Raw genomic sequence first — 71,014 nt, forward strand, 5'->3', positions numbered from 1 at the left:
TTGCACGAGTTACACTCTGCTGTGATAAACCTAAAACACTTTTAGCACTTCTACTTCCCTATGATTAGAGTAGGCTACCATCAACAAAGTACAAATATAATGATTAGAGTAGGCTACCATCAACAAAGTACAAATATAATGATTAGAGTAGGCTACCATCAACAAAGTACAAATATAATGTAAATTCACCAAACACTACACAATACCAATGTTGCAGACTGAAGAAACTCATTTATTTCTCAACACGCCCAAAATGTTGACATGGAGATTTATAATACTGTAACAAAATGTCACTTTACGTATTGTACTGTAAGTTTACTGTAAAAATAAAAAATAAAACTAGACATTGTCTCTTCGCCTAGCTGGATCTGGCCAGAGAATTTCATCAACATCGCAGGCAATGTTGTCATTAGCCTTGGAAAGAAACGTCTTGAATGACGAATCCATCCTTGCATTGCTGCTACCTCCATCTGGTCACAGGCCTCCTCCATGGCTTGGATGAGGGGTACCTCAGCCTGGAGACGGAGATCATATACCTTCCACCGCCATGCCGAGAAAAACTCTTCTATAGGGTTGAGGAATGGAGAGTATGGTGGAAGATATAGGACGGTGAAATGTGGATGTTGCTGAAACCAGTTCTGAACCAGAGCAGAGCGGTGGAAAGACACATTGTCCCAGACAACAATGTATTGCATATGATCGATTTGATTTGCTGCTGTTATGTTGTGCAATTGGTCCAAGAATGTAAGTATGAGTGCTGTGTTGTAAGGGCCCATATGGGCATGGCGGTGGAGGACCCCATTCTGTGTAATGGCTGCACAGAGTGTTATATTACCCCCACGTTGCCCTGGGACATTGACTATAGCCCTGTGGCCAATGATGTTTCTTCCCCTCCTTCGTGTTCTCGTCAGGTGTTTCTCGTCAGGTCTCCCTCTCTTGCTGTTCTGTGAACATAGGAGGCCTTCCCCCTTGTCGTTCCTGACCCTCAACCCAAAAAAAAAAAAAAAAACAGTACACAATAGTACAGTAATTTCACAGGAAAAGGTAACAGAAGTGCTGATAGTGCATAGAATACAGTACTGTAAGCAGTTACTGAAACCGTGCAGATGTTTTTGATATGATGATATTTTTACAATACCTATTTTCCAGTCGAAATGTTCTTATCACACTTGCCACTGTGTATCGGCTTAGATTTAGCTGTACTCGCAGTCCAGCTTCCCTCAGCGTCAGGCCGTGGTTGACAACGTGGTCAACCAGTGTTGCGCGGATCTCATTTGTCAGATTCGGTCCTCTTTGAGCACCTTCTTGTCTTCCTCTTCCTCTTCCTCTTCCTCTTCCTCTACCTCCAGCATGGCCTCCATCTCTTCCTCTTCCTCTTTTGATTCCTCCTCTGTTGATTCCTCTTCCTCCTCCTCGTCCTCCTCCTCCTCGTTCTCCTCCTCTTCTTACTCTTTCTCTGACTCTTTCCATTGTGCTTGAAGACCGATGAACTCACCTGCTGCTTTTTATAGTGCTTATACACCTGATTGGTGTGTCTACAATTAAGCAAACAAGTGTTTGCACACCTGATGACTGTGTTGAACCAATTGGTTGGACGGTGCGGTAATTTGACAGTCAGTGCTTTGGTATTGCAAGGAAGTGACTTCATGATAGATTTTTGTGTGTAGTGTATGTTAAGTGTGTTTAGTGTTTTGCAAATCACTGTGTGTAGAGTTTTGCAACAAGTGTGATGTTGACAATGTGCTTATAGTTGTGCAAATATGGGCTGATGTTTTGCTTTTTGAGTGTAAGGTTTTGTTAATAGTGTACTACTTTTAATTTTAGTGTGTAAGCAATCCAAAAAAACTGTAAGAATAAGGTTCAGATGTAGATTTTTTATTGAAAAATGTTTGGTCACCATTTTGGTGATGAGTGTTTCCTTGAGTTGGGCAGTTTGACTCTTGGCATTTTATGTGAATTTATGGTCTTTATAACAATGTTTAACAAAACACATAATTTGTTGCGAAGAAAGCCATAAACAAAAGTGTGTGTGTGTGTGTGTGTGTGTGTGTGTGTGTGTGTGTGTGTGTGTGTGTGTGTGTGTGTGTGTGTGTGTGTGTGTGTGTGTGTGTGTGTGTGTGTGTGTGTGTGTGTGTGAGAAAATTCATTTTTCCTTTATGATGTATTTTAAAATCAGAATTCAGAATGTCTGATCTGCTGCAAGAAAGTTTTGCTGGTAAAATATTGATAAAAAAAAAAAATTGTGATTTATTCTAGTTTATGAGGCTTAAAACTTGATCATCTTGGTTTCTTTTTTGTTAGCAACAAATTATGTGTTTTGCTAAACACTGTTACATAGACCACAAACTCACACAGAAAGCCAAGAGTCAAACTGCCCAACCAAAGGAAACGCTCATCACCACAATGGTGATGACCAAATGATTTCACAAAAAATTTTGAATTGGCTCAACCAAAAGATTTGTTACAGAATAGTTGCACCTCTCCAGAAAACAAATAATGTCAAGTTGACTCAACTAAACGTTTTTTGTATCACAGACAACTTATTTTCAGTCCGTATAACTGTTGTTTACTGGTTATCGTATAACTAAGTTAGAGTAGAGTAGAGTAGAGTAGAGTAGAGTAGAGTAGAGTAGAGTAGAGTAGAGAGTAGAGTAGAGTAGAGTAGAGTAGAGTGCCATAAAGCAGTGTATACTGCGACAAGACCAGACAAAGAGTGAAAGGTGAACGGGGCATATAAATTGATGAGGGAGTGCTGGTGATTGACCGATGATTGGGGCTGTGACACGTGTGTACGTACATACGTGTGTGTGTGTGTGTGTGTGTGTGTGTGTGTGTGTGTGTGTGTGTGTGTGTGTGTGTGTGTGTGTGTGTGTGTGTGTGTGTGAGTGTGTGTGAGTGTGTGTGTGTATACACTACCAGTCAAAAGTTTTAGATCGGTAAGATTTATAATGTTTTTTAAAAAGTCTCTTCTGCTCATCAAGGCTGTATTTATTTGATTAAAAATACAAATAATAATAATAATATTGTGAAATATTATTACAATTTAAAACAGTTATTTTGTATGTAATATACAGTAAAGTGTCATTTATTCCTGTGATCAAAGCTGAATTTTCAGCATCATTACTCCAGTCTTCAGTGTCACATGATCCTTCAGAAATCATTCTATGATGATTTGATGCTCAAGAAACACATGATTATTATCAATGTTGAAAACAGTTTTTTACATTTTTATTTCAGGATTCTTTGATGAATAGAAAGTTCAAAAGAACAGCATTTATCTGAAATCTAAAGCTTTTGTAACATTAAACACTACTGCTCAAAAGTTTGGGGTCAGTAAGAATTTTTATTTTATTTTTTGGGGGAAATAAATAAAAGAAATCAATACTTTTATTCATCAAGCGTGAGTTAAATTGATCAAAAGTTACAGTAAAGACATTTTTAATGTTAAAAAATATTCTATTTTAAATAAATGCTGTTCTTTTGAACTTTCTATTGTTTTCAACATTGAAAGATTGATTTTTAGGATAAAATCATCATATTAGAATGATTTCTGAAGGATCATGTGACACTGAAGATGTAATGATGCTGAAAATTCAGCTTTCATCTGAGGAATAAATTACACTTTAAAATATATTAAAATAGAAAACAGTCATTTTACATTGTCATAGTATTTCACAATATTAATGGGTTTTTTTTGTTGTTTTTTTATCAAATAAATGCAGCCTTGGTGAGCAGAAGAGACTTCTTTTAAAAACATTAAGAATCGTACCGATCTAAAACTTTTGACCGGTAGTGTATACATATACATATGTGAATGATGTGTCTAATGTATAGAACTGTGTTTAGAGTTTTGGAAAAAGTTTGTTTTTCAATTGCAAACTGAGTTTAAAGCGTATAATATGCTTGTAGTTTTGCAGACTTGGTCTGAAGATTCGGTACATGAGTGAAAGGTTCCACTTTTAGTGTCTAAGCAATTTGAATAAAACTGTAATAGTGCAGACAGTCTGCCTGAAAAGATCTGATTTGTGAAAAAAAAGAAAAAACTGCAGATTTACCTGCAGTCTGAGGCCCTGTTTACACCTGGTGATTTTAAGAAGCGTTTTCGTCAATCCGATCACAATTGGACGACGCTAAATGAGGGTGTAAACGGGATCTAAAACGTTAAGCTTGTACACTTTCCCGAGGTAAACAAAAGTACATTTGATTGGATTGCTTTTGTTGTGTAGACGCTCATGTGGTCGAATGCATTCGAACAGCCACAAAAGGCCGCATACTCTCCGCCTACTGACCTGATGTGTAAACATTATAGGAAGCGTGCTAGCCAGATGCGATTTAAACTTTGTTAGCTGAAGACCCAAGTTTGGTTTGAAGACAAAAAATGTACCAAGCAAGCACAATGTTTTCTCACCACTCCTGAACAACAACACACTTTCATGGTGCCTAAAACCCAGACTTAGCACAAACTAAACTGAAACATACCTGGCTATCCATCTAAACTGACTTCATGGTATAGGCTTCAGGTGTAAACAGAAAAAAAATCTCTCTACTTGTGATCCGATCGACCAAACCGCATCTTAATACCAGGTGTAACAGGGCCTCACTCACTCACTCACTCACACACATCTGTATCTTCACTGCTGAAAGTATAAGACCACTGTGCTGTAGATGGCTGAATCATTCTCCTGCGCTGTGTTGGCAGACCTAGAAATAAAGATATCAATATTAACAGTCAAATATGATTAAACATGTTGCATCATCTTCATAACTAATGGTCAGATTACTAAATGTAAGTACAGCACGGAATTTTAGTGATGTGTCTCTTGAATGCTCACATTTGAAGGAGTTCTTTGGGATGAATGTTGACAGATTCATATTGCACTTCCTGCAGAACATCCTCGGCTTCCTCTAGGTTTGTGGAGACTATGCGTGCCTCGGTTTCAGCCTACAGCAAGAAGATGGCACAGAACATGTCTTTAACTGTCATCTTTTATTGCATTTACAGTTTTTCTCCCACAATTGCTAGGTCACCTACTTTTTCAAAACTCTTCAACATATTTTTCAAACACTACCACATTTTGAATCTAAAATATGAAATGCAATCAAAACTATTAGATGTGGCACCTATTGGATGTAGCACCAGGCATCTGGTGTTAGTCTTTCAGTTTACAGTTTTTTATAATCGCTAGGACACATTTCTCAATACTTGCGTCAAATTTTCAAAACTCATCACACAGTGATCACAACAGCAGTCTGTGAGCTAAACTGTGGATTGCTTTGGCACAGAATGTATTCACTGACTGACTACATTTTAAATTAAAGGTATTCTTTTCTCACTTACTCACTACCAAAACTCTACAGGCCACTTTGCACATGTTTACATACTCTTTTCAAAACTGTTAAACTTAAGTTAAAAACCTAACATAATATACAAAACTGAATAAGACCGCAATTTGCAACAGAACAGTTTTTTTCAATTGCTGACAAGCATCAGTCATCGGATTGGTCGGTCAACACATGTTCAAAACTCTTCACACATTCAGCGAAACAGAAGTCTATGCGGACCAAACTGTGAATAATTGTTCAGTGCTTTCACACGAAATGCATTAAATGAGAACATTTTCCACATTTTTGTCATTTTGTCATTCATACTTCACCATCTGCAAAACACTGTATTTGCAGCACATTTTTCAAATGCTAACATTCTGCTTTCAAAACCGATAACACATTCAAATCAGAATAATGGTAAACTCTGTGCATTTCTGCAGTGATATGGAAATAAAAAAAACGTATCTATATATTTACAATAATGATAATAATAATGATTATTCCAAATACAACTATTTGCAATTTCAGCTGAAAGCTGACCCAGGTATGCTGTTTTTAGTCTATTTTTGTCCCGGTTATCCCAGCGCCTCGGGTCATAGTCAGGGAAACACCCTGGACAGATGGCCGGTCCATCACAGGGATGACACACATGCACACATTCAGTTTCAAACTTGAGGGAGTAAGGAAAGAGTTTATGTCTTTGATTTCTCTTTTACTTGTTTTGAAGATTTTGAACATAATGCTAAATTTGAAAACATCATAAATGTATTGTTTGTTATTATTATTATTATTATTATTTTTACAGATATCTTCACAGTTGTTTGGTGAGTGCTGTACTGAGAAACCTGGTTTTCTTCTCCTTCCTCCTTTGGTTTGCCGCGAGTTTCTGCTTTCCTGTAAAAAGTAAATGTGACAGACATGCATTAAATTGCACAGTTAAGCTGATAAGATGGATGATTTCAGAAAAGGGGTTTGATTCTGAGAAAATATTCAAAACTAATTAACAAATAAATGAACAAAAAACAAACAAACAGGTTTGTGAACTGAATAGTAATTTCTTTTGGCTATATATGCAGTCTTTGTGTCACAAGCCTCAGTCACTCGCCCTCGCCAACATAAAACTCTCTGGCAGCAACACAAAATGCACTTTCAAAATAATTGTTTTTTCTTATGTGTTTTCTGAATTGTGCAAGGTCAATGTTTCATTCAGACTGACTGAAAGAGTTATAATACATTGGTGTGTGCCAGTAGAAACAATACAAAAAGTCCTACCTTCTTATAAGCATCACAGCAGCAATAATGAAACCAAGTGAGATTAAAGACACGACAATAATCAGAACTGTTGGAGACCCAGCAACATCTATTGAGGACAAAGGGATAGATATCATTTACTTTAAAGTATGTACAAATCTGTCATTTTCCAAATATGAATATAATCGTTAAAATGAAAATATGTATAACATTTTTACCAGTTCAACCAACCTTCAATGTAAATTCTAAATTCTTCAGATACAGTTGTTTTAAAGTTCCTCAAAGAACAAGAGTAATTCCCAGAGTCTTTAGTAGTGACACTGCTGAAGGTGAGGATGGGGTCTGAATGTTTCATCGGTTCATCATTCTTAAACCACTGAACTTCATCTAAATGAGGGCAGTCGAGTGTGCATGTCAGATTTAAAGAGTCTCCTACTATTATGCTTCCACTGTCTCTCGATCTGGTCATTAACACCTTTAAATCTATCAGAAAACAAGAGAAATAGCCCATAATGAAATTGAGGGATTCTTTTAGAAAACAAAACAGCAACAACAAAAGCATCAAGTAATTTTTTCCAGAATAAACCCTTTATATTTACCGTGTACTGAAATTTCCACTCCAGGATCACCTGTCCATTTACATTCTTGCAAACAGGTTATAAATTGGAATTTATACTCTCCAGAATGTGTTTGATTAATATTACTGATCAAAAGAGAACAATCTGATGTTTTATCTCCAATGTATTGAAAGTTTCTTTGATTATTTTTGGCATCATCACTGTCAAAAACATATTGTTTATTTTGACAGAGACCATAGTTTGATCTCATTGAACACCATAACACTCGCTGCACTCGCGCAGGTGGATATTTAAATGAACAGGCAATAGTGACACTGGATCCTCTCACAGCACAGATCGGATGAGGATAAATCACATTCCACTCATTATTACTGAGAACACCTGGAGCACAAAACACTTTATTTAATTAGAGAATTTGTAGATTAAAATGTATAGTTAAAATATATCTTAAACTATTATAGATATTGTTTTTTAAGAAATAATTTACATAATGAATCAGTACTAGAGATACAGTGGGATCCAAAGGTCTGAGTCCACATTGAATATTTAGGATGTATTTTTTATTTTTTCATTTAAACAAAGTTTTAGAATAAAAAAAAGTAAAATAAGAAAAGTTATGGCATACATAAATAAGAAATATTTAAGATTTTGCACTATTTATGTCACTAATCAAACAAGCAAATGTGAACTCCATATATAACAGATATTACAGTAAGAAATTCTGAATATTTTTCTGTTCAGCCTTTCAGTATAAAACTAGAAGAACACAAAATAGACACATTTTTAGTGGCCTCAGAGATTTGGATCTCTTATTACTGCATATTGATTCAGTAAATTATTTATTTAAAAATGTCACAATCGATTAAAATATCTATAATAGATTGCCTCAAGGTATAAATATTATAAATATATCAATTAATAACTATTCAGTTTATTGCAATCTGAAATCAATTAAATCAGTTAATTAGGAATAAACAACTGACAAAATGTACTTAAGACTTAAGAAAATATTTTCTTACCAGGCAGGAAAAGTAGGCCTATAATAATTTGTAGCATTTCTCTTCACTGTTTCTGTTATTTGGCTTACAGAAGATGCTTTTTTGTCTCTCTATGAAAAAGGACTGAATGAAAGAAGAAGTTGCACAGAACAACACTGGCATTTCCTTCTCACCCTTATTAGGCTACTGATGATGGTCTCACATAAGGACCAAAAAAAAGGCAAGTAAGAGATTGAAAATTATCTTAGAAGTCGTCTCTAAAGTTTCTAACATTATTTGCCATCTATCGATCTTCCAAAGCTATAAGGGAAAACATTTTATCTTTAAATCTTTACTTATTTTCTCAAGTAAATGAGTATGTAGAAATTGTGTAAATGTAAGTTCTGGCTAGATATTTTTGACTTTTAATTCAAATTTCGACACGGTATCCTTTCAATCTGTACTTTCTTTGTCATCATGACACGAAAACACAGAACCACATTTCCCAGAGTCAGAATTCAGATCGCATGACGTCACTTCCTGAGGCTGCAATCGCTTCCTGTATGGATGTAAATGGGGACATGACACAGTCGTTCAGAGCTGTAAAATTCAAAATAATACTTTCGCAGGATTTTTTTCCAAGTACTTGAACGCTATAATACTATTCTACTTTAGTCGGCTCAGCGAAATCGGCGGCTGCGATGGAAGCCGTGCCGCGAATGCCGATGATTTGGCTGGATCTAAAGGAGGCTGGAGAGTTTCAGTTCAGCCCGACTGTCAAACAGGTGAGGGACCAAGCAGGCCTGTTCAAATCACACACTACTGTCATTGCTCTTACACATCGAAAATAAACAAAACAGCATGTTTTATGCATGTAATCTGCCACAAAATTAAAGTTTTAACCCTGTGCCCTGTTTTTCAGAGCTTGAGCTATTCTGTGTTTTCTTAAAGAAACAGTTCAACCAAAAATCTAATTTACCAAAATAAGCCTGTCATTATTTACTTCTATTTATTTATTATGATTTACTTAGATGTCATTCCAAATCGTGTGTCTTTATGTCTTTTGAGAACACAAAATGATATGTTAACTTTTTATAGAATCTTCATATCGATATTTTCCATACAATGGAAGTGGATGGGGACTGGTACTGTCCAACACTTAATGACATGAGAGCGTCATAGTAATGGTCAACTCTTGGGCTTTATCTCGAATCTTCTGGAGACATATTATAGCTTTCTGTGTGAAACGTACAGAGGCATTCAAATATTTCTTGACAACTGTGGTCACCATTCACTTTTATTTTATAAAAATAAAGAACAGACATTATATACTACAAATGACTAATTTCATGTTCCACTGAAAAAGAAAGTCATATGGGTTTTGAAAAACACATTTTTTTAATTCAAGCAAAATAGTGCTGATATGCTTCCTAATCGGTTATTTTAACAAATCAAGCATCAGAACCTATTTTTTTATTTGGTCACTCACCAACCTAAACACTGCCATGTTGAGTTATGAGTTGGAATGGCATGTTTGGCAATGGAATGGAAATGAGTTGTGTTTGTATGTTTTCTGTGTATAATCATTTATTATTATTACTGCAGAGTCCGTCCTTGAGGATACATTAGGATAATTTTTTTCTGTGTTATTCTGTATTTAATGTTTATATTAATGTATCAAACTACACACACACACACACACACACACACACACACACACACACACACACACACACACACACACACAAAAAACATGCTTCCTTATCCTCCACCTCTTCCCAGCAGTCAGGCATTTTTATTAGCTTGTGTTATATTAGTTATCAGATCCATTCCTAACAAACTAGGCCAAAGGATGAATGGCAGGTTCGGGTTGCTAAAGGTGGTTGTTTATGTTTATGCATGGTAATTATTGATAGTGTTGCATGCAAACAAAATGACAGAACTATGATATTTTAGTGAAGCAGAGGAACTGCTGGTCCAGAATTTTGTAAAATAATTTTAAATTTTTATTTTTATGTTTTATGTGTATTGTATTGAATTGTTAGTGGCCAAAAAGATCAGAATACTTCTTTGCTTGTTTCTTTCAATCACCAGTACATATTTTCTTTTTTCTTGGATTTTTCCTTTTATCCTGAAAAAAAATCACAGTTTTAGTATTAATAATAATTTTATTATTAGTATTTAGTATTAGTAATTAGTATACAGTTTTAGTATTAATAATAATTTTTTTTTTTTTTTTTATTGAATGGCCAAATAGATGTTTTGCTTTTTTTTGTGTAATCTTTTACCATTACCAATCTTTGTCTGCTGAGCTGTAACTCTGTAACAAACTTCTTTTTCCCTTTTCTCAGTTCATACTGAAGAACTATGGGGAAAATCCTGACAATTATAATGAGCAGTTGAAGAAACTGGAGCAGCTCAGACAGGTGAGTCTTTTTAATCATTATGTGTCTTCCCTGAAAATCTATCTTGGCTTTGCTATCACCATGCTCAACCAGTTCAGCAACAGGTATACGTGAAGTCTATGGTCATACCTTTTCTACATTCTCTGCATTGTCTCGTCTTTCTAGAGTGCTGTGAATGTCACACGTGACTTTGAGGGCTGCAGTACCTTAAGGAAGTACTTCGGGCAGCTGCATTATATTCAGAGTCGTGTGCCTCTGGGATTTGGGCAGGAAGCTGCTGTCCCTATCTCCTGGTGAGGGCTCCAAACCAGCCATCTTACATGTGTGCTTGCCTTTCGGCTTCCCCTTACACTTTTTTTGTTTAATATATAGGACAGAGATATTTTCTGGAAAGACAGTGACCCATGATGACATCTGCTACGAGCAGGCCTGCATCCTTTATAATTTGGGTGAGTAGTACTAGACTGATACGTATTATTCCTCTAGTCAATGACTGCATTGTCTGCGATAAATAACGAGTGTGTCGTTGAGAAGAGGGTATTGTTCAAGATCAGGCCTGTTTCATGATTCAAGTCATGTTTCCCATGCTGCAGGAGCACTCCATTCAATGTTGGGAGCCATGGACAACAGGGTGTCTGAAGAGGTGAGCTGAACTACAGTAGGAATCATTTAAATGTCATGTGATTTTAATGCAGTGTGTGCGCCATACCAATTGCTGGTTCAACTCTGAAATATTCACATCGTCAGGCTGAGAGATTATTTATTTCTATAATATTTCAGCACTTCTTCACAAATAACAAACATATTTATGTTTTTTGTTTTTTTTTTGAAAATTCAAACTTTGGTGTGTTGTTAAAATTGCGATGTAACGGAAGTAGCGACGGATATTTACTTCCGAATTGTGAGGTACATCCGAATGAGATTATTGAAAAAGAAAAAAAAATTAGTATGTGTGATTGTTTCTATTCACCGATTGCTGATTGGACAGAGGCAGATTGGAATGCGAGCTTGCAGTTGATTGCTAGAAAGGGCTCGGGTTTAAGCAGACTTAAATGAGAGTGTTCGTCTTCATGCTTCGCAGACCAATCAGTGTCTGACTTGAAGCAGTGCATGCCGGTTACAAATTTTGTCCGACTTCAGACAGCGTTGACGCCAGATTCTTCAGAGTGACTGGACAAGCTCTGATGACGACACCGCTGTTCCACGATTGGCCGGATTCACTGATGACAACAATGACGTGTGTTTCGTGTTTATTCTGACATCTTCAGTTCCGCTAATGCTCACAAATCCATGTTTTTATAACAGTAAAAGCTCTTTTCATGTTACCATGTTTTATCAAAATAAAACTGATAAAAAATATATATACCTACTTTATTGGTATTTAAATAGTATAGGCTAATGTTGAACTTTATTCATGTACAGATGGTGCTGTATTAAGCAGTACATTAACAAGATTTCTGTTGCTTCATGAAAACGTCTGAAATATCTGTGGATTTGACAAATATTGCATCTAATCCACTTGGTCTGTGAAAAAGTATGCAAACACCACTCAAGCGTCACTACGGGAAGCAGAAAGTGTCTGACTTGACGGCTCCGTTTTCAATTCCGACCCTCGACTGCAAGCAGCAACTCTCGCCGATCGGTCTGTTCAGTTCAGGGACTAATAAACTGTCTGCGCAGTGCGGCATGAAGTCAATACATCTAAAGTTTTAGAAGTTTGGCAAGTCATATGAAATTTTGATTGAACATTTTGAGGTAAAAAATTGTTTGTTAAAAATTAAACCTATGCATGGATGAAATGCTCACAATAAGATCCGTAAGATGCATTTAGAAAATAGTGTGAATTTCCATTTCATGCGGACTTTAAGACATTATCAATAGTAAAATTATAACATATTTACAGAACAAAGCTAATGAACCACTCCGAATTCAGGACAGATTTTTACAGTGGAACATTAGCTACTTTGCAGCCATTTTAGTTTTTTTACCTGACACACAGAAAGTGCTTTAGAGTTTTTTGAGCAATATAAATCTGATAGTCATCGAACAGATTGTGGACGGTCTGTGGGTGTGCTGTGCGAGGTTGTGACTAAGTAGGAAAAGTCTGAGATTTCATCTAAAATAATTTTTTACTGGTCTGGAACTCACAATTAATTATTACAATTTGCAGTAAAAGTATTTTTTTTCTAGGGTCCTAACTCTCACTCTTCCCCTCACTGTTAGGGAATGAAAGTATCTTGCACACACTTTCAGTGCTCAGCTGGAGTGTTTACCTACCTGCGCGATCACTTCAGTCACAACTTCAGTGTGGACATGAGTCACCAGATCCTTAATCTCAACATCAACCTCATGCTGGTATGATCATGTGTTAGTTTCACTCAACTGCTTTCATATATATGTATATATGTTATATACATCTTTTTCATTTGGCATTTTGTAGATTAGGACTAAAGTACCAATTGCTCTTTTCAGGGTCAGGCCCAAGAGTGCCTGTTGGAAAAATCTATGTTGGACAACCGGAAGAGCTTCCTTGTTGCACGGATAAGTGCCCAGGTACTTTTTATTTTTTTAACCATTTAGTTCCTTAAAATTAAGCTACATCCATGGGAAATATTTATTTTGCAGTTTGTTACTAGCTGCAGTATGAATCTAACATCTGACTGGACATGAAATCTTTTTGTCTTCAGGTGGTGGACTATTACAAAGAGGCTTGCAGAGCTCTGGAGAACTCAGAAACGGTTTCAATGTTAGGAAAGATACAGAAAGACTGGAAGAAATTAGTGCAAATGAAGATTTACTACTTTGCTGCAGTTGCTCATGTGAGTCTTCTATTCAACCCAGGATGGTCACATGTTTATTTATTTTTTACATGTTTCTAATTAAGTCGCCCTAAATCCTCTTGTCTCTCAACAGTTGCACATGGGGAAACAGGCCGAAGAGCAGCAGAAGTATGGAGAGAGGGTACAACTTTTTTCTGTCTTCAATTTCAGTTGGTGCCATCTGTGCTATTTTGCCATGGAGAACTAGTTTCAATCCTAGTCTTTTGTCATTTATAGATGTTTTTAATTTTTTTTATTTAAGAAGAACAGTCTAACTAATGTTCCTGGTTGTTTACTTCCATTTCTAGATGAAACCATAGACCAGGGATGGGCAAACTCGGTCCTGGAGATCCACTGTCCTGCAGAGTTTAGCTCCAACACTGATAAAACTCGCTTAGCCTTCTAGTAATCCCGAAGACATTGATTAGCTGGTTCAGGTGTGTTTGTTTAGGGTTGGAGCTAAACTCTGCAGGGCAGGATTGAAGTTGCCCATCCCTGATATAGAAACTAATCAGAGGAAGAGCATGGTTTTGAAATGAACCTAGAATGAACCAGCTGTTTTACAAATCTTTTAACTCTAATACTTAATTACATTTTTCAACAGGTTGCTTACCTTCAAAGCTCAATAGACAAACTCGGTGAAGCAATTAAGATGGCTAAGGGTCAGCCAGACAGTGTACAGGAAGCCCTTAAATTTACCATGGATGTCATTGGGGGAAAGTAAGCATATAATATTATTATTATCAGCTTACCAAAAACATCATTCATTCTTTATAAAAGTCACAGGAAACACATTTGTGTCACTTCTCATTTTAGATTTAATTCTGCCAAAAAAGACAATGACTTCATTTACCATGAATCTGTGCCATCTCTGGAGACATTGACCTCAGTAAAAGGTATTTTGGCTAACATATGTTGTTGTACTCTTTGGTGGTGTCATTCATTAGTTATATGGCATGACTAGAATAAGTGCTTATTTCCATGAAAAAAAGTATCAGTAAAGGTGCGGTCACATTTACTGTTGCTCGGCGAAATTTCACAAGCAAAATCCAGTTATTCCAATAGAAATCCGTGTGATCAGGAGTTTCATGTGAACGCAAAAGAGTTCCCTATGCAAGTGTCACTCATTTTCAAGGTGGTCATGTGAATTCACCGCATTGACCAACAGAAAGATGCTTGTTTTGAAAGTGACTTCTGTGTGAGCTGTGCTTCATACATCTCTACTCTATTGAAAATAGACAATGCTCGCAGAATTTCGCTAGTGACCAGAAAATGCTGTCCTAAGGATTAACACTCTCCTGCCTTCATCACAGGTGCCCCATTGGTGAAAGCTTTGCCTGTAAACCCAACAGATCCTAGTGTCACTGGCCCAGACATTTTTTCAAAGCTGGTGCCAATGGCTGCCCACGAGGCCTCCTCTCTTTACAGGTTTGGTTCAAGTCCTAACTATTATTTCACTATATATATTTTTTTTTATATATATATATATAAATACATACATAAATACATACATACATACATACACACACACACACACACACACACACACACACACACACACACACACACACACACACACACACACACACACACACACACACACACACACACACAACTTGAAAACAAAAGACTAAAATAAAACCCTCCAAGATGTAAAACATTCCTCATTCTACAGTTCCTCATTCTGATAAATTTTAATTCCCCTGTGCTATATTTGATGGGAATCAAGTATGGGGCAAAAAAAAACTCTTCTTTTTTTCTGTCAAATTTACAGTGAAGAGAAGGCCAAGCTGCTACGGGATGTTATGGCAAAAATAGATGGCAAGAGTGAGACATTAGAGTGAGTGCAAACAGCTTTTACATTGTATATGAAACACATAGACAGTATGTATCTAAATGTCTAAATGTTATATTTCTATAGGCAATTCATGGACTCTCTCGGTCTGGATCCAGAGTCAGTGGACAATATGGAGATGTATAATACCCTTCCCTCTGTGCTGATGGAAAAATGTGCTGCGTTGAGTGTGAGACCAGACACTGTAAAAAATCTCATCCAATCAATGCAGGGTTAGTGATGTCTTTATGAAGTCCCCCCATGTTATTTTATTTTGCACCAGTATTTAAAGCTAATTAATTTAGCTTTGATTATTCAAACTAGTTGTACCTCTCAGTTCAAGCTATTAAGCAGCTCTTAAAAATATACAATTAAGCATCAGGAAAATGTCTAATTTCTTCCTCCATCCTCAGTCCTCTCAGGTGTGTTCACTGATGTGGAAGCCTCTCTGCGGGAGATTCGAGATGTGTTGGATGAGGATGAGGCAGAGGAAAGAAGACTAGAAGAGGCTGCTGGGAAGCAGGCTATACCAGATCGGCCCTCAACCTTGGCAGAGCTGCGGAGGGACTTGGAAAAGTATTTGGAAGCTCACGAGAAAGCCAGCTTCACCAATACAGAACTTCATCGGGCCATGAATCTGCACATCAGCAATCTGAGACTCCTTGGTGGACCACTAGACACTCTTAGAGAGGCATTGCCGAGACCTCAACTTAGTGAGGGTGGGTGTTTTGTTACGACATAATAAAAAAAAAACATCACATTATGTATGTTTATGAGAATTACAATTTTTTGAGATTTTCAGATGAGATGGCAGGTCTCCAGACTATGAAGAGAATTCTGAGTAAAGTGCAAGAAATGCGGGACCAACGAAGCTCATTGGAGAAGCAGCTTAGAGACCTCATTCAGCAGGACGACATCACTACTGCTCTGGTCACAACTGAACGTGCTGACATGAAGGTATGGGCTTTACATGACTGTGGCAATTCTTTTTAAAGGGTTTTTATTAGAAATCTGTCACTGCATTGTAGTTTTATCTTTGCTCACTTACTTTTCCCTCATAGAAACTGTTTGAGGAGCAGCTTAAGAAGTATGAGCAGGTGAAAGTATACATTGATCAGAACCTGGCAGCTCAAGAGAATATCCTGAAGGCACTGACAGAGGCTAATGTACAGTATGCCACTGTGCGCAAGGGCCTGACAGAAACCGAACACAAGTATGACTTAAGGGATAACATTTAAATGTGACAAACATGCAAAAACTTTATCAAGTGTAGCATCATCAGAATACTTCTTAAGTATATAAACGGTGTCTATTTACTTTTTAGATGGAACAGCACTGTACAGATGCTTGTGGCCTCCTATGAGGCCTATGAAGACCTAATGAAGAAATCTCAGGAGGGCAAAGAATTCTATGAGGATCTGGAAACAAAGTCCTCTCGCTTATTGGAGAGAGCCAAGACTGTCTGCAAGGCCCGAAAGGAGGAGAGACAAACCATTATGGAAAGGTAACTAGGAGTTTGTTCACCAATCTATTAACATATGTATATTTCTTTGCATAGAAAAAAAAAACAGTTTGTCAAACATTTTTAATAGAAAGTTTGATGTATTACCTCCAATTAATTTGATTCTGCTTAATGTGTGACAGAGAGCTAAAGAAAAAGGCTCCCCAAAGACCCACTGCCCCAAAGCCCCCCCAGAAGAAAGGCCAAAATGTAGATCCTGCCAACTCCGAAGACCCTGAACTGGCAGAACTGAGTGCAGCTATCCTAGCCCTTGGTGGAGATCTCCCAGAAGAGTTACGCAGCCTTCCTCCTGAACTCTCGATTCCACCAACTGGTCATCCTGCAACACATTCCGGGGCCGCTGCTAGCTCAATTCTGCGCTGGCCTGGAGCTAGCTCAGCATTACTCTTTGCGCAACCCCGATTTCCACCAAATTTACCGCCTCCTGAAGTTCTTGCTCAAATCTCCCGTTTTCCACCACCTCAGAGTTTCACACAGCAACAGTTCCCACATATGCCCAACCCTCAGGTCCTTCCACCACCACCTGTGTCTGGGTACTGCCCTCCATCTTCTCAGAACCAACCTATCCCACAAATGACTCCAGTCCGACCTTCCACCACTACAGTGGATAGTGTACAGACACCTATTCCTAGTTACAGTCCTGCATCTGCCCAGGCAGTTATGCCTCCTCCTGGCCAACACCAACCGGTGTCATCAGTGTATGCAGCTCCACCTCAGATGGCACCCCATGTCCAGTACATGCAACAACCTGGTGTTCCCATGGGTCATCCTCCACAAGCAATGCCAGCCCGTCATCCACAGTCTCAAACTCAGCCCCAGCAGGTATTTGCTCAACAAGGTGGTCAAAGCCAACCACAGTCATTTTACCCATCTGTACCAACTCAACAAATTCCAAGACATTCGACTAGGCCACAGCACACTCAGCCTCAATTCCCACAGTACATGGCCCAAATAAGACAACCAGGACCACCACATTTTCAGCAACCTCAAATCCAAGGACAGTTTGGAGCTCCAGCTTCCCATGTGCAGCCCCATCAGGGTTACTCTCCTGTCTCATTTGCTCCGAATTCCCAACCTCCTCAAGTTAACACTGTCACCCCGGGCCAGATGTCACATCCAGGCATACCTCCACAGATGCAACAATCCCCCCATCCTATGTCAATGCCACACTTAGCTCATGTTAATCAGCAAATGCCTCCGTCCTCCCAACCAATACCCTCTATGCCAATGCCACACTTAACACATGTCAATCAACAGATTCCCCCTGCTTCCCAGACCCAAACACCTCCCATCATCAATCAGTTGCCCCATGCTCCTCACCCTCAGATACACCCATCCTCTCATCATTTAGGCCCTGCACCCCATATGCAGATACCTCCTCCCCAGCAACCACAAATGCTTGCGCCATCCACTCACATGTCTCCTCCATCTCACCCACAAATGCCTGCAGTCTCCCAACCGCTATCTCACTGCCCCCAGTCCCAGATAATCCCTACTCATCAATCCAACCAACAGCCAGCATACCCAGCAGTGCCTCTGAGGGCTACTGTTCCTGTTCAACCTCAGGTACCCCATAGCCCACACTCATCACATGTACAAATGCATCCCAGCACTCCTTTACAACATCAAAACCACCCTCATCCTCAAATACTTCCCCAGTCCTGTCCTCCAGCACTCCCTCAACATATCTACAAACCTCAGCCAACCATTCCTTCTAGCTCTGCACCTTTGAGTTTTCAAGGAGGTATTCCTATGGTTTCCAACCAGACCGTGGCCTCTCTGCAACCTCAATCCCAGCCACCTACTTCACAGCCTTTAGCCCCACAACAGCTACCTCCAGGAGGCCCAATATCTTATTCTGGTCCACAAGGTGGAAATGTTCCTCCTGGACCAATGCAGCATCCTGTAGCTGCTGCTCCCCCAGGGCCTCAAATCATGATACCTCCATCCTCAGGAGCACCACAGTCTCATGTGCTACCTTCTCCTGCCCCATCACCTTCTCCCTCTCCTGGTCCTTCATCCCTTGGTATGGTCACCCAGCGACCATCTCCTGCTCTTACCCCAGTTGGAGGAGCAGCATTGCCGCAGTCCTCAGTTCAGGCTCCAACTCCCACTGGTCCCATAGCGCCACCTGACTCTACTTTGTTTCAGCGACAGAACTCTAGAACTGATGACTTGCTTTCCTCAAGCCCTGAGAGCCAGCATGGAGGCACCAAGGACACCGCCAATGTCTTACTACCCACCAAAGCTGACCCTCAGGAGGAACATTACAGAAAGAAAGCAGAGGGTGTGAGACTCATTCAGGGAGACCCTTACCAAGCACCAGAGAGGGTCTCAAAACTCAGTGCACAGCTAGAACGGTTTCGAACAAGAGTCCAATCCTTAGAGCTCCCAACAGGGAAGAGAGGTCTGTCAGAACTTGATATTCAATGGAAAGAACTGCAGGAGCAACAGGAGAAGGATACTCGCCAGCTCTCTATTGCCATTGCTCGTTGCTATACCATGAAGAACCGCCATCAAGATGTGATGCCTTATGACTGCAATCGTGTTGTCTTGAGCTCTGGTAAAGACGATTACGTCAATGCCAGTTTCATTGAGGACCTATCTGCATACTGCCCCCGGCTCATTGCAACACAGGCTCCCCTCACTGGCACTGCAGCTGACTTCTGGCTCATGGTCTATGAGCAGAAGGTTTCTGTCATTGTCATGCTAGTGTCTGAGCAAGAACTGGAGAAGGTAAATATGCTTTAGCAAGGGTCCTCCTGATGATTTCTAGAATATTAGTTGCTGTTGATATTTATAAAGTTTTGCAATGTGTTTTTATTCCCAGCAAAAGGTGTTGCGTTACTTTCCATCAGAGAGAGGCCAACAACTTGCTCAGGGTCCAATCACCCTTACCATGACCACCCAGAAGAGCACTCCAACTCATATAGAGCGCATGATAGGACTACAGTATCGGGACCAGAGTCTGAGACGCACTGTTGCACACCTCCAGTTTACTTCATGGCCTGAACTGTGAGGACATACATATTCAGAGTCGATCTATTAACATTGCTGCCTCTTGAAACAGTTGTCACTCATGTTTTTTGGTTTATTTTTTCTGGAAAGGGGCCTTCCAGAAAGTAAAAGCAACCTCATCTGTTTCATTCAAGAAGTCCATGGACATTACCTGCTTCAGCGCCCGCTACACACTCCAGTTGTGGTGCATTGCAGGTACTATATTTCAACATACCTCAGACATTATTAATGACATTGAACAAATAGACAAAGCTAAGCACAAGTAGGAAAGTATAAGAATTTTGTTTCTTGTAGCTCTGGTGTTGGCCGTACTGGCGCCTTCTGTCTGCTATATGCAGCACTGCAAGAAATTGAGGCTGGCAATGGTATACCTGACTTGATCCAACTGGTGAGGAAGATGAGGCAGCAGAGGAAGAACATGCTCCAAGAAAAGGTAATTGCTCACTTACTGTGAGATTTGACATTTTGCAATTCAAGGTTCAATTGATAGAATATAATGGTACTTTTGTTAAATAATCTCCACAGCTTCACCTAAAATTTTGCTACGAGGCTGTTCTTAAACATACAGAGCAGGTTCTGCAACGCCATGGCATCATAATGTCCCCTTGCACTAGGACCCCAAACAACATTGCATTGAAGGTAACCTCTTATTTACTCGCTTATCTGTTTTAAAAAAACGAACATCTGTGTTATCTAATCTAATCTAATCTAATGTTGTGTGTCTTTCTAGTCATACTCACGACAGGAATCTCAAGACATTGTTCTGGGAGGAGACATGCCTATTAGCTCCATACAGGCCACCGTAGCCAAACTAAGCATTCGACCTCCCAGTATTGACCATGAACAAGAGCCCAGCCAAGACCAGATTCCCTTTGCCTCTGAAGTGGCAAGCATAGGGGAACCAGATCCTACAAATATGCCACTTCAGCCTTCTCAGGACCCTCTTTATTATGAAGCGATGCCTGATTCCATCAGTCCCCCCCTCTCTTGCACTTCTTCTCCAGGCAAGACGCAGTCACCTTCGCCTCCTGGTGGCCACGGGAATGGGTTCCCTGGGTCCACTCCTGTCTCCCCTGTCTCAAATCATCACCCTTCCACTGAAGCTGCGCCTCATGCTCCCTCGCCACCCACCTCCTCATCTTTAGACCTGCTGGCTTCTCTCACACCTGAAGCCTTCACGCTGGACAGTGCCCATCGAGGAAAACAGAGGATTAACAAACAAAGCTTCCTTCACCCACAAGAAGGCAAAGGCCTGCAGGGACCTCCAGAGGGCGATGATCCACTCAGTAGTTTGGATCCTCTCTGGACACTCAACAAAAGCTGAAGCAAACAGCAGAACTCTCTTTTATCTTCTCCACCACAGGCAGTCCTCTTATGAACTGTTTCTGACCCCATGTAACACCTTGTCCATGTTCATGCCTCTTGAACGTCATCACTGTCTGTTTGCTTGTGTCCTGATAAGTCTTTTCAGTTGGCAGTTTTCCAGCACTGATCCTGGTGTTTCAGGTTACATTCCATAAATCCAGTCTTGTCTCCTAGCATGCACTCCTAATGCCATGGTGTTTGTGATTGCCTGTAAGGTGCCTGAGTTTTGGTTCTTCTGCAGTGGGCATCTGCCTCTACACAAAAAATGTAAACACTGAGAATGGAAATAGCGTGATAGAAACTGACATCCAAGCTACTATTGTCATTATCAAAAAACATATTAACAGTCTCATTGAGCGACTATCTGCTCGCCCTTTGTACACATGCTGCTTGCGCTGTGGGTTGTATATTATTAGTCACTGCACCTGTCTTTGAGCTACAGTGATCTGCAACTTATATGTAGGGACAAATCGAAGATACTACTTGATATGACTTGATGTACTCGTTATATTTAAAACACTTACATTTCTGAATCGCCTCGGAAATCATAGCATTTTTATGAGTTGATTCTAACTTGTTATTCTTTGAACTGTGTAAATAAATCTTAACAAATGTCATTACCCTTTTGTGTCTTTTGATTATTGCTTTTAAAAAAAGAGTGAAAAGGGTTCAAGGTTTTGTTAGCATGGTCTCATTTGCCTCTGGTGGTAGATGCCGTAACTACATCTGGCTGCAAAGAGCATCTTTCTCCATTGAAGGCTATTCAAAAAAAAGCCTTAATTATTTTATAGTTTTAGTCCTTTTTGGAAGGCACTTACAAACATTACATTTAATATTTTTCTCTGTCTTCTGCACCATGTGCCCCTTCACAGTCTTGAATAAACTGGATTTGAATTCAAGTTAAAATCTAAATTTTATTTAGGCAGAAATCACATACATTTGTTGTTCTTACTCATGTTGTAATTCATATGATTTCTTTATTTCAATGACAATGCATGGTGTTCACTATAAGGTTCAGTAGCAGTTTTGCTTAGTTTAAAATTGTAAAAACCAATATCACTAAGTCAACTCATCTATGAGAGCTAAATTGTTGCGTTTAAACCAAGTGCATTACTGTCAATTAACAATAAACAATTATATGTGGTAATTACAGCAAGCTACAAATGCTGTTAATAAGGGATTGTTGCATTTTACCCATAATAATAATAATTCCTCAATACCAGAAGTTAAACAAATGACAACAAAGAGAAAGGAAAAGTACAATGTATGAAAGCCTTTTTATTTGCAAATTAGTACAAAGTTTTTTTTTCCTGTGTTAAAAATAGAACAGAGCATTAGTTACATCCTCTACTGTCTGGTTACACTGTGTAGTAGTGTATTTGGGAAAGACAGAAGAGGGCAGAGCAGGCCCAAAAAAAGACAGAGCAATATTTACACACAGTCTCTCTCTGCCCCCTCCCCATCTTCAGAAACAGTGCAACATTCAGGCATTTCACATCATTTTAAACATTCTCCACCCCATTTCTACTTCAGCAGCAGTAAGATACAGCAAGTCCAAGATCAGTATTTCACTTGAATACCGCACATATTGAATCATATCTAGGAATGTGCTCCTCTAAAAAGGGAGAAAGAGCATTAAAATGAACACAATGGAGCTCGGTGCTATTTCACTCCTCACAATATACTAGAATTACTCCTCGCGATATACCACCCTTCCATCAAGAAAATGCTTTTCAGTATGGTCATAGAAATGATTATTGTCTTCTCTCATCACTCTGTTCTCATGTGGTTAATGCTTAATCTCATTATCTGATACCTAAAAACAAGATGGTAAAAGAGTTAAGTTCTAACCACTCTTATAAACAGATAAGAGCTGCAAGCCATACAATTGTTCTTTAGTGATAACTGGCCACACATCATTTCCTCATCGTAAAAATGATTGATTTTTGCTGTCTCTCGTGTTTTAACAAGATTTGAGCATTCTTGCTCTACACACAACAGCTGCACAATCTATAAGACCAGTAGGTCTAATGAAAGTTCAGCCATATCAATGCCACAAACACAAACCCATTAAAAAAAAGCACAAACATTAAAAAAAAAAAAAAAGAAAAAACCCTCAAAAAAAAAAAAAGCACAACTGTTTTGACCAATGCTACTTCATGGTTTGAAGAATGTAGTAAAAAAACAACTAATAATACAGCAGTTCTCTCATCAAATTTATTAACTAATATTTACATGTGTAAAACATGGCTAATAATTGACTGAGTCACATGCATTTCTGTTGACTTGCATGGAAATTCCCCACATAATCAGATGGAAATGGTTTTCCTGGTTGCCCTGAGCGACCAGAAATCTGGTTTCAATGGTTTAAGGGACTATAGTTGTTTTTGCAAAAATCTAAAGAATAGGGGGGAAATTTATTAATCTTTAAAGCATCATGATTCAAATTGAAGTTTTAAAAAGCAGTAAAAACCACTTAAGACTAATTTGCATGAAAAATGGGGACACCTTTGGTATAATTTCTTACCAAATCATAAGCCAAAATGCAGAATGCCAAAAAAAAGAAAAGAAAGCGGAATGCACAGAAAAACTTAATTTACGCATAGAAAATGAACCATGTTTAAATCTCTGCTACGGTCTAATAAAACTAAAGAAGTCTCAGTGCATTTTAATAATTAAATTTCAATTCCCAGGACAACAAATGTATGCATTTGTCCTGTCCCAGTACTAGCACATCCAAAATATATTGATATGGCTGTATTAAAAATAGGCCAAACCAATGCACACATTTGTGTGGGTTCTGCAGGGCTGGACTGGATACACTAATCTGTGTCGTCATACAAAACTTGTACAGTAACAACTACTGGTCAACATAATCTCAGTGAAACCTGTAAACTGCTCACGGCTCTACAACACAAACACTTTTCAATACAGGAAAAATAAAAAAAATATACACATCTAGTATTAAAAAGCAGCCCTATCCATTACTTTGTCAGCACAGAAGGGAACCAGACATTAAATGTGTTCAACATCATCTGCTGCATTTAGATTAAAATGACTTTGGGTGATTCGTACTGACGGCTTAGCTTAAACGCACCTGGAATACAGGTAGTAATGAACCGTTTTAAATATTCATTCAGGATTTAAGTCCCAGAAACAGATATGACATCACAGCGTGTGCCAAGGAGCATTTCCTCTCATGTTTAATGAGGCAGGGCTGGAATGAGAACATCTCTTTTCTATGGCTTGCTGCCCTAGGAAGGGAACGTAGACTACACCAAAACCAAAACGTCTGTCAGTGATCAATATAATCATATTATTACAGTATAAGTTAGTCAAAGCTTTTCTTGTATATTAAAATTTATGACCACGTCTCCACTTTAACTTATATCTAAGCCAAGTTTTATACAAATTGTTAGAAATTTCACTAATAAATAATTGATTTCAATATTAAAAAGAGATCCCAAACCACAAACCCAGAGATTAATTTCAGACGTATACAGCATTCATCTTGAAAACACAACCACTCACGGAAACATAGCATCCGGTTCAATGTTTCACCCCAAAATCAAAAGAAAATAAATTATATGTTGCAAAAAGAAAGTCTATTTATAAACATTATTTGCATTGTGACATTGTTGAGACAAATAAGCACACTCCCCCCTCCTAAATTCTCTTTAATTTAATGTGAAGGGGAAAAAACAGACACAATATTTTAAAAATGAGCATAAATTAAATTCAATATAACAAATACTATCATAAAATGTAAATATACTTACAGCTGTACTGAAAATAAAGTACATTTTCTTTACAAATTACAATAGGGTGACAATATTTTAGGCAGGTATTTTAAATTGTCATTAAATTACGTAATGGTCCTAAAATAATAGTGTTAATTTAGTCTTTATGCAAAGGTTATGCAATTTCTATGCAGTTACTGAAATGTTCCAAGTTTCGCTCTTTAATCAAATCTCTGAGAATTCTTTTGATTATGGGGTGAAATACAACCTGAAGATTTCTTAACAGCTTTCATAAGATTCAAACACTCAAACATAGTTGCACACAAAGACACACTCCTTTCAGCAGGAAAGATCAAGGACTTTTTCTAAACCCGACGACCACCTTTCGTTCCTCCTCTCGCCCTGCAAACATGTTATTGTGAACTCTCTCACCTCTAGCTGGCACACAGTTGAGAGATCTTGGGCTGGGCAGACTGGCATTTTCACCATGAGCTTGTTACCACACACACACACACACACACACACACACACACACACACACACACACACACACACTAAGGCAGGCCAAGTGAGCCACCTTTCGCTGTCAGCAGCTTTTGTACTACCCTCTTGTAATTCTGTCTTAATTCATACACAGAATATTCTGTTTGATGTTCTACCAAAAGCACGAAATGCTCTGATGGAGCACCTGAGGCCTGCTGAACACCATAGGATCAGGTTTTAAATGATATCCTGTTCAGATGTGGTAAAAAGTGTCCACTCCCTCTCTACTAAGTGTAGGGCGGTACACGAGAGGACACAAGAAACGCCATTCATGTCTGCAATGAACCTGCGGTGATGCAGGTTAAAGGGCGAGTGCTTTTGTGCCGGCCACTCGGACATTTTTCTAAATCTGTGGGCTGGTGTTTTGCGTGTGTGTATGTTCAGTCAAGCTTCTCCAGAACAGAGGGCACGTAGACTAGGCTGAGCTCATTACCAAAGTCACAGACTATGGCGGCATTGTCCAGAACCAGAAGCTGCCTGACGCTCTGACCTTCGCTACTCTGTCCCAAGTACACCGTCTGCAGCAGGTCTCCGTAGTTCAGGTCCCAAAATGACACACAACCTTGTCCTCCCGTCACCAGCAGGCTTTCAGAGATCACCCCCAGACTGGCCCCACACCCCACCTCCTGAAACAGAGAGAGAAGAGAGAAATACATTAGAGATGGTGCTATTTTTATCTTTGTAATAATCATAATAAGCTGATTTTTTGGACCAAATCATGCAGTCCTTACTCTCAAAAATCACACACCTGTTGTATGGAGTACAGCTTTATTCCTGTGCTACGGTCCCAAATGCAAATGAGGTCGTCCAACCCACTGCTAATGATACAGGACGTTGTGCAAACCAACGAGGTGACATCACCACGGTGTCCGTACACGTGGCTCACCCGGCTGCCTGTTAGGACGTCCCACACGCAGATGGCCCCGTCTTGGCCCCCACTGGCTAGAACCATGGTCTACAACACAGTACATTTTAGCTGAACAAAATATCTCTGTATGCAACATGAGATTTGCGCATTCAAATAATTGTGCAATTCTTTTTTTTATAATTAATTTTATTTCCAAGAATGTATGTCATCCATCCATCCATCTATCTGTGTATCTGTTCAGTTAATTCACAGTATTTGAAATGAGAGATATGACTTGGTGTATGTGTGTGATCTAGTGATGTGATTCTGACCTGGTCTATGTAGATGGCAGTTATACCACCTGAGTGGCCCTGCAGGGTGAAGAGGCAACAAGAATCCTCCAAACGATACACCTATAAAAGAAAAATATCAAATAAACACCAAACTAAAGCATGAGTTAACTGTAGGCCTGCACAGAATCTGTGCCCACAGGAAGCTCTGCTGAAGACCTTCACAGAAGCACCACAGATCAGCCTTACATGTTTACTAAATATTCCGTATCTAATAATGTTTTCAGTAACCAGAGCATTGTGTTCTCTGCTATATTTAACGTGTTTTACCATTTTTAAAACCATTCCACAAACTGTTCCTTATGTAATGTGTGTGTCATGCGTCCCTTACTCTGACTGTATGGTCCTGGCTGCCGGTGACGACCCTGCCAGCGGCTGCTTTGAGCACAGTGATGGGTTTCTGGTGGGCACACTGCACTGAGCGGGTCAGCTGACAGCTGATCACATCCTCGCTGCTGTAACAGGGGGAGGGGGGTAGACTGCCCCGGCCTGGGGGTCCTGACACACAAAACCAGGTAAAATGCTTAAAATGCCTCTTCACGTTTGACCTCCACTTTCCCCTTTGAGTAACTGTCAAAGTTTATCTTCCTATTTTTAGGGTTTGAAGATTTAAAAAAAATTTTTTAGACAAATCACAAAGAGAAACAAAAAAAAGAGTTTACCCAGTAAAAAATGAGTACAAACAGAAAAATTTGTCTTCACTATATTAAAAAAATCCACCTTTATTGCTTTATTTGCACGACAATTCCAGGCCTAGAAATTACACAATATTCCCTCATATTTCCATGTTTTACAAGACTGTGGGATCAAGAATATTTTGACGACTCACCTCGATATTGAAGCAACCCGAGAGGCTTGTTGATCTCCACAGTGAAGAAATCCAGCGAGCCATTTAAACGGGCCGCCACAATTCTGCAATTGAAAATATCCCCGTTAGCAGGAAAACATGAGTTGAGTGGTTATATGTGTGTGTGTGTGTGTGTGTGTGAGCTTCAGGTTGTTGTGAACGCACCTGTTGTTAAGAAAAGCCAAGGCAGTGATTCCAGATAATCCATCTTCATTACAGCATCGTAATGATCCTTCTACCGCATCCCACAGCTGACAGGGGGAAAAAACACAGGAAATGAGGAAGACAGGTTAAAGACATTGATGGTTCATTGATGGTTCAAGATTATAAAAGCCCTCTCTTTCTCTCACCTCCAGTTTGCCGCTGCTGCGGCCCGTGGCAATGAGGTTGCCCCTTAGCTCCATGGCCCATACTGAGCTGTCCCAGTCACCACTGCTCTGCGAGGGGAACTCTGGTGGTAAGACAGGCTGGTCCCCAAGGCTACGTCGCCTTTGCTGTGAAGCTGGAGGAGAAGGGGGGAAGGCCAGTGTTGGCGAGGGCTCATGCTCCTGGTACGCTTTCTCCACCAGTCCCCCAAAGTCAAAGCCAGAGCTGCCGACCACAGCATGAGATGGGGGCAGAGGCCCAAAGTTAGTGTCGATGAGAGGGGTGAGGTCTGGCTGGTCCCCAAACAGTGCAGGGTGTGCAGGGGTGGTCCTCCTCCTTATTGGAAAAATATCTACATCTGGCCCTCCCATAGCTCCTCCTGGTTCCCGAAAGTCTGCTCCCAGGTAGCCCTCGGCCTCACAAGCACTTATGTGATCCCAGCCATCACGATGCTCCCAACAACCACTGCTGCTGCTCCTGCGCAGACTTACAGTAGATACACACACATAACATATACATTTTGTTTTACATGTAATATTATTAACAATAAATAATATTATATATGAACATTATACATATATAAAGGTCTGTGGTCAGTGAGATTTTTTTTGTTGAAGAAATTGATTCATCATGCACGCATTTAAAATTGATCAAAAGTGACAGTGAAGACATTTATAATGTTTTAAATGAATTTTATTTCAAATGAATGCTGTTCTTTTGAACTTTCTATTTATCAAAGAATCTTAAGAAATAATGTATCACTGTTACCACAAAAATATTAAACAGCACTATTTTCCACATTGACAATATTAAAAAATGTTTCCTGAGCACCAAATCAGCATATTTGAATGATTTCTGAAGGATCACGTGACACCGAAGACTGACTATCTATCCATCTATCTAATGTATATTAGAAAAGTTTATGCATTTCCTTACCCATTATTGGGTATAACAGTAAGACAGTCTCCTGTCTGTGCGTCCCACACACGGATCTGTCCCGCCAGGCAACAGCTGGCCAGCAGCATGCCATCACTAGCCAGACACTCAATGTCCTGAGGAGAGGTGCCAAAGGTACTTTTATATATCTCAGAGTTCCTTCATAGAAGAAACATCATTGCATGTTGACTTGACTCTCACCATGCTGTGGCCTCTCAGCAGCAGAGGGGAAATTTCACTGATGGGCGGAGAGTAACCGTACTCATCGCAGGGCAGGTCTCCACGGCGACGGCGACCATGGGACACCCCGTTCTGCCCGTAGTTACGAGGGCAAAGGACACGATACAAACAGAAGAGTAAGAGCACTAACACCACACCGGCGAAAAGTCCAAGAGCTGCCACCCTGTACAAACACACACATTATAATAAATGATGTTAACACAGAATAGTCAAATTGATAGTACAAAACTACCCATTGGTCCAAATAATGCAAGATTGGGGAGTGTTTGAGAAACCAGTCATTTTTTTTTTTTCAAATCTGTTTGGTACCGTACTCCCCCAGAAATTACACACTTCACTTAATGAATGGGTCACTGTAAAACCAGTCTTTCTTGAAACTCCAGTTCACCCACCTCCACATAGGGGAAATCAAAGGTAAGCATTACATGCAGAAAGTTGGACTACATCTAAGCATATGCTCACATTCTTGATCAATCCTCACAGGGTAAATGCAGCACAGAAAACAAAGGGAACCTAGGCAGGGGGCCAAGAGAAGCATTAGTGGGAGGGGCCAAGCTTTAGAGCAAACTGACCTACATCCATCTGATGTGTATCTAACAACCATAACGGCCTCATAGATAAGAGCGAGGCCTTTGAACAATGACCTTGAACACCACATTCAGAGTGTGTTTGTTTTGTTAATGAGAAAGACTATTGTTTGTCTCTACAGTTACATATTTGGACCTCCAGCATGCGCTAGCATGAGATATGAATGAGAGCGCATAGATAATCAGAAACAGGTTTTTTTTTTTCATGTATATATGAAGAATATAAGTGTTTGTTTGTTTAGAAGAATATTTTGGCCATGAGGTTTGTTCACAGAAAAACCACAAAGGAAAGCGGTAGTACATGCTTTCTGAGAAAAGTCACTGAGCAACTTACAGATTAACAATGAATGACTACTGTCTATATAACAAGGTGAAAAAAAAAAACCCTTTCTGATCCTTACAGCCCTGTGATGGTGAACACCCAAATAGCGTAGGAGTTGTTTTTGTTTTTTAAGATAATGGAGTCTTTGCTTATTGTAACACGACAGGGCTGATGGAATTTGTTTCTGAGAATACGCCACAAAATGTACCACACAATTTCTCAAGAAAATGTAATTGGTCCGATTCAGCAGTGTGAATATATATGTGTGTAATATTCAGCAGTGTGTAATATATGTCCACTGAAATTTTTGGGGGCATGATTTACCTTTATGAAGGGTAATATTATATAAAATCAAATAAAAACAAAACAAGCAATACATAACTAAAAATCAAATCAAATAAAACAAAATCCTTAAAAAGTTTGGGGTCAGTACAAAAGTGACAGTGAAGACATTTGTAATGTTACAAAAAAGTATATTTCAAATGAATTCTGTTCTGTTGAACATTCTATTCATATTGAAATCCCACCCATATTCTAAACATCCTAATCCTGAAAAAAATGCATCACAGTTTCCACAAAAATATTGAGCAGCACAACAGTGCAACATTGATAAAAAGAAATGTTACTTCAGCAGCAAATCAGCATATTAGAATTATTTCTAAAGAATCATGTGACACTGAAGACTGGAGTAATGGCTGCTGAAAATTGCCATCACCATAATAAATTACATTTTAAAACAATATTATATCCTGTTCAGTATCGCAACAAGTCTAAAACGTAAACAAGCTCTAAACAAGCTCTTTGCAGTTTCACTGTTACAGATATTGTACACAGAATTATGAAAAGTTTTGTTCAGTAATGTTTTTTTCCTTTCTAAACTTGTGAACGTGTAACACTAATAAAAGCAGGTATTATGGTATATAGCCAAATAGCTGAAGTGAAACACTGACTTGTAGAGTGTGAAGTCTGTCTGCAGATCGGAGGTCTTGATGCTGGGAGGAGGAGCGTGGTGTGTGTCCTGGGGGTGACGTGTGTCTATGGCTTCTTGTGGGCTGAGATGGAGCGTGACGGGGATGACTGGAAGAATGCTGATGTACCTGAGGGAATCAGAGAGGAAAATAAGTATGTTACACACAGATAAACTGAGATGATAAGAGAGGGCCTGAACTCTATCAGTTATCATGAGGTGAGAAAGTACCACACCTCTTTGCAAGAGTGATGTTGTAATAGCTAAAGAGTGAGGGCCAGTGACGGAAGGAAAGCCGCCTCCATAGCTCCTCATCCTCAGGGCCCCAAGTGATCTGGGGACTGGAGACAGGGGCAACTCCTGGGCGGGCTGCTCGGTGGCCCTGGGATTGGTTCTCGGGTAGAGGGGTGGGTTTAGGGGCAGGAAGAACACTCAGTGTGCTGGTTGGGTCTCCACCAGGAAATACTGGAGCCACGCCCAGGTGAGGAGGAAGCCCCGCCTCCCCAAGAGTGCTCTGCTCTGACACCTGGGCAGCAAGGAAAGTCCTCAGACCAGCAGGGTCCGTGTAGACCAAGATCCCAATCCAGATAACAGTGCCAACCTATTAAATAAATAACACATTTAGATAACATAAAAATGCTTTATTCATTTAATTTAATTACCATTCAAAAGTTTGGGGTCTTTAAAATGTTTTAATGTTTTTGAAAGAAGCCTCTTATGCTCACCAAGGTTGATCAAAAATACAGTAAAACAGTAATATTGTGTAATATTTAGGGCTGCACCCAAATAAAGATCTTTCTAGTGGACTAGTAGTCATTCATTTAAGCCATTAGTCGACTGGTCACATGTTTATTTTAATTTAATTACTAAAAATATATACTGGGGGGGGTGGGGTAGTATTTTTGTCAATAGTATTGAGTCAATGTCGGCTGCAAAGATGAAGTTATCGATGCTGACTCTCTATCTCTGTAGTATAGTAGAGTTTGAGACAAATGCCCTTTTCCTTGTTTTTGAATTGTATTTATTTAATTTTTTATTCTCATGTCTGTGAGGCAAGTAGCATAAGCTGAGTTTCGGTATATTTTTGTGAAACATTCCAGTTCACCAAGACTGTAGAAAGTGCATCTGTTTTTATCTTATCTATTACACTTACATGACCAAAAATGACGGAGTATTTTAAGTTGTTTCCGCTGTTATCAGGGAAAAAATGCAAGTGATCACGCCGGCGCCTCCATGTCACTAATACTTTATCTTCCACACTCCGCAAAAACACTTGGGTATGTGCCTAATAATAGCGCACATTTATCTAGCTACGCAGAATGTTACAATGCCATGTTAAAGAGTAATTTTTACCATGATAATTCGTTGTGCCAGGCGAGTACGGGCCAAGAAGTAAACCACTCTGAGCCTCTTGGGCAAGCGCAGGTTCCGGAATGCAGGAGCCTGCAGGGTGATCGTGTGGGGAGAGGGGCGGGGCGGCGGAGGCGTCTCTCGTGGACGTAAAGGGCCCGGTTTAGGCGGAGGCATCCCCGCTTCGGCCGGGAGACGCCTGTTCAGGTCAGCCAACTATATGTGTGAAGACATGAGAAGACAGTTTGGAGAGCTGACACGATAAAATTAAGCAATAAGGACAAGACACTCAGATGAAGCAATGAATGATTCATGTATTTCTCATGGAATTGTAAAAGCAACTTTTCGGAATGTTCCATGTGTGGGTGGTTCTCACCTCCATGCGGCGGATGTCAATAGACAGCACAGTGGTGAAGAAAAACATCTGGAGGAAGAAATCAGACACCAGACCGACCACAGCGAACAGACAGAACTCCTACATACATAAGAAAAAGAAGCAAAGGTTGTTCGCAATTGGCAACTGTATGACTACCACCACCAAAAACAGGTCATATACTTGTTATTTAGAAGAGCTTCACCTGAATTGCTGGTACAAATGTGAAGTATCCAATGAGGATGATGCACAGTTCAGTGGCCATATTCTTCATTATAGACCAGCTCTCATTGCTTAGACCTTAAGAGAGAATACATTTTTTTTATATATATATATATATATATATATATATATATACAGCCCTTTGATGGGGTAGATAACATTTAATTTTGTCGAATTTTAACATGCCATACTTTCTATGAAATTTTTAGTGAAACATTTTTTTTTTTAGATGAAGATAGATAGATTCAAAACACTAGGAGAGAAAAATTCAGTGTACATATTGTAACAGTGATGACATCCTCTCTGACCTTGAGCAATACGCAGCTTGACTTCAAGGTCAACAGGCGTTGACACAACAGATTTGGTGAGGACAAGGACATTCTCCAAACCAATTACCACCACAAGGTAAGGGAAGATTTCCCTGAAAAACAGAAGCAGATAAAACTAATAAACCTTTGAAAATCTATTAAAACTAACCAGAAAGTAAGAAAATAATTTATATAATGTTTGATGTGAAAAAAAATACACCAATCTATAACAAATGTGTGCAACGTCAGGAATAAATACACAAGCTCATTATTGACCAGATGATAAAAGTTGAACATAAATTTACTCTAGCGTTCTGAAAACAATTGCTGTTAGCTAAAGACTTGACCTTCCGCAGCCCAGTTGTATCTAGGATCAATATGGTGTACGCATGTGGCCCAGATAGTGTCTATGTATTGACTTTAGCCTGGTGAACCAGGTGAACTAAGCCAAATTTGTTTGGAAGGCTTGAGCTCACACCACTGTGATTGTATGTCCATACATGCAACCTTATAGGCTGACGGAAAACTATGCCTGCCCACTCAAACACTTCCTGGCAATGAAGTTCCCCTATCACTGCCGTTATTATCGACAATTGGTTATTCATCAACCTACTAAAAGATCAAAAGTGAAATTTTTATTCCTGAGGGATTAAGTAAATAGCAGCCTAGTGATATGAACCATTCTAGTGGTATATGAATGAAGTTGTGTTTTGGCTGAACTCCTACCCTCCGTTCAGCGTGGGCGTCAGGCCAAACAAGGTGCAGAGTCCCACAGACATGAGCAGAGAGCTGAGAACCGTCACAACAGCAGCCAGCGCCAAGCCCCATTTGGACTTAACCATGTCGATCTTTCCTGTAAAGTAAGGGGGAAAGATCAAACGGGTGCAATAAGAATTATTTTAACCAAAAGCATTTTATGAGAATTAACTCCTTTTGAACATCCATGTAAAATCCTGCTGGAATGTGGGTACACAGACATGAATTTGTGATGCTGAACGTGCTGTTCTGGGGATAATCGCTAGGCCAGACTGAAACACCTTTTGGCGAAAGCTCAGTCAGAAACCAAACAGCTATGCTAATCTGAAAGCTTTCTGCTGCCAACTCACTGCTTTGTCCAGAGACCTGCCAATATGGCCAATTTCAACACTTTCAACACAATGTCATATTACTTCCTAATATCAAAGCTGTTAAAAATGACTGAAATTCATTAAATTCAACACATTCACTATTATTCTCATGCTGAAAATATCAAATATTGATTATGTCTATGCTGGTTACGGCCATGCCTAATTTTATTAGAGATATATGAACCATCCATAGAGATCTGGAGAATGCCAGAAAACTTGGAATAATGTTTCTGGCGAGTACTAAGTCCACAATGATTCTGATCAATTGTGCCATTCCCATGAAGTACAATAACTAGAATGGACACAAATCAAGGCTCAACAATAAGGATTTTTGACTGCTTGTCTGGTTGGACTTATTGTAGTTGCTTGTTCTGGAAATAATTAAAAATAAAGGCTGGAATTCATATTTACACTTTTGTTGGAAAACAATGGCATAAGATGCAAATCATACCAATTTGTTTAATGCATCCAATAATAGCACATAACAGCAGAATTTATAACAAAAATGTTCAATATGTTGCAAAAAACAAACAAATGTTTTCGAGGCAAAAAAAGAGACGTGTGCATATAATTATCCAACATACGAAGATAAGCACTGGTAATATTTCTGTCAAGTGGCCCGAAACTCTCTTACACTGAAATGTTGATCCATGCAAACATACGAAGATAAGCACTGGTAATATTTCTGTCAAGTGGCCCGAAACTCTCTTACACTGAAATGTTGATCCATGCAAATATTACAATCTAAATGCACATCAAATTCTGAAAGTATGAGGCCCAATAAATACAAATTTCTGGAATCTTCTACAAGCATGTTAACAGAATATCCTCAATTGTCCTAAAATCACTGAAACACAGTGATACTCTCTGTTCTAACTCAGCATGTACAATTGTAACAAATTACGTTCAACCATGTAGACACCAAACTTTTGACAGGTAGTGTATGTTCCAGAATAAAGTAAAGCGAATAAAACTCTTTCTCCAAATAACAGGAAAAACAATGACAGAGAAGACAGGTAGAGGTGACGCTTACGGGTGGAGAAGTAGATATAAGCAAAGAGGATAATGTAGGTGGTGACAAGAGGGATGAGCTCAGCGATGCCAATCTCTTCTTTGAAATGAACGTGCACCATGTGGTCTTCACGCAGAGTCGAGTTCGCTGAAGGATGAAGCTGTTTCAGACGGGCTCGGAGACTAGCTACAAACCTGTTCAGAAACACACACAACCAAAAGAAAACAAAGCATTTAGAAACAATGATTTGTTCGCAACAAACATTTTTAGAACTAGAAGAACTAGATTAGAAGATGCGATGCTTGTTTGAAATATTACAAAGGTTGACCTTGCATCATAGGAGCTCAGTGCAATTGTGATGGTGTATGTCACCACTCTCTTCCTGCCGTACAGGCTTACACCCGTCTGCATCCCCGGGACACCAAAGAGTAAGTCTGAAAATCACACAGTAAAAATGGGGTGAGCGCACAGACCCTAAATACACTTTTAATTCAGGCCAGAATTAATTTGTATTTAAGCAGCTTCCTGCCTCTCAGAGTTGCTGAAGTATGAAGGCCTTTGGGTTCATGTTGGTGGACTGTCTTCAGGAGGTCTGGATCTGCATCAAACAGGTCACGCCGATTCTGCCAATAGTTGCCAGGGGATACCAGCAGGCAGCCGTGCTCTGGAAGGACCGCCTGCATGCGCCGCAACCCTGGCAACAGGTCCGTCACCTGCAAGCACAGCGCCTCCAAACTTCTAAGAAGAGAGAAGTGAGGAAAACAGGAAAGAATGAGGTTGAGAAATGTGTGGTCAAAATTTGTCAAGATGTCAAAAAAGTCAGGCTGGAAAGCTTTGACCTGTCCGTGTAAACATGGTTTCTGATCTCCTCCAGAAGACTGAAAACGCGCCCAAGGGGAGAGCGAAACACATCCACAGGAACCAGACTGTTGTCCCATGGTGAGACCGCTGCCTTGACCAACACCTGCTGTATGTAAGCCACCGGAGGACCCCGATACTGCAAGAAGAATTGATCAATTTAATGTGTCCTTGCTGAATAAAAGTATTTCTTTAAAAATAAATCTTAATGACCCCAAACTTTAACGGTAGTGCATATAAGTGTTACTGGAATTTCTAACTTCGATATGATACCTTGAAAAATATCGATATTGAATACAATTTTCGAAACCATGGGGAAAACCGCCATACATACATTTTTATTATCTCATAATTTTTTGATAATTTGGGTAATTTTGCAGCAATAGCTTACACAGCACAAGGAGGTTTTATTTTGAACTCTGAACTAAATTTACAAAAAAAGACAAGTAAACAATCAGTGATAATATAAGAACAAATACACAATATGCATTTTCTTTCTCAACTATTTACATCCCAAAACTGACTTGTTTGTTTACACCTGAATACTCGCCAAGATGGACATTTTGACACAATTTTGTGTGCATTTGACCTTTTAAGTGCAATAAGCTACAAAAAAAGAACTAAATTAGAGACTAATAAGCTGTTTGAGAGGCGGCTTTATGTGCCAGCCACTTATATAGATCAGTGGTACGTGTGCTTTTGGCGTTAGCGCAAAACCTGCGGTAATGAGTAAAATTATGCGCAATACCCGCAACCCCCCGCCGAAATTCAGGACCTGGCTTAACACCAACACTATTCAACCGGAGTGAATGAGACAAGTGGGTGACAGGAGGCAGATGTGTGTCAAATACATTTACATATACATACATATATAGAAATATCGAGATTTTTGACAACACTAGTCTATATTGTTGTATATCAAACAAGCATTTCATGTTACCCAATCAGGGCGCTCCGACAGATCGCCCTGAGACTCATGGGATGGGACCAAGTAATCTCGTATTCCAGTGGTGAACTCGACAGGCCCTGTTCCTGGCAGAGGCAGCTTCAGCAGAGGGTAACTGTAAAAGAAAGCGTGATTACAGAATAACAAATCCATCTTTATTACCAACGTCAAGCTGCATTCCTCACAGACAAGGCATCTCCAAACAGAAGGCTGGCTTTCTCTTATGAAACAGAGCCCATACAAAGACTGTACCACAAATCATGTTTGAATGAAAAGGGCAATAATAACGCATTTCTTACTGACAGTCTTATAGCATTCACTCAGTCACACACAGGTGGAGCAGAAGAACGTAGCAAAAATGCACCAGGAGGGAGCACAGATCAAAGTAATTTTTCATTTGCTACATCCTCAGGCTAGCAAGATTTCAGACGGATAAGGTTACAAAAAGTAGATAACTATCGCTATACTTTCTAGGAAAAAGTGATTGCACAAGACAGCGCACGATACTGTCTGCAGAACAAACACTGAGGGACTGTTAAACCCTCCAGATGGACTATCTGAACAACCCCTACTTCTCACAAAAGAAACATCCGTCACTCTTAAATGGGTCTTGAAATGCCCTGAAAATCCCCCACCCAAAACAGCAGTGTTTTAAAGAGAGGAGCACAGGCTGATGGGAATAAGGTTTAAATCACATGACACTGTTGACATCAGGGAAACAGAAGGCTGTTGTGCAAACTACAATACCTGAGTGTCCTTTCCTAAACAGGCCTCAACCTCTTTCCATGGCTTTTCAGTGAAGAATCAAATCAAACTTAAATATTTCTTTCAGGTGAGCAGCAGGCTTGTGATTGCACCAGGTAGATGGGTTCATTATATTTGCATCCACATCAATGCACAATAACGTTCTGTTTATTATAAAAGCACACTGCAGTTATGTCATCTGACCATTTAAATACTCAAGTTATGTAAAGTTGATTGGATGTCTATGTTTTTAATCATCCATCAGCTGGAAAAAATAGTTATGCAAGTGACTCCAATTAAATAATTTCTCTGTCATTATCGTTAACTTCTATATTCTATATTAGAACGATTATTCAAGTCGGCATGAAATGAAAATTCACTGCATTTCATTTGACTTCGCCAATCATTTAGTCCAGTTAAACCCAACCCCTGAACAATCACATTCATTTTTGAGTGCAACACACACATCCCAAAATCGCAAATAACAGATGGATAGAACCAAGGCTCCAGCCTAAATTTTTTCTGTTCCAATAATCTACAAGCCTCGGATGTACGTCACAAAAGGGAAAAAAAATCTGTCGCTAAATCCATTTTATTACGACTTTATATTTAAAACTTTTTACTTTAGTTATAGTTTACCCTGGTAATCCAGAGTTCTCGCGAGAGCACAAGTTGAATTTGCTCAGCGAGTTACTCTGGTGTCGAGTAATGATGCTCATTAAATATGCCCCTCGATCTGAGCTGCACCAATCACATCGGGGTATCTGATATAGGCGGGCCAGAGGTGAGCTAAACAGATGACGACAGCGCTGTGACGTCGAAGTCATTAGTAAATATTGCAAGATGGCTATGGATGAACACCAGTTGTTTGAAACGGCTTTGTCTGCTACAATGAACGAGTTAGACTTGGCTTTTTATCTAAAACAGGAACAGAAGACGGCGCTCTAATCATTCCTTTGCAAGAAGGACGTTTTTGCTGTTTTGCCGACCGGATACGGTAAGAGTATAATCAACCAGTTAGCTCCGCTGGTAGCTAAGTGTATGGGGTTTATTGTTGTGATTGGTCGTAGTGTTATCCAATTGCGTGCAGTGAGATTTTCAAATGCATGCTTGGTGCCGCCCCTCGAGCTGGCCGATTTTCATTAGTCGATGCCAGACCATTAATCTTTTAGATTTAGGTCTGGATTTCCAGGCTAGTTATAGTTATCGTCCCAGGTGTGAACGGGCCTTTACACTAAAACTAGTGTATAAGAACTGTGCAAAGAGTTACATATGATATAATATATAACTCCATATACAGCCAGTAAACGCAGCGACTGAGTGAAAACATCAATTTTATGAAATTATCTTTTTTATTACTTTACAGTAAACTTTAAGAATTACACCAACTGTTAAAGACATAAATATACAATTTCTGCTCAGACAGAAACATCTTACTTATAATCGCTGCAAATAACACTTGATATTATAAGGACAAATTCATAAAACCTCTTTAGCTTTAAGAAATACAATCTTCACATTCTGCTTTTAAACCCTCGGGAATGCCTTGCCTCTTAGTACAAACAAACTGAAGGACAAATCAATATAATTTTTTGTCATAATCCATAATCAGCCGAGCTTAAATTGTGTTTACTTCAGAATATTCCTTTAATATTTGTGTTAAGGCTGAGCTATTTTCTGTGTACCTTCTCTTCTCCAGCTCAGAAAGAACTCGGGCGTCTGTAGTGACAAGTAGTTGCCATTTTCACAAAGCTTACTTCTGTTCCTCCAGGCAGCTGGAGACACAGGAATGTTCTCTGAGAGAAATGTTCACACACTCACTCTTTTCCACATGGATTTTGTCCTTTATCCAAAGCGTCAGAGATTTAATTCACATTTTGCTGACAGAGGCAAAAAGAGAAGGCATGAGAAAAACGTTTTCTCCTGCTCAGTGCTCCACTTTTGTGTTTGTGCTACACACAGTTATCTTGGCACGATCTTGCTTTCGAATCAAACTGTGAGAAAACAACCGACCACAAGCCAGCTTCATTCGTTTGTGACCCTCTCTCACCATTTCACATCGGAAAACATCCCACCCACAGATAAGCTCTTGTTCCTGACCCACAGAAGAACTTCAACATTGACAAAGGCCATCAGAGCTGTGGCCACTGCGTTCCCTGATTAATTCACATCTCAATCACAATACTTCCCAATCCCATTACTTCATGGTCTTATCAAAATTCATGAAGTATTCATCAGACTCACCAGCAGGTCAGGATGCTGGCAGAGGTGAAGAGAATGATGGGAACCGGGTAGGAGGCGCATAGCAGGCCGTGCCGGTAGAAGGCGGCCGAGATGTTCTGCCGAAGCCGCTCTCTCACCGTCATCCTGGGGGGAGGGGTCAGCTGATGGCCATCGAGTCGGCGTGTGCGGCCAGGGCGAGGGCACCGGCGGGCATCCAGGGATCTGGGCAAACACAGCATGTAATTAAATGTGGACCTCATTTATTGTTATGTAAAGTGATTTCAGTAGGACAAAATGGATGAGCTTTCATCTTGCTGATAAAAACCAAATGCTTTTAAGAGCAGTTGATGCATATTAAAAGCATTATCTATCTTATATTGTCCTCATGCAGCCACAGAGAATTATGGGAAATTTGTAACAGGCCTGTCGCTTCATAAACTGGCTATACGAGATGCGATTTAAAATACAAGCTTTTTAGTACACAAAAATTCACATGCACTGCCAAAATTCCCAATTAAAACATAATTATGATTCTGACTTGGCACAAGGCATCAAATGAAACATAAACCCAAGCAGTAGGAATTTACAATAAGGTTTGATTAATTTACCATTAGTTAATAAATTAGATATTTAAAAAAAAAAAAACTTCACAGAATGTATTCATCTGGGTTAATGTATAAATACATTATTGATCATTGCTACTTCACGTTTGTTCATAATACATTAATGTAAATTAACACAACCTAAAACTTAGCATATGTTCACTACAAATTAGAGGTCGACCGATATGGTTTTTTTCAGGCCGATGCCGATGCCGATCTTTTGAAATCCGGGTCGGCCGATGGCCGATAAATGCTGCCGATTTATTTTGGCCGATATTTGGCCGATTATGCGCTTGTTTTTAACCTCTATTTGAAAGATAAAATGTAACACAAATAATTACTTAAGATAGACAAAATTTCTCAACAAAAACATTTATTGAACACTTTACCAATCTGCACTTGTACAAAAGACAAAAAGACCTTGAGATATGTTTGGTAATTGTACCTGAATGAATTGAAAATTAATTTGCTACATTTCAGATTAATATATTTGTTTTCCTTAACATTTTAATTAACAGTAACTTAAACACTTTGCAGTTTGAATGATGTCCTGATAAACAAAATGACGGAGTATGTTTTTATGTTTCCACTGTTCGATCGCGCCTCACACACACGCGCGCGCACACACAAATATAAGTAAACACTTTGCGACTTTAAACACACGCGACATTTCGATCGCGCCCGCGCCTATCTCTCTCTCTCTCTCTCTCTCTCTCTCTCTCTCTCTCTCTCTCTCTCTCTCTCACACACACACACACACACAACATATCCCAGCATTGCAATCTTTACATTGCAGCCTGAGCTAAGGCGGGGCTACAGATTAGGTGTCCCTAAAGAACCCGCGTATCTAACAGTAGTTCCGCATTACTTTGCACACGAGTTTTATTTATTTTTATAGCGTGTATTCTCCGTGGAAATTTATACACCGAACCGTGAAGCCTGTACCGATTCGGTTCAATACGAATACATGTACCGTTCCACCCCTAGTCTACAGTGAAATACAGTCACACTTTACACTGTTTGGCCAGCATTTTAACCGTGTTTAATCCAGCTACTTGCTAACGGAATGCTAAAGTTAGCTGCTGACTAGCGTCACGTGCAGCGAAGCGATGTTTCTGTTATTCTAACGTCCGTTTTCAGAGCATCCAAGAGAAGCACAGACATAACAGTAGCACCGAAATGAAGCACAGAAATCCGCGTTGATATTCGGTCCGGTCGTTAAGGCACCAGTGCCGTATTAGCACCGGGTCTGTCTGTATACCCAACCCTAGCGACGATGCTAGCAAAGCAAAGCCAGTCCTTCACTAGCCTATAGTTGGTCTCTTTTTTTTATGACTTATTTCTCTGCATTGAGTGACAACCCTCTCAAATATAAGACACACAAACAGAACAAATAAAAGTCTCAGATTCACTGTCTGTAAATTCTTGCTTACTTATTGTAACATGATAGCAACCCTTCTGCTGTGATAATGCAATCTCAACTACGCTATCAATTTCAAAGTAGCCGAACGTCATGTCGCCTATTCATGTTTTTTCTCGAAGTTGGCAGTAACATATCAAAAGTTTTTAATTAAATATAAAGGAGTTTTCTCCAAGGAACTTAGCTCCTTCCTTAGGCACTGGATGAGCTCTGCTCACTCTGCTGGAAAATGACTCTAGGCGCAGCGTGCGTCGAACACGTGTTCCACAACAACAGCACTAGGCTGTCCACAGATGCGCCCGCCTAATAATCGGCTTGATACACTTGGATATTGGCCGATGCCGATTATGTAAAAAATGCAAAAAATCGGCCGATTAATCGGCCGACCGATGAATCGGTCGACCTCTACTACAAATATTAGGGGTCAGTACTTTGTTTTTTGTTTCTGAAAGAAATACTTTGAAGAATGGATTCAATTGATCACAAGTAGCAGTAAAGACATTTATAATGTTACAAAAGTTTTCAAACAAACGCTGTTCTTTTGAATGTTCTATTCATTAAAAAAAATTCTGCAAAAGATTTTTTCCTATTTCCTAAATCAGCATATTAGAATGATTTCTGATGGATCATGTGACACTGAAGTGATGATGATGCTGAAAATTTCGCTTTGCCATCAGAGGAACAAATTACATTTTAAATGTATTAAAATGGAAAACAGTTCTTTTAAATTGTAATCATATTTTACAGGCCTTCCAATCCCAAACTTTTGAATGGATTTTTTTTGTATGTAAAAAATAAAAAAATAAAAACGTGTTCATTGTTCGTTAATGATACTCAATGCATTAACTAATGTTAACTAATTGAACCTTATTGTAATGTGTTACCAACCAAACTAACCTCCTTAAACACATCTCTGCTAACAGCAAGCTAGAAGGTCATTCTTTAGAAATCTGTTCAAATGAAGTCTTTGCCCACAGAGGTGGATTCTGACAGTAGAGGGTTCAAGGGTTACACTAGTGGTCTATGGCTTACAAAGAGCTCTTTTTTTGTTAATAGTGCCCCTGTGACTACACCACAGAGCAGAAACATTCCTCCCAGGAATCTACCTCCAGAGTGCCTCCCGTTCATGCATTTCTATAAATATTACATTAAACATGATGACACATACAACCTCACAGAGATGCTACACATATACTACTCAGTGTGGGGAACTTGCATTAAGACATGATGCAAGAGATTTCATAAAAAACGGACTGAGAAAGAGAACTTTACCAATGATGTCAATGCAATGTTCTCTTTTTATAAGATCCAAGCACCTCTTTTCTGTCAAACCCGCAGATATAACAACTTAAGCTGATTTGAGAAAATTTCACCAAAAGGATCAGGCTTCTTTGAAACATCTCTAATGGGCAGCTTAATGGTGTATTATAATGGAATGAGGATTCATATGGCTTAAATGAGTTGTTTACTCAAAAATAACATAAAATTATATATAGCCTTTATACAGAACTCGACATTAACGCTTGTCCGCGACAAGAGGATTTCTTGAAGGAGCAAATTAAAATTCAAAATGTGGAGTTTTTATATTTATGACACGATACAGTTAAGCAACATCACACGACCAAGAGTGCTGTTTTCCTGAATACCGTCACGACTGATTTGAAATATGACACTGATTTCATATAACAGTTCAATAATTTAAATCAAAGTCACTTACATTTTAGACGCAATATTGTTTTTGTTCTGTTTCAGCAGCGAAAATAGTTCCAGACAAAGATCACAGCAGAATCATGGTTTAGCATTTTGAAGTCAAAGATTCAATGACCCATTCATAAACAACAGCCTCATTCTTGAACGAATCAGCCGTTTGAACGAATTGTTTGAATGAATGACTCAATTACTCTCTCATTAATTACTTGCCGCCACCTACTGGTGGTTTAGTGTTGTTTTTAAAAGCATCATTCTTTCCAACATATCTCATTACATTATTTAATACAGTTGTAATTTTTCAGTGTAAATGATTTAAAGGTGCAATATGCAAGATTTTCTGCCGCTAGAGGGCGCTACATTCCAAACAACAACAACGGCGTAGCTTGATGACGATGTGAAGGAGCGTGGAATGATGGGAACTCGGCCTCGTCCTGCTCGCCACACTATATTTATTTACATGGCCATAAACACCAGACGTGATAAACAATGTCAATAAACTAAACACAAACCTAAAGCAATAATACCCGTACGTTGACGTTTAACGTACCTAGGGAAATAGCCCTATAGTGTCTTATTATTCTAATTTAATTTGATCAAATTCATTGGGGGGGAGGCGGGGTGTTTGGGTGACCTTTAATGGTGCAGATATGACAATATGCAGATTTAAATACATTAAAGCTGATTGAACAGTGATGAAAATATTGCTTCATAAATTATATAAATTATATTTACATTTAATAAAAAAAATATATTTAAAAAAATCCGGACAAGCAACTTTTTTACTCGGACAAGTGAATGACAGATTTAATTGTCCAAAGGACAAGCACATGAAAAAGCTTATTGATGAGCCCTGATATATATATAGATATAGATATAGATTAGATATAGATAGATACATGAGAGGGAGTAAATGATGACAGAATTATTCTCATTTATCCAAGTTTAAAAAGTCTCTTTCCCATTCCAGCACATAGGTTTGAGTCTCAATCTGACACAGAGTCTCTTTCTCTCCACTGCATTCGCACACTCCCTCTCTCTGTCTATTGCCGAATCTGGGAGACTTTCAAGAGAACAGAGTCCAGAGACACCATTCAAAGCCTGAACATTCTGGCAAACCCAAATGCAACCGCATTGGAAACAGGCAATGACTTTAAATTCTTGAGGGATTGTGCTGCGCGGGCATATAAACTGAACGACGGACCGGTTTGTGCAAAACAATCATGTTTGAAAGTTTAATGACACAAGGACCTGGTAATTCTATCATGCATGCTGGGCTACAACGTTTTGCTGCTTCAGACAGGACCATCAAACAATTTACAACCAGATCAATAGTAACAGCACGTGGCAATCACATAAGACAATTAAAAATACACCGCTACATACTGGTTTCCAAAACGAAGGCATTTAAAGTCTAGAAACAGGACAATAAATGAAAACATTAAGTCCATCTCATGCATGAGAAAAGACTGAAATGTAGATGCCTTCAAAGCTTCAGGCTGTCAAATATTTTGAAGAGACTCGATCACTTTATATGATGAACATATTTAATTTAGGCTTATAAACATTATCATATAAACACTGATCAGCGAACATAAACGGAGGCTCAACCGAACCTGCTTGACGTGCGAGAACAAACCTCACTGGTTCTTGCTGAAGCTCAAACGTGCTGCGTAACGCAAGAATGAACCTCATTGGTTCTCGCACATCAAGCGAACATCCTTGAGCTTCGGTTTACCACAACTGATGTGTTGATGAATGTTTATGAATGTATGTGAATAAAAGCATAAATACAATCCGGTCATTATATAGCGATCGTGTCTCTTCTAGAAAATTTGGACTAAACCGCTCAATTCATATGCATTATTTTTACGATCTCTTTATGAACTTTTTGAAGCGTTAAAGTGGTAGTTGCGTAGCTGTCAACTGAGGGACAGAAAGCTCTCAGATTTTATCAAAAATATCTTCATTTGTGTTCCGAAGATGAACGAAAGTCTTATGAGTTTGGAACGACATGAGGGTGAGTAATTAATGACAGAATTTTCAGTTTGGGGTGAGAAGTTAAAGAAAACTAAACCTAACCAGCGACAGTCAAACTCATATTTTTGCAAATCTTTGCTGAACTTAACCAGCGATTTTCCTGTCAAGCTCATATTTGTGCAAAATTGTTGGTCAAAACACACCATGAAGAAACATATAATTGTTTATTATTTATAACCAAAACATAATGATGATATAAAGTGACTATTTCCAAAACATCTCATAGATACTTAAAGTCGAAATTATACACAACAGTATAAACAGCATAACAATCAAATTGAATTTTCACTAACACAACAAAAACTACGATTTTTGCAGGTTTGCAGTTCAACAAATGAACCTACTTACAAAGCAATACTGTTGTATTATAATGGTGCAGGTGTACGAGACGGTAATACCATGGTACTTGCAACTGAATGGTTTACATTACTTAGATGTAACTGCACAGAATAGGTAACTTAGTAGTACGTTTATGGTAGGTGGTGCACGAACTACATTGAAATAATCAAATGTGCGGTGCTCAGGCTGATGTAATTCCCACGTTTTTTCTGCCGTTATTGTCAGTCAATTAAACTGTACATTAGCTGAGACCAGTCTAACAGAGCTAAAGCTATTAGTCGCTGAACAACATATAACTACAGTTTTGCATGAACTGCGTCAATGGCCTTTAACAGTAACGTTATCCCTCAGATAGTATGTATTATCTTTGTCTTGTGCGAGGAGATGAACCTGATACACGGTTCCATGATATTAACTTTAGCCGAACGGCTAACGCTTTAGCATTAGCAACAGTTCATGTATAAAGCACCTGGCTGCTAGTTAAATAGTATTTAATAGTATTAGTTTGACGTACATATACATTAAACAGAATAAACGAGCTTACACATTTCATCCCATCAATGTGGCGGCAAGCTATACACATTTATCTAGGAAGCGCTTTGACAGCATGTTACTGGACGAGCTAACACAGTTATAGTGAACACTTCAACACTAAGGGCCTGCCATGCTTCTAATTTAGCAACATAAGCACACAAACAAACAAAAACAGCGTTCAAATCATCGCTTACCCTAATGACAGGTTCTACCCTTCCTCTCCGAGGGCTTGTTTTAACGGTGAGTCGCTCCTGTTCAGTTCCTGCAGGCAGGTGGCTGTAAGTCTCTACTGTTCTGCCTGCATCATGTCAGCTACAGTAAGCCACTACTATGCAACATGACCCCTCAACTTCAACCTCCAACTGAACAAAACTAAAAACGCGTCAATCTACGACCTCTATTGGCCATAACGGGAAATGTCAAACCTCTAAAACGCATAAAACGGCGGACTCTACGACTGGCCACAACATGGAACGAAGTGGAGTGTAACGTTACGCTCTGGTTACAGCAAAGACAAAAAAATACTTCTTAAATCGAATTATGTAAAAAGTGAAAAGTTAAGTAATTGTAGCATTGTTGGAACCCGTTGTATTATAATGTAAGAAAAATTGTCAGTTGTCATTGTTTTCCGGCAGGTGCATTTAAACAGTGGTCCTTTACAATCATGAGGCTTCGGACAGTTTTTGATGGCTTAACGTAGTTGAAGGATAGGATAGTATTTTTTTAGTCCAGATACTGATTTCTTTTAAAAGCTCTATTATTACTTGCGAAATATTACATTCCCTGGTGGTCTAGTGGTTAGGATTCGGCGCTCTCACCGCCGCGGCCCGGGTTCGATTCCCGGTCAGGGAACAGTATTTTTTCTATTTTTTTTAAGTTCCTCGGAGGTATATTTGATCATACAATGTCAATAAACCTTGGAAATCAAATAATTAAAAACAAGCATCTTTGTCATAATTATAGCTGAATTGGGTTGACAATGGATGACCTTCGAGTCCAAAAGGTTGAGTAACACATTCAATTGTTTTAACTGTGACATAAAAATGTGGAAACACCATCAAAAAGTGGCAACTGAACCGTAGTCTTAAGAAACAGACAGGTTATATTCTATGAAAAATCAATTTATTACAAAATAAACATCTTCGTTTCTGTTTTGTAGTTTTTGTGATGCATTATCACAGAGTAATATGATGGATGATAACTGATAAAACTGTTACTGAGGTCAGTGTATACAACAGATCAAACTTAACTCTTGTCCTATCAGAGAACCTAATCTACAATACAGACCTGCAGGTACGAATTACATTTAAGATACGGATTTAAGTTATGTTTGATCATTATGACTAGTATTAAAAATATAGGAAAGAAAACTGAACATGCAAAGCATATTTACAAAAACAAAAATGAAACAACAATAAAAAAAAAAAGATGTTAAATGTTTTTCGCTCTTTACAAATTAGTATTAAAACCCCAAATTATTCTAAGCACAACACTGAAATGGAAGGTGACACTTTCAAATTGCATGCTGGAAATTTTTTTTTTTGACAAAAACATTAATTTCTAAATAAGTTTCATTTTTGCAAATCAGCATTCAGGACCTCAAAAATGAAACCCAGCGCTAATAACAGGTACCAAATACATTTTTAAATATTGCGTACGATATCTTGGCAACATCAACTGTAATGTAATTGCAGGCCACAGCCAGTCTTTTCTAAGACTGTCAAAATGCAATTTAGTGAATATGTATGCTATGAGCCATTAAAAAAGTAAGTGGGAAAAAAAAATATTTAAAAAAATGTGGTATATTTCAACAAACTAAATCAGTCGCTGTCAAATGTGAACTTTAGAAAATACTTTTTAAAATTCGAAAAAGCAGAATTTGCTGGAAAGTTGAGACACCTTGTATAAAATAAAAATAAAAACTACACAACTGTGAACAGTGTAATGAAAATCAAGTCTTGTATACGATCTTCACCCTTGCTGTCCTTTTAAATAAGGCATTTTCTTCTCTTCACTTCATGATATCAACTGAAAAACAAGAAATGTACCCATTATAACAGCTTCTTATTGACCAATCGATTATAAAATACTGGATTATCACTTTGGAGGTACTTACACTTTTAACTGTAACCCGGATAAATTCCTTTCTGCTGGTCAGATCAAAGTCTGGATACTTGTCATAAACCTACAACAAAGAGGAAGTTCAAAAGTTATAAAATGATTTGGAAACTTTTAAGGTTGTCAAACTTTAGAGGAACATGTTCATATCTATTGTGGTGAACTACACCTGCATGAACTTTAAGGTGCAGAAAGCGATTTCTGAGAATCACTGGCTACGTTTACATGCACAACTTTTCTTTCAATCGGACTGAATTCATTCCGATTGATGAATCCGAACGTAGTGTTTACATTAACGCTAAACATGTGATCGGGTTGATGTGTGTGTTGATATGTCACAAGCTTCAAATCGGAATAGATTTTTTGACATGCACGGTTTGTGCATAATAACCATTCTCCTACATTTGATCTTTACTTGTTTAAACAGCAGACTTAATACTTATCCATTTCTGGTCATAATTTGGAGACAATGAGCATATGAACCTTTGTGCCGTGCTGCTTATTCATAACGCTGTAAAAATGTCCCTCCCTGTCGTCTGTGGATGAGAATCCATAGTAGTTGTCCAGCGCATCATACGTCATTACCAAGCGGCAACCTCCCCGTCTCTCTCTTGAAACCAACACGGAAGTGAGTTAAACTGCAATTCATTAACTGGCCGCTTGGCCTGGCTGCAGAAGTGAGTCAAATCTGTATCTCCCTCATGTTAAAATTACCAACTTTACAGCAGAAAAAAACATGTTTACAGCCTGGATCTCTATGTGGCTTTGGTCTATACAGCTAATTTTGCCCTTCATAACAACTGTGAGGGGGGTGAATTTTTTTATAACTCGTCCGTTTAGTTGATTAATATTTAAATTTAAGGGTTTGGCCACTTGAGTGACAGATGGATTGCCGCTGTCAATGCTAGCCGTTTGTCTGCTGTTACTAGCCGTCACTTCACCTCAGCAAATGTTAGCTGCTGAACTTGCCTTCTCTGCAGTGTTTGTGCTTTTTTTCGGGATTATTTCATAAAATTTAATACTTGGGTACAAAGCCCACGTCTTTGGATTCCGTCGTTATCGTTTGAGAGAACAACCAGCGCTGTATTTCAGTTGTTTTCCTCTGTGAACATGGATGGATGTCTGACAATTTCTTTGCTTTTTGGGGTTTTCAAATTTAAAACGTCAATAAAGGCTCGTTCGTTCTGCTATCATGGAACAGATGGATTATAATATGCTTATACTGTCAGATGAAATCATGCAGGCGTCGGCGCTTTCTCCGTCCGTGCATTAAATGCACATGAATGAGCGCGGATTTTCTAGCGCATTTACTTGCACTTCAAAGGCAATATATCTATGGTTTAACGGTTTAACCAATTTGAGAGGCGGCCAAAATCAGAATTTAAAATGGACTGAATAAGCTCTCTACGAACTTGAGCGATGCCGCGCTGAGGGACCATGAAAGAGTGACTGACATGTAACGTTATGCACATGTCACTGTCACGCACAAACACTCTCGAAGTAATACACAGTCTCACTTGTAGCCATGTCTTTTAACTATTATAATATTTCGAAGGGCAAAAATAGGAACTTTTAATTGGCTTTACATCATCAGCTAACTCGATCACGTCGAGCTAGGTGATTTCAGATAGCCAGGCTCATATCTATGGCCAGGCTTCTTAGCTCCACTCACGCCCCGCCTGTTTGCCTATTTTCTGTTATCCGGGAGTGACGCAAGGCCAAGATGGCGACGGCCGGCTCCGCCCACTTTAGGCTTCAAAAATGCTCTTCAGAAACCTACGGGTGACGTCACGGACACTACGTCCATATTTTTTTACAGTCTATGGTCATTACGCTATTTCAGCGTCATTGCACATGCGCAGTCCTTTCAGTTTAGGTTTTCAATCCGATCAAGTGTTTACATGCCCTCTCGATCGGATTAGAAAAGGAATAAACCACCCCTTTCAATCCGATCGAAATTTCATTCGGATCGAAGGCTGAAGGCTTTTCAGTCCGATTGAGCCATCAATCCGATTACTAACGGATTATTTGGTTGCATGTAAACGTAGCCAATGTTGAACACTGTTGATATTTGAAATCAATATTCTATTATACAGATATTTGTCAAACAAATTTCCATGACTTTTCCAAAACATTCAGGGTTTATTTATTTTTCCAAAACTTTTCCAGGCCTTGGCAATTCTTATTTTAAAATTCCATGACTTTTCCAGGTTTTTCCTGACCGTACAAACCCTGCTCTCAAAATAAGCCATTTTGTCCCCGATAAATGCTGTGAAATAACATACTTGTCGGGTAATCTGCTTCATTGTAACTTCCTCCAAGTTCGCATCTTTCAGGAGATCCTGGATCGCCTCCTTCAACTGGTCATCAGTTGGTGGTTTTTTAAGCATCTTGATCAATGGCAGATCATCATCAGAGCTTTCACTTTCATCTGGAAGGAAAAATACAGCATGATAAATAATATTTTAGCACTTTGCAAAACCAAAGTGTCTAGTTACAGTTTTGATATGATGCTAAAGGATTGCATGTCATTTTAATTCTAGAAAAAGAAAAAAAAAAAAAGAAAAAAAAGATTAGATTTGAACTTTTGGTATTGCATCCGGAAGAATTTTCTGCATTATTACCCTTGATCTTGCTTGCCATCTTTTTCCTTCGGTTGCTGCTGCTGTCAGCTTTCTTGGTTTTAGGGACAGGCTTTGCTGGAGCTTTTCTCTTTGCCGCAGGCTTCTTGATTGTCTAGAAAAAAGTTGTCAATTATGATGTCAGTTTGAATGCAATTATCAAATAGGTATCTAACTGCGAGAAAGAAAAACAGTTGGAATAACAACACATTTCTGGAGCATCAGCAGATCTATAAATCTAAAGTGCTACAAATGTACTTGTTATAGTGTCAAATAAAATTTTGCCATTTCTGACAGAAGCGGTTCAAAACTCTTCAGAAAGATATAGCAGGTTTCGTTATCATCAAATTAAGCTTCAAATGAACTAACTGTTAATTAGCATTTCTGCGGATACAGGCCTGATTTAAAGGGTCCCTATTATGGATTTTTGAAAATGACCTTTCATGTAGTGTGTAACATAGCTCTAAGTGCATGAAAACATCCTGCAAAGTTTTAAATCTGAAAGTGCACCGTATATAAAGTTATTGTCTTTCAAAAGTAAGAGTCGAGACTGAGTCAATGAAATGAATTGTTTTTCAAACGAGTCATAAGCCGTTTCGTTGTGACATCAAGACGAAACATTAGCATATTGCCCACCCACTTATTGCGCGCAGACACCAGGGAAAACTTGAACCTCAAACACTGCAGCTGATTCCTGTGGATCCTGGATAGCATAATGTCGAGAAGACGCTGTGCTCTACAATGTGAAGGTAAAGCCAGTTTTTTTTTCACTGCCCCAAGGACGAGCATGTGAAGAATCAGTGGTTAAAATTCATCTTTCCCATGATATCACAGCAGTATAATCCTAAACTTTTGCTGTGTTCCCTTTATTTCACTGACGACTGCTTCTCAAATCTCGGAGTTCAATGCAGGATTCACAACCCGCTTGCTCTTGAAAGATGGTTTTCAAAATACTTAGTTTTGAGTTTTATATTGTGTAGGTCTCCTGCTAACTGACATTATTACTGTCTTACTGAAATTCTTCTGCTAATCAGTTGTGGGCCACGATTACCTAAAACTGTGTCTATTAATGCAGATTGTCTGTCTATCTCACTACTTTGAGGAAATATTTGTTTTACCAACGTTTATGTTACATCAGATCATTCACTCTAGAGCTTGGCTAATGTATATTGTATACATGCACTGTTATTGATACAGTTTCCACGTGTTCACCTAGCCTGGGTTTCCCCATGCCGCCTTGAGCGCAGCGCGATTTTATTCACGCTGCTAGGCAGCCTGGATACCATGGACCAGATTTTCGCCTCAGCGAGGGGACCAATCACAGAACGGGGAGGGAGCAGCAAGACGATGACGACGTCTATGCGACACACCGAAGCAGTTTGTTTATATCTATGGATCCAAAATGGCAGCAGACGCGAAGTTACCTCTCGGTGCAGCCTTAGATAGTGTTCTAAGTAGTTTAGAACGCACGTTTATTTCGTCTTCTTCCTCGTCGAATTTCTGTCGCTCTACATACGTCATCTGGTAGAATTTAAACGATTGGCTATGAGCTACGTACAGGCGCATTTGATAGACATTCGTAGCGCCCAATAAATGGCTCTGGGCATTCGTAAACCACGCCTCAAATACAAGAAAATGAACATGCGGTTCCCAGACCACGTCTCAATGAGAAAGAGGTCTGACGTTAGCCAGGCTAGTGTTCACCGCAATATATTAGAAAAAAACTCTGTAAATAAATTAGTACAAGTAAAATAATCGGTTTGTTGATGGACATACACTTGTTAATGCTGATGGTGAGGAATTACAGTTGCAACATCTCATATAATGTACCTCAAACTGAGTAGTGTATCACTGAGAAACGTCCTGCTCGAGCCGTCCTTGCGATGGAGGTTCCGGTTGAATAACAGTTCTTCCAGTGTTTCATCATCGGACTCGCGCTCGCATTGATATGGTAAAATCAACGTCATTGTTCATTACTGTCTTTAGTTTACAGTGTAGGAAGTCTCAGGACTAGCAGAGCTGACGTTGTTATGGCAATGGGCGGTTTTGTTTTCAACGGTAGGCCAATCACAACAGACTGAGCTGTCTGGCCAATCAGAGCAGAGTATATCGCGGAAAGGTGGGATTTAGAGATTGATTCATTTGACGAATCGTTTGAGAGTCATTGAAAATGTGATGATGTGCAAATGTATATTATGAGGAAATTAAACAGGTTTTTGACCTTTGATGCATGTAAACATGTTGTAGGAGACTCCACAACAACATTAGGAAACTTTAAAATAGCATAATAGGGGCCCTTAAACAGCATACTAAAACTACAAGCTCACATGAGCTTGAATTTATTTTAATTGTTACAAAATTTCAGAATTCAAAAATATTAGCAGTAAGTGTTTGTGTCCAAACCTTTTTTACAGTCTTGTCTTCATGAACATCTTGGTCACTATCATCTGATGAAGTCTGATCTGACTTTTTGTCAGATTTCTTTGTGGACTTCATGGTGGAAGATTTCTTCTTCTGGGGAGATTTCTGTTGATTTATAGACAAAACACAAGCAATGTAAACACAGTAAGACTGCAGTTCAAAACTCTTCGGAAAGATATCGTTTTAATTTTTATCAAATTAAGCTTCAAATGACCTAATTGTTATTCAGCATTTTTGCTGACATATGCCTGACTTACAGCATACCAAACCTACAAGCTCAAATAAGTATAGATGCACCAGTCGACCGCCCATAAATTGGCTGATCTCTATAACAGACTTGCACACAAACTGCACTGCAATAATTACCCAAATGTAATTTGTGTGGAAATATTGCAAAGTCTGTATACAGGACATTATCAACAATTTTAAAAGATATTTCAGAGTGCAAAAATATTACTAGTAGTAATTGTTTGTGTCCAACCTTTTTTACAGTCTTGTCTTTATGAACATCTTGGTCACTATCATCTGATGAAGTCTCATCTGACATTTTGTCAGATTTCTTCATGGACTTCAGGGTGGAAGATTTCTTCTTCGGGGGAGATTTCTGTTGATTTATAGACAAAACACAAGCAATGTAAACACAGTAAGACTGCCTATAGATGGTCTGAACAATAAAACCATAAATGTGGAGAATTTATGTTAAAATCGTTGTCATGTGTGTCACATTTCCAGTGTCAACTAAAACTCAGAAATGTTCTGAAGGTGTCAAATGTAAATTTGCTATTTCTTTCAGAGGCGGTTCAAAACTCTTCAGAAAGATATAGCAGTTTTCTTTGTTATCAAATTAAGCTTCAAATGAACTAATTGTTATTCAGCATTGTTGCCGACATATGCCTGACTTACAGCATATCAAAACTACAGGCTCAAATAAGTATAGATGCGCCCATAAATTGAAACTTTTTGTTTTTGTTTTTTTTGGCCGATCTCCATTCCGGACTTGCACACAAACTGCATTGCAATAATTTTCCAAAATGTAATTTGTGCGGAAATATTGCAACGTCTGTAAACAGGACATTATCACAGGCCAGAGACGGGACATGCTGAAGATGGAAGCAAAGAGATAAACACAGAGGCGCCAGCAGAGGAAATACTGTACCAGAGACCACAAGCTCACTGCTCACGATGTTTGAACTTTTGGAAGAAAAATATAAATATTGAATTTAGGGTGGGGGTTTATATGAATGCATCTTTGAAGGGAACTGACTGTCTTCAGAAAAGAAAATGCCATCAAACCTTTTCCTCTTACCCCCATTTAACGCCTATTAAAGTTGTGTTTATAAATATTTGAATCAGCCATGAAAAGTCATGACTGGTGCATCCTTACAAATAAGCTTGCATTTATATGAACAATTTTAAAAGATATTTCAGAATGCAAAAAAAATTACTAATAGTAAGTGTTTGTGTCCAACCTTTTTTACAGTCTTTTCTTCATGAACATCTTGGTCACTATCATCTGATGTAGTCTGATCTGACTTTTGGTCAGATTTCTTTGCGGAATTCATAGTGGAAGATTTCTTCTGAGGAGGAGATTTCTGTTGATTTGCAGACAAAACACAAGCAAATGTAAACACAGTATTATGATTGTCTATAGATTGTCAGAACAATATAAATGTGGAGAATTTGTTCAAATCTTTGACCACACAATGTCAACTATAACGCCTAGAAAAGCAAAAGAAACATTTCACTCACTTCTTCCTCGTCGCTGTCTTCTATAGGAGCAATACAATCTTTCACTTTATCAGAAGATTTATCTTCACTGTCTTTATTTCTTTGACTTGCTGTGGCTGACTTCTCAGTGCCCTTACTGTTCTCTTTACTCTCTTCTTCTTCATCGTCGTCGTCATCATCATCATCACTGCTGGAATCAGAGACAATGGGTTTGGACTTTCCACTTTCTACTTTTTTCTGTGGCTTTTTACTTTTGGATGAAGATTTTTCTCTTTTGGCATCTTTGGTCGTCTTCTTTTTCTTCTTTAGGACAGGCTGCAGAGGATAAAACAAACAAAGTCGTTGGTAAACAGCAAAAGAAAAACTCATCAGACATTTAATCTCCAGCAGTACATTGGCATTAAATGTGTATTGTTATTGTTCAGAAAGAAAGATCTCACCTTTCCTGAGTTGGTTGGCTGTACAAGAAATCTCATGATCCTCTCAGAAAGAACAATTTGCGTTCCAGTCCTCTCCAGATCAAGAGTCTGACAGATGGTTTTGAGCAGTCCCTTTTGAAGCCTGCCAGACAGACAAAAATCATTATCACACCCACTTTAAACCAATCACAACTTAATTATTGGACTTCACATCAGATGGAATAAACTACTAATGGTTTTATTACGTGCATGCACATGGCGTCACTTCACAAAAATAACATTATTGTCCTAAAATATATACATTACACAGTATTTTTATTTATGAGTATGTGCCAATATTGTATATTTACTTGCTTCTTTATCAGCATTGGTCAGAATTCAAATATCAATGCATCTCAACCAAAAAATTTTATTAAGGTGAAGATGCTTCCTCTGTAACAGCTACATCTGTGAGTTATTTTTATAAAGTGGTGGGGACAACATCGGACATGGCAAAAAGAATTTAATAATTTCTGTTTTCATGCCTTGATTTACCACAGATTTTTTTTTTATATACATATACACACACACACACATATACATATATATATATATATATATATATATATATATATATATATATATATATATATATATATATATATACACACACACATTTTATATATACACTACCGTTCAAAAGTTTGGGGTCAGTAAGATTTTTAATGTTTTTAAAAGAAGTATCTTCTGCTCACCAAGGCTGCATTTATTTGATTAAAAATACAAACAAAAACAGTAATATTGTGAAATATTATTCCAATTTAAAACAGCTGTTTTCTATCTGAATATACAGTAAAGTGTAATTTATTCCTGTGATCAAAGCTGAATTTTCAGCATCATTACTCCAGTCTTCAGTGTCACATGATCCTTCAGAAATCATTCTAATATGATGATTTGATGCTCAAGAAACATTTATGATTATTATCAATGTTGAAAACAGTTATTTACATTTTTATTTCATGATGCTATGATGAATAGAAAGTTCAAAAGAACAGCATTTTTACTGTTTTTTTTTTTTTTTATCAAATAAATGCAGCTTTGGTGAGCAGAAGATACTTCTTTTAAAAACATTAAAAAAATCTTCATGACCCCAAACTTTTGAATGGTAGTGTATGTATATATATATCCAAAGTAGTTAAATAGACTTACTTTTTCACTTTCTCCACCTTTTTGTTGTAAAGGTCACTGTCCGGCCCAAAAGGAAATCCATTAAATAGCCGAAGATTTTTCCGCAGAGCTAATGCCTGTATGAACATTAATCAGCATTATTAAGTTAATATCAATCTGTAACATATGTTTTTTGGGCATTTGTTTGTTAAACGAGTTCTCAAACTAAACCTTACAGTTCCGGGTCGATCATATACAATGTTATGCAGAGGTTTGAGCAGAGGGACTTTAAGCTTTCCGATGGAGTGATTAATCCGTGCAATGTCTCCCAGTTTGTCACCTCTTCCCGTACTCTCAATCTTCAGCTTTTCTTTCTGTCTACCCATTAAATCAAGTCTCTGGATGATTTTTTTCTCCCGTTTTCCTTCAAGAATTTCAGGTTCGACTGAAAAGACAATTACAAAAGGACAATGATGGTAACTTTTGAGTGGGCAATCCAAGCTTCATTTAATTTATGAGCTGATGACAATTAAATAAAAGCTCAATACAAAGTTATGTTGCTTAACATTAATTGACATCATGAATAACATTTCTTGAAAGAATAGATTTGGCATCTATTGTTGGTATTATTCAACTTACACAATTTGACTCTGGGTTTAGACTTGCTTTTGGGTTTTTCCGCTTCATCCTGCCCTGCATCATCAGATGGACTCCTCTTCCTTTTCTTCTTCTTTTTCTCCTCCTCCTCCTCTTCTACTTTTATGCTGTTTTCATCCAGGAAAGGATCAGGAACATCTTCTGTCTTGACAGCTTCATTTTCTTTACTCATGATTGGAATTTTTTCAGTTGATTCCTAGATTAGATAAAAGAACGGTGTTGTAATCGTCAAATTCAACAGAATATCATAGTAGTAGTATTACTTATATAATTTACATACACAAACGACACCTCTATTCATCGACGCATATCACATCAACAACAGTGAATGCACTGTTACTGCAGAACGAATTTGGCGCGTGTTTGTATCCCAGTCGTATAAGGCACAGACACAAACCTTTAGCATGCTAACAAACTATAAAATTACGACCAAATGTAAGGTAAACTGGTGAAAATGTAAGATATATAAGCAAAGTGAGTGAAAATCAAACTTTTCAATATGCATGTGCTTCCGACTTAAAGCTTTTAGGCGGCGAGAGATTGATAGCACAGAAGACTAACGTTAGCTTATTTGTCCCGCCTACTTGCTCACCAAAACACAATTATATTCCCTTTTGCAACAAATCATGACAAGGCCTGCCTTCGTGTATGTAAAAACACAACTTAGAGAAAAGTATACAGTTTATAAAACCTCAATAAAACCCATGCGCTCACACTTTAAAAGATATAACGTTACTCACTGAGTGTTGCTGCCTATTGGTGGTGATGTACGTGCGCAGTAAACATGGCGTTTGAAAAGAAAGGGCGGGCTATCACGTGACCACGCGGATAAATTCATATTAAAAGGACATGTCTCAAAAAAATACAATTCTGTCATTTTTACACACCCATGTTTTTCCACATTAGTATGACTTTATTTCGTTGCATGGACCAAAGATCTAATTAAAGTGTATGGTGACTGAAGCTGCCTGTCAGTAACATGTTTAACACGTTCTCTAACATCTTTGTTACATATGAGGCTGATTAAATTCAATGTGTGGCATTAAAAAATGTTGGGATCACTTTATAATGTATAATCTTTCATTTAGGACCAGATACAAGTTCAGACACAATGTCTGGAAATTTTAATTTAAATAGCCTATTTTCCATAAAATATATTTAAGAAATGATGTTCTCTCACTGTAAAGGGAATTGTGTTTTGACATTAGTTTTTACATCTGATTAATTAATCTGATTAGTTTACTTTTACTAACAGCAGGGGGCAACATAGTAAAAGCTATTGTATAATGTGAACCAGTAAAAATAGCATTTCGACAGCATTCACTACATTTGGTGCATGCATCATTTGTCACATAATCACATTGCATGTTTCATTCAGCAAGTACTTTTTTTATAATCATTAAAGTAGTTATTTAGCATTTTTAATTTTGAGTAGAAATGTTACATTATTAAGGACTGATATCAAATAAGGAATCAAGAAAAAACATGTTAAAGATCATAGCTAAATACAACACTGTGTACAAGTCTTCTATGCGCACAGCAATAGTGATAGTAAGTTAGAGTAGTTAAGGAGCCTAGATAGTATTCTATTCTGACCACATATCTCCATACCACACATTTATGATCCATCTCACCTGCTGATTCAGTAATTACTCATTCATTCATTTATTCATTCATTCATTGACACATGGTCAGTTATGCAATTATAATATGTAGGCCTGCAGTGAAATGAGCAATTGCACATTTTATCCCATGTTCAAATAGGTGTACTCTTAAAAATAAAGGTTCCAAAGGGGTGCTTTCACAGCGATTACATGAAATAACTATTAAGATAACCTTTCAGTGAACAGTTCTTAAAAATAAATAAATAAATAAATAAATAGTGTGAAGAACATGTTAATAACCTAAAGAACCCTTTTCCAAAATAAAGAACCTTTTGTGCAATGTTTAAAGGTTCTTCAAGGAACCATCAATGTCAATAAAGAACCTTGATTTTAAGAGTATATTCATTTGAAACCAGTCAAATCAACACCTGAGGTGTTTAAGAAGAGTTTTGTGATATGTTATGCTTTTACATTGCAGGTTTGCTAAAACCAGAGGCTGACTAACATTAATAACCCACAGTTGTGTACAGTAGAAACGGCTACCATGGTACAGTTGAGACACCCATTCTCTAAAACTGCTAACCTGAAAATGTAACAAACGTTTAAAAATGTCAATTGTGATTCATTGATTCCTTCTTCCTTTCCTTTTTTGCTTTTGTACCAGGGAAATGCCCCAGTGAGAGCTTTGTAGCTGCTACCTTTTTTTTTGAGAGTTACATATTCCCACCATATTCCCTTCACAGAACACTGATTATCAGGTTTTAGGTTATGAAACCCGAGTTTGATAAATCAACTTGCAGATGCATGTCCACTCTGTTCATACTACCCAACCATGGACTTTGTTTTGAAATGTGTGGGAAAAGTTATTTGAATCAAGCGTAGGTTTAAGGTCAAAGTTGAACCACCCACGACGAACAAAGAATAGTTTGCTTTTTAGGTGCTGCGCGCGCGCAGGTGTAGATCTCGTGACCGTGAAGGCTTTGATTTTTCCAGATGATTACAACGCGGCTAATTTTTTTTTATTTTATTTTTTTACTGGTTGTATTAAGTGTCTGGAGTTTGTTGCCTAGCAGCCTGAAAGTGTCTCCTGATTGGTTGATAGCTCGCACTCTCTCCGTTAAAACGCTTGTGGAAAGGAAAGGTGCACGAGAGCGCGTCAGAACTGTTCCGAACTCTCATGAACCTGTGAAACCTTGAGTTGCATCAGTTCTTCACTGTGAACATTTCGGATTTGAACATCACAAGGCGTTTGCATGATGTTCTTCAGTTTATCGACAGAGGATCAACATCTTTTGAAGTGGGAACAGAGTAAAGAGCCAGATGGATCCAGCTCACCTCACACAGGCGCGCGTGCTTTCAGTGTAGGCTTATAGGCTGAAGGTGGGTGTCCAGAGTTACTGGTATTCCAGTAATATAATGTTCTTTGTTATGTATTTTTAGTCGTCAATAATAAATGTTGCATTTGTTTGTTTGCGACTTATTTAAATAAAGCTTATTTGAGTAGTCTAGCCTATTAATTTATTCCAAACTAATTTTATTTCGTCTTCAGGTAACCTAATTGTAGATAGCGCATTTACTGTCTATCCGAGACTAAATAAGAAGATAAACCTAAATAGTAAAATTATTTAAAGATTGAGAGATTGATATTAGTTGAATTTTATTAAATTAATTTAATAAATCTGTTGTTTAATTTGTTGTTATTACTAGCTAGCCTACTTTAGATCCACAAAAACTCTTATTTATATTACCCACTGAAAACTGTAAAAATCGGACATTCTTGCATCCATTTCATTTTCATCTCAGAGAGGACAATGCCTTATTTCTTTTTTCAAAAAGCGAATGCCTTCTTTCTTTATAAATGTTTATGTTGTTAATTATATAAACAGGACAAACACTTAGTTCTAAGTTTACGCTGTAAAAAAAATATAAACCTAAAATCAGTTATTTTAAAATGTAATTCATATGGTAACATCTGCATTGACTGGTTTTATATAAATCTAATGTGACTGGAATAACCACGTTTTTTTAAGGATCAGATGAAACAGCAGTGCCTGCGTTCACTTTTTACAGTGTAGCAAGGATTATTTATTTACAGTGGGTTGCTTTAAATTTAATAAAGAAAACTAAAACTATTTAAAAACAAAATTAAATTAAATGCATCGTTCCCTTTTGAAAAGTATTCTCAGTCTCCACATAGTGCTTAGACCTCTTTACAGTTATCCCATTGGATCTTGTTAAAAACATGGCTTTAAAATGACCATCATGACAATATTACAGAAGAGCTTACCAAAGAGAATTAATGATTACAAGAATAGTACATTAGTTCAATTAATTAGACAGGCCAGCTAAAATATTTAAATCTCAATGCAGCTTTGAAGAAGTAGGACACTGCCAAAGGCTTCTTCTCCCTCCCACCGTGTCTGATGTCTGCCAGTGATGGTGTAAAAAAGGGGAAAAAAAATCATTAAGGGAATTTGCTCATTCAATACACAGAGCTTTCAAGTTGGTATTACACATATCCTACTGTATATACAGACTTTCCAAACTGTCTTCTTTTATCTAATAAAGTGCATTATGTAGGAATAGTAGCAGATGAAGCACTGTATGTTATATAAAACACACACCTAGGGCTTCACACTACAATTAACCGTACTGTTTAAACCCAGTAAAGGCCACTTTTAACCGTGGATTATGAAACTTTCCTTTCGAGGCATCAAAGTGAAACAACATGCTGCTTGAATGTAATGGTGAGTTTTTTTTTTTTTTTTTACTCAGTGCTTTCCTCATTAATTATTCATGTGCTTTGTACAATTGCAGAAACTGAATTTCCAGCATCTGAAGAAAACAGTAAAAAAAAAATGTATCGATATTGCAAAAGCATTAACTGGAGTGATGCGGAGACACTGTTTACAAAGATTTAAAAGGGATAGTTCATCCAAAAATGAAAATTCTGTCACCATTACTCATTGTCATTCCAAACCTGTAACTTTCTTTCCTCTGCAGAACTCAAAAGAAGATATTTTGACAAATGTTTCACCTGTTTTTGTATGTACAAAACAACATTGGACCCCATTGACTTGCATGGAGAGTATGACAGAATTTAAATTTTTGGGTGCGCTAATACTTTGAGATAACCAGATATATTTCTAGTTGTGTGTAGTATTAATATCATAAATGTAAAACAAGAACATTATCCAATGGTTCATTACAGTGTGAAATCTCAAAACCTGGTTACTCAAGCATATTTACTAAACCATGATAAAATATGAACAGTGTAAAACATGGAACATGATAACCCAGGATTTTGTTCACCCAAGGTTAATCGTGTGAAAATATCAAATAAGTGTCATAATTGATCATTTTACCAGCAGCCAAATCCCTATTATTACTGATACTGCTCTTTTCAGTCTGTCATATTAATGCACTTTAAATGTCCTCTTTTGTCTCTCTCAGGGCTCAACATCACCCAGAACAACATGATCACGGATTCATCAAGTCCGGCAGAGTTCTACGAGGACAACGCTTCACTGCTGTCCTTGGACTCCAGCGTATTCTTCAGCGAGCCCGCGCTGCCGAGCGACAAACAGCTGGACTTCTTCATTATAAATGTCGGAGGTAGCCGCTATATCCTCTCTCAGGAACTTTTGGCCTCTCACCCAGAAACTCGCCTGGGCAAGCTGGCCCTCTCCAATCGAGACTCTGCTTTAGACCTGTGCGACGATGCAGATTTCTTGGAGAATGAGTTCTTCTTTGACCGCAACTGGCAGACTTTCCAGTACATCATGAACTTCTACAAGACAGGTCACTTACATGTTCGAGAGGAGCTGTGCGTGATCTCGTTCCTTCAGGAGATCGAGTACTGGGGCATCGATGAGCTCCGCATAGACAGTTGCTGCAGGGATAAGTACTACCGCCGGAAGGAGATGAAAGAGACGATGGATATTAGTAAGGATGATGAGATAATGGACAATGAGGAGGAGGACTTCACCGGAGCTTTGTGCCAGGACTTACGCCAACGCATCTGGGACCTCATGGAGAAGCCGGACTCCTCCAAGGCGGCCAAGACGTTTGGGACGCTGTCCATGTTCTTTTTGGTGGTGTCCATCGTGAACATGGCTTTGATCTCGCTGGACTTCACTATACTCGGTGCACCTATCATCTTAGATGTTCTTGAGTACATTTGTATTATTTGGTTCACCGGTGAGCTGGTACTCAGGTTCATGTGTGTCAGAGATAAGTGTAAGTTCAGCAGGAGTGTGGTGAATATCATTGACCTGCTGGCTATTCTGCCCTTCTATGTGACTCTGGCCGTGGAAAACCTTCATGGAGAGTCTACCGAACTGGAGAACGTTGGACGGGTTGTTCAGGTGCTGCGGCTATTGAGGTCACTCAGGATGCTTAAACTTGGCCGACACTCCACAGGTGATATACCTATTGAAACATTTCATATCATAATCATACAATACCCGTTCAAAGGTTTGGGGTCGGTACGATTTTTTTTATGTTTTAAAAGAAGTCTCTTATGCTCACCAAGGTTGCATTTATTTGATCAAAAATAGAGTAAAAACAGTTAAATATTGTTACAATTTAGAATAACTTTTTTCTATTTTTATATATTTAAAAATGTCATTTATTCCTGTGATGTCAAAACTGAATTTTCAGCATCATTATTCCAGTCTTCAGTGTCACATGATCCTTCAGAAATCATTATAATATGCTGATTTGGTGCCCAAGAATTATTACTCATTATTATCATTGACAATCAAGATACTTTTTCTTCAGGATTATTTGATTAATAGAAATTTCAAAAGAGCAGCGTTTATTTGAACAAAAATTGTAACATTATAAATGTCTTTACTGTCACTTTTGATGGATTTAATGCATACTTGCTGAATAAAAAAAAAAAGATTTATATAAAAAAAACAAATCTTACTGACCCCAAACTTTTGAAAAGTAGTGTACCTTTTTGTAATTAATTTAAGAAAAAAATACAAACACACTTTGAGGAACAGACTGAAATTGATGTTATTTACTGGAAGTATTTGGTGCATCAGGCACTACACCAGGTTTGGCATTGCTACTCTCAAATCACTTAACTGACCAGTTTGAAAATATGTAACCATAAATAGATTTATTGACACATACAGTATAAGGTAAGATTTTCATCCAATAAATGCTAAAACTTTAGCCTGCTTCTCACATGAAGCATCATCGGTTGTTAGATGACATGACTTAAACTAATGTTAGCTAAAGCAAGCAAAAATGACACTGTCAACTAAAAAAATGTTGGCAAAAAAATAATAAAAATCAACATCATTTACATTTAAAGACGTAAGTTTAACTGCAGCCTTAAATGGATGTATTGAAATGGTCATGGGAAAATCTAAGTGGTGCCAAAGTCGAAACCTGTACTGAAAATTTTGAATTTATTTATTAATGAAGATGAAGAAAACTGAGCTGAAGCTCTGAAAACATCAAATCAATTAGAAATGTAAACATTTTTTTAGACTTTCTGTCAGTCAAACACACATTCCACCTGAACATTTGGGCATTTTAACACTCTATCGACTCATCATGGACTCTCATCTTGGGGAATGAAATAATTCATGAAGATGTCAGTCTATTTTGGGGAGAGTGAGTAAATTTATTCATCCATTCATATTTTGACAGTATCCCATGGAGACTTAGAGGAAGATCCAGACAAACAGTTACCGAGCACAGACTTGTGGGTTTAATCTTGTATTTTTTGACGGAAAGAATCTCTTTCTAAGATGCAGCCACAAAGTCATGAATAAATTAAACAACATGATCCAAGAGCTAAAAAAGGAGGGTAGTTGGGGAATTTGATGGGACTGGGGCTTCTCATGTCCTATCAACTTCAATATGGAAATGTAAAATAAGGAAAAATTCTAAATCCTTTGGTTGGGAACTAATTCCAAAAGTTATTTTATTTTATTTTAAATAGGGAAAGCAAAATTTATTTTATTTTGTGGCTAAATAGCAGACTGATTTTTTATTTACAGGGTCTCACCATAATTCTTTTTAGATTTAACACATTTCTAAGCAGACAATGTCGGCTCTGTTCTCAGGATAAATATCTGAAGTAAACACTGACAGATAATCCACTGAGGCGATGGCAGAGCCTATTTTCATATCCGTCACATTTTAATAATGGGGTCTCTCTTGTCTGCGGCATTCTCTGCCAGTCTGAAGGTGTTTATTCTCAGTAATAGCTAATCTGATCAGAAGACACAAACCAAACGAAGGCAGACGGTCCCAATAGCCATAAACATAAAAAATGAACAGTGTTAAGACCAAACTGTGACACATTAGTCAAGATCAGAATGGAAATTAATAGAAAAATAATTCAATATCAAGGTTTCGAGTGTTTCCCAGTGCATTTTCATTTTCTCAAAATAGACACCTAGTTCTTCGCTAATACCTCAGACGTGGGTCAAGGGCCCATGAAAGCCAGCGTGTTAATAACAAAATACGGTTTCTACTTCTAAAAATAAAAGGACATGCTTTGATACACAGAATAAGTAGGCTAGGTGTTGACTTTAGATGCTTGATGTTCTTTCTGTAAATGTATTCAGCAAGGCAGCTAAAAAAAGAATAAATAAAGCATTTCTCAAGAAGCCGTGCCCATGCCATTTTGGAGTGAGAAAGTGTAGCAGCTGTTCTTAGGTGCCTATATTTAAAGGCTAGAATATCTTGGATGATTTCATTACTGTTATATTACTTCTTGACTGATCCTTTGCGGGAAGATTCACACATCACACACTGGCAGATGCAAATTCAAAATTTCCACACGCTGTTCTGATTGGCTGTGATTGACTGATTTTTACACATCTTGCCGTCGCGTCGCGTCTAGTGTGGACAGACAAATTATATTTCGCTGGAATCTTACCGTATCGTGTCTGGTTAGGACACAGTGTTATATTACTTCTTGACTGATCCTTTCAAAGGTATTGTCAAATTCAAAGGTTTAATATATATATGGGTATATTATGGGTGTAACGGTACACAGAAGTCACGGTTCGGTATAATTACCTTGGTTTTGGGGTCGGTACAACAGGAAAAATCAACAAATCTCCAATGCTAGGTTTCTTGAACAGACAGTAGTGCAAATTACAGTTTTTCCACCTAGTGGCATTTAGTCCCCCCTAGGTAGTTGGTACAGTACAGCCTCCTTTAGTGTATTAAGCACTAAGCAGTAAACATAGTGCACTCTTGTCAATCCCCCAAGATTCCTGATTGCTTAAAATAAAAATATGAAGGAATTTCTGATATGTTACTCTAATTGATAGATTGACCAATGCTGCGCTGTAAAACGGCTGTTTTCAAACTTAAATGTTTGATTAACGTGTTGTGCGTATCCTATAGTGTCATTTGCTTTTCGCATGAGAGTTCATTAACATGCAGTGACAATGGCGAATGCACAAAGTTCAATATTACGCTTTTTCAAGAAATCACAAATTGTGTACACTCACAATAAAAACAAAACATTGTGCTTTTGTAAAATAAGGGGGGAAAAACAGGATGCTGCTTTCTGCCGTCCCGGTTTCCTTTCCATGAAGTTTGTGGATCGTGCCACAAAAATGTATCGAAACAGCGTATAGGCTACTAGCAAGCTCTTGCGTGCCATGATCTGAACTCTCGTTTTGGGTTGGTGCTTAGATTGTCTCTTCGTCTTTTGCTCTTATTCATATTGTGACAGTTAGCAAACAGCATTGCATTACAGTGTGCGCCCCCTTCTGGACTGGAGAGTAGATCGTCTGTGACTGACTGTGTAAGTCGTTTGTATGCAACGAACTGTGATGTTCGGGACGAATACATGTACCGTTACACCCCTAATACATGGATACATGCACACATACATTATATATATATATATATATATATATATATATATATATATATATATATATATATATATATATACTAAAAAGAAGTTTTGATGCTGTGGGATCTTACCAATATAAGCTGACACAATGTACTCTGAAAGCTAGACCAATAGCAGCATTACTACACAAAATACAGGCACTGACTTTTGAATCTACAATGAAATAGTACTTCTAGAGAGGATATCTAGCCATCCTTTATAGTTTTAACTTGTTTGCGTACGGAAATCTCGTTGGACACATTTAGAGAAGTTCATGATCTCTGTAGAACATGTTACACCAGAAATAAAATCATGCGGTCACTGATTCAAATTCTATCAACAGCATCATCTTATATGTTAGTAGGTACAGAAGTAATGTTTTGGCATGCAAACCGTTCAGTAATCATTGGCTACATGTCAGTTGGTCAGTGGCAAATGGGGTCAAAGATGAAATTGTTTGAGCATTGTGTTAAAAAAGAGTGACACAATATAACATGCTTAATTCTTTGTTACATAGAGTTCAATGCATTGAGGAAAGTTGACATGACACAAATTACCTGAAAGTGCCATAATGGTTTTCCTTCCCGAATTAATTGAGAGGCCTCTCCTTGTTCATGCTATTGTTCTAAGGTTAAAAGGTCCTATCCTCTAGGTCCTATCCTCTTGGCATGCAGTGATAATGTTAAAATTAGGTCTGTTAATTTAACACATTTATTTAGTGCACTCAATTATGACAAATATGAAAAATATTAAGAAGTATTAAAAATAATAACATGCACCTGAAAATCATGCATCCGATATGGAAGTAAAACAACCAATTTATTGACTTCTGAAGTTACTTTTTACATTGAATTATTTGCAATTCATTTGATTATTTAATCAGAATGGTATGTATTTGATTGAGCCCTAAAATAAAATTTATATGAATCTATAAATCTATTCTCTATTCATTCATATTAGTCTGAAGGCCTGTGCACACCACTTTGACTGACTTTCTTCAGCGGAACGCAAAAGAAGATATTTGGAAGAATATTGGTAACGAAACAGATTCAGTTCCCATTGACTTCCGTTGTATGGACAAAAAATACAATGGAAGTGAAGGGGAACCAAAACTGTTTGGTTATCAGCATTCTTCCAAATATCTTATTTTGTGTTAATCAGAAGAAAGAAATGCATACAGGTTTGGAATGACAAGAGGGTGAACTATCCATTTAATGCATATGTTCATACCGACACGAATATTATAATTTTTTTCTAAACGGCTATTTGAAAACATATAAATATTGTTTGAGTTCTTTCTTTTCTGTGAGAAGCGTGACAAGCATTTATGTTAACGGGCCTTTAGATTAAGGAACTTTCTCTTTATCTTCTTTGTGCATTCCTCATCAGGTCTCAAGTCTTTGGGCATGACGATTGCCCAGTGCTACGAGGAAGTAGGCCTCCTGATGCTGTTCCTTTCCGTGGGCATCTCCATCTTCGCCACAGTGGAATACGCCATCGAACACGACATGCCAGAGACCACTTTCACCAACGTTCCCAGCGCCTGGTGGTGGGCCACCACGTCCATGACCACCGTGGGGTACGGAGACATCCGTCCAGATACGACACTAGGAAAGGTGATGGCCTTCATCTGCATCCTATCTGGCATTCTCATCCTTTCGCTGCCTATTGCCATTATCAACGAACGTTTCTCTGCCTGCTACTTCACGCTTAAAATGAAGGAAGCGGCGCTGAGGCACGGGGAGGCACTGAAGCGACTGACGCGCAACTCGGCCTCAGATATGTCGGCGGTAGGGGTGAACCTGCGGGACGCCTACGCCAGAAGCGTGCTGGAGATGCTGCGGTTGCAGGGGCGAGAGCGAGCCAGCACACGCAGCAGTGCAGCAGATCTCAGGTGGTAATAGTAGGCCTTCAAGCTGCCCGGAGAGAGAGAGAGAGAGAGAGAGAGAGAGAGAGAGAGAGAGAGAGAGAGAGAGAGAGAGAAAACAGATTTTGTGGTATTTTAAGGACCACAAAACATTTAATGGTGTCATATCATAAGGACTCAAATGTTTCTCATGTTTCTGATGTCATGAACCTGCAATTAATTGCAGTCCTGTAACAATCTAATACAGCTGTTGCTCATTTTACATACAAATGGGGCGTTTTTTAAAGTCACAATGTAACGGAAGTAGCGACAGATATAATCTGCGTCTGAAAACTTAGGCAGCTGACTTGTTGCCTCGCTGCCTTATCAGGCAATGACTTCTTAGCACGACGACGGTACCTCACAAAACTGATTTCGGACAGAAGTCTGAGGCAGCGTAATAGTTTAATGATCTACACCAAAATAGAGTGAGCTTTGGTGAAAACTAAGCAAATATTCAATTTCTAAAATAGTAATTTTCACTATGACATCAGAAGTGGAAAACGTTGGTCATTAACACACCAACCGCAACTTTTATACGCCATCTTTAAACCCCGCCTTTTTCTCACAATCGACTGCAAGCATTCAGATCGGCCTCTTTCCAGTCAACAACTAATGGATAGAATCAAGTCCCCGCCATACATTGTTTTTTGAATGCATTCTTTTTGTATGAATACAATTAATGAATGAATGAGACATTTATATAGCGCTTTCATATGTACTACTACTGTACACCCAAAGCGCTTTACAATCATATCAGGGGTCTCTCCTCAACTGTCTGAGGCTGTCCGAAAGCTTAAAAAGGCTGCTTTTGGAGGATGCATTCCAAGGTAGGAAGGCATCAAGGCACGTCCGAACCCGATGTTAGCTTCACTTCCTGAGATACCTTCATCTGATTGATTTTTAAAGGCAGCATAATGTCCTGTGCTTTCCATTCTGTGACAATTAAAGGTGCTGTAATGATTCGACGTCCAGCATACATCACCAGAGAGTCTGGAAGATCAAGTTATGACATTTTGATTCAAGATTATGAAGTCAAAAAAATAAACGTAATTTAAAAATGAAATATATACATGGGATGAATCGTTTAGAATGAGCTCAATAACATGCATTTAGAAAATTATTTTTGATGCTGACTTTCAAGGCAGCAGCAGCAAAAACAGACCATTTAACAAAGTGTAGAAAATGTTAATAAAAAATTAATTATAACTTATTATTAATTGTAAATATATATATATATATATATATATTGTTATTATAAATTCTTTTTTTCAAATGAACCTCAGGGTGCAAAAATATCAAAAACAAACATTTAATAATACTTCTTTAAAGGGGATGTATGTGATTTCTGTACCACTATTGGCACACAACTGAATTGCAAAAATAAAGACTTAATTCAAACAGGTTTCCCAAACTGTGCCATTGATTGGACAACAGTTACAGTAGCCCCACCCCAAACTCACACCATTGGTTGAATCAGTGTTGCTATGCTTATGCTGCTCAAAACAACCATAGCAATTCTTAAAGCATCACAGAGCCACGTTTTGACTGAATCAAGTCAATCAACCTTAAAGGGATAGTTCACTTTGAAATTAAATTTTGGTATGTTTTAGCTTACCTCAAGGGCATCCAGATGTAGGTGTCTTTGTTTCCGCAGTAGTTTCAATTTTGATAATTTTAGGTCAAACCGTCTTGTCTGTCAGTCATATAATGCAGGTCTATGGTCACCACCTCAAAGAGCATGCACAGAGAAGTCCAAATTAAACAATTCCCCATCGTCCAAATTAAACAATTCCCCATCGTAAGTACACATTGATGGCCTAAGACACAAAACGAGCGGTTTGTGTGAGAAAACGAACAGTATT

At 38.4% G+C, this 71,014-nt stretch overlaps 5 protein-coding genes across 13 annotated transcripts in view; 2 read left to right on the plus strand and 3 right to left on the minus strand.

Annotated features, from left to right (window-relative positions):
- Positions 1–2,904: 2,904 nt before the first annotated feature.
- LOC309483482 (uncharacterized protein) lies at positions 2,905–8,539 on the minus strand. 2 transcript variants are annotated; one of them, XM_082149359.1, is made up of 7 exons: positions 8,174–8,539; positions 7,176–7,535; positions 6,808–7,059; positions 6,598–6,685; positions 6,171–6,219; positions 4,833–4,942; positions 2,905–4,701 (listed from the first exon to the last, which is right to left on the minus strand). In XM_082149359.1, exons 1-7 carry the CDS (start codon positions 8,208–8,210, stop codon positions 4,632–4,634), a joined length of 966 nt encoding a protein of 321 aa, XP_082005485.1. In that variant the 5' UTR covers positions 8,211–8,539; the 3' UTR covers positions 2,905–4,631. The 2 variants fall into 2 exon arrangements, with proteins under 2 accessions (XP_082005485.1, XP_082005484.1); XM_082149358.1 differs by having other exon boundaries at positions 6,129–6,219.
- A 151-nt stretch (positions 8,540–8,690) lies between these two features.
- ptpn23a (protein tyrosine phosphatase, non-receptor type 23, a) lies at positions 8,691–21,711 on the plus strand. Its single transcript, XM_082149297.1, has 24 exons — positions 8,691–8,916; positions 10,483–10,557; positions 10,702–10,829; positions 10,909–10,985; positions 11,130–11,179; positions 12,760–12,891; positions 13,009–13,089; positions 13,224–13,355; positions 13,450–13,497; positions 13,960–14,075; positions 14,172–14,251; positions 14,669–14,783; positions 15,130–15,195; positions 15,277–15,422; positions 15,603–15,908; positions 15,992–16,146; positions 16,251–16,402; positions 16,514–16,693; positions 16,834–19,447; positions 19,542–19,726; positions 19,820–19,924; positions 20,024–20,162; positions 20,255–20,368; positions 20,460–21,711. Exons 1-24 carry the CDS (start codon positions 8,833–8,835, stop codon positions 21,051–21,053), a joined length of 5,874 nt encoding a protein of 1,957 aa, XP_082005423.1. The 5' UTR covers positions 8,691–8,832; the 3' UTR covers positions 21,054–21,711.
- Positions 21,712–22,352: 641 nt separating this feature from the next.
- On the minus strand, positions 22,353–46,998 carry scap (SREBF chaperone). Its single transcript, XM_082149316.1, has 23 exons — positions 46,839–46,998; positions 40,024–40,224; positions 37,030–37,150; positions 36,071–36,228; positions 35,761–35,969; positions 35,560–35,665; positions 35,253–35,425; positions 33,819–33,945; positions 33,093–33,205; positions 32,768–32,862; positions 32,566–32,664; positions 32,193–32,405; positions 31,076–31,440; positions 30,823–30,969; positions 28,925–29,126; positions 28,724–28,839; positions 27,772–28,273; positions 27,587–27,672; positions 27,404–27,486; positions 26,906–27,072; positions 26,557–26,637; positions 26,126–26,332; positions 22,353–26,003 (listed from the first exon to the last, which is right to left on the minus strand). Exons 2-23 carry the CDS (start codon positions 40,143–40,145, stop codon positions 25,758–25,760), a joined length of 3,738 nt encoding a protein of 1,245 aa, XP_082005442.1. The 5' UTR covers positions 40,146–40,224; positions 46,839–46,998; the 3' UTR covers positions 22,353–25,757.
- A 746-nt stretch (positions 46,999–47,744) lies between these two features.
- Positions 47,745–58,560, minus strand: dek (DEK proto-oncogene). Of its 4 annotated transcripts, none has more exons than XM_082149339.1 (13): positions 58,491–58,560; positions 57,737–57,950; positions 57,334–57,542; positions 57,140–57,234; positions 55,973–56,093; positions 55,554–55,847; positions 55,274–55,396; positions 54,286–54,408; positions 53,787–53,909; positions 51,387–51,498; positions 51,048–51,193; positions 48,761–48,829; positions 47,745–48,672 (listed from the first exon to the last, which is right to left on the minus strand). In XM_082149339.1, exons 2-13 carry the CDS (start codon positions 57,924–57,926, stop codon positions 48,661–48,663), a joined length of 1,617 nt encoding a protein of 538 aa, XP_082005465.1. In that variant the 5' UTR covers positions 57,927–57,950; positions 58,491–58,560; the 3' UTR covers positions 47,745–48,660. The 4 variants fall into 4 exon arrangements, with proteins under 4 accessions (XP_082005465.1, XP_082005466.1, XP_082005464.1 ...); XM_082149340.1 differs by having other exon boundaries at positions 58,495–58,546; XM_082149338.1 differs by lacking the exon at positions 58,491–58,560 and adding an exon at positions 58,035–58,070.
- A 1,825-nt stretch (positions 58,561–60,385) lies between these two features.
- Positions 60,386–71,014, plus strand: part of kcnv1 (potassium voltage-gated channel modifier subfamily V member 1) — an 11,398-nt gene continuing 769 nt past the window's right edge. Inside the window, exons 1-4 of one of the 5 annotated variants that reach the window (XM_082149623.1) lie at positions 60,386–60,738; positions 62,025–62,105; positions 62,812–63,780; positions 68,633–71,014. The exon at positions 68,633–71,014 is cut by the window's right edge and continues 769 nt beyond it. In XM_082149623.1, the coding sequence (XP_082005749.1) occupies positions 62,087–62,105; positions 62,812–63,780; positions 68,633–69,144 (1,500 nt within the window). In that variant the 5' untranslated portion in view covers positions 60,386–60,738; positions 62,025–62,086 and the 3' untranslated portion in view covers positions 69,145–71,014. Of the gene's footprint in view, positions 60,739–61,019; positions 62,106–62,811; positions 63,781–68,632 lie in introns of those variants that run through there. The other 4 variants (XM_082149624.1, XM_082149626.1, XM_082149625.1 and 1 more) reach the window with 4 other exon arrangements.

This window comes from Leuciscus leuciscus, assembly GCF_965113295.1.
Source record: "Leuciscus leuciscus genome assembly, chromosome: 20".
Taxonomy (NCBI): Eukaryota; Metazoa; Chordata; class Actinopteri; order Cypriniformes; family Leuciscidae; genus Leuciscus; species Leuciscus leuciscus.

Excerpts from the sequence above, each read along its gene's own strand:
- LOC309483482 (XM_082149358.1), bottom strand. The coding sequence starts at position 8,210 with ATGCTACAAATTATTATAGGCCTACTTTTCCTGCCTG. Across the intron at positions 7,536-8,173 it reads AGGCCTACTTTTCCTGCCTG|GTGTTCTCAGTAATAATGAG; the intron begins GTAAGAAAATAT and ends TTTGTGCTCCAG. Across the intron at positions 6,220-6,597 it reads GCTGTGATGCTTATAAGAAG|GAAAGCAGAAACTCGCGGCA; the intron begins GTAGGACTTTTT and ends TACTTTTTACAG.
- ptpn23a (XM_082149297.1), top strand. The coding sequence starts at position 8,833 with ATGGAAGCCGTGCCGCGAATGCCGATGATTTGGCTGGATCTAAAGGAG. Across the intron at positions 11,180-12,759 it reads ACAACAGGGTGTCTGAAGAG|GGAATGAAAGTATCTTGCAC; the intron begins GTGAGCTGAACT and ends CCTCACTGTTAG. Across the intron at positions 15,909-15,991 it reads GAGACCTCAACTTAGTGAGG|ATGAGATGGCAGGTCTCCAG; the intron begins GTGGGTGTTTTG and ends TGAGATTTTCAG.
- scap (XM_082149316.1), bottom strand. The coding sequence starts at position 40,145 with ATGACGGTGAGAGAGCGGCTTCGGCAGAACATCTCGGCCGCCTTCTAC. Across the intron at positions 35,970-36,070 it reads AACCATGTTTACACGGACAG|AAGTTTGGAGGCGCTGTGCT; the intron begins GTCAAAGCTTTC and ends CTCTCTTCTTAG. Across the intron at positions 26,004-26,125 it reads AGCTGTACTCCATACAACAG|GAGGTGGGGTGTGGGGCCAG; the intron begins GTGTGTGATTTT and ends TCTCTGTTTCAG.
- dek (XM_082149338.1), bottom strand. The coding sequence starts at position 58,055 with ATGAATAGAGGTGTCGTTTGT. Across the intron at positions 55,848-55,972 it reads AGCCAACCAACTCAGGAAAG|CCTGTCCTAAAGAAGAAAAA; the intron begins GTGAGATCTTTC and ends TATCCTCTGCAG. Across the intron at positions 51,499-53,786 it reads AAGACAAGACTGTAAAAAAG|ACAATCAAGAAGCCTGCGGC; the intron begins GTTTGGACACAA and ends ACTTTTTTCTAG.